The following is a 71,816-nucleotide window of genomic DNA, read 5'->3' as shown; positions in this document are numbered from 1 at the left end:
AAAGCAATCAACTTAGCTTAAATTAGGAATCACCTCAAATAATTGAATAGATGACATGGGAAACACCAGTTCGTAGGGAAAGTTTGAGTTGAACCAAGGAATGCTAGCCATTCTAAAGTCAGATTGGAATTTAATAGCAATGCCCTGGAACGATATTTCTCGCTTCTCTGAAGGTTCCAAGCACCCCTTTGCCCATTTTAATATAGGGTAGTCTTTAAAATCAAATTCAGAATGCCTTGTGGCTTATCAACAAAACTATATATATTCTTTGCCTGACATGTCAATCTCGAGGATCAGAACATCGCTTTGTCTATTATCTGTCCGACGTAGCATCTGGTTACTTCCGTTATTTTCTTGAAAGTGTATTACTTAGTTGCTTTAGATTTCATTTTCGATTGTGTGTTTACTCCTTTGCATCGCTTTTCTTTATTGTGTGCTTTATTTATTTAATTATGGAGATTCAAGTTGAGATATGTTAGTGAAGGAGGATACCTGAATTAAGGGGGACAAACCTATCATTGAGTTCGCATGTGAGGGAAAGATTGTTGAAATGTATGTGTGAGTTATGTTAACAAGTCTCACATTGGAAAATTGATGTGGTATGGGGAAGTTAATATATCATAATTGTCTCATAACTTATTAATTTAAGTTTTTTTAGTGAATATGGGTATAATTAGATATGTTGACGAATTCAAAATTAGGCTCCCTATTGGTAATCTCCCTTGGTGTAGGTACTGGAATTCCGCAGTGTGCACACTCCCAACATATGCATTTGTTTCGGCTACTGCCCAATTAGCGGAAGAAGAACACTTAAATTGCGTTTTGCGGCTTTTTAGATGTCTTAGCCGAAGAAGAACACTCAATTGTGTTTATGCAGCTTTGTAAATGTCTTAGCTATGCCGTCGGATATTTCAGATTTAAGTATCCTTTCGCTGATCAGCCCCTCCAAGCAGGAAAAATTGTCTCAGATCCAAGATGATTAAGTAGTCGAAAGGTAAATAGAGAAGGTACCTGAACCGAGATTCTAGATGTGTAGAGTAATTGCATCTGAGGATTTCAGGTGCAGTTTAGATTGTAGATGTGAAGAGTAATTGCATCTAAGATTGTGGGTCTTGTAACTGCTCTCAAGAGTTGCTCTTGTCGGTGTTATTTTCTTTTTAACTGAGTGATCATGGAAAATTGAAACCATGAGCCAAATTGTGACAAGCCACAAATTTAAGGGAAGAATAATATACTATTCACCCTTTGAGAAGACAAGAAGATGACTTAAAAAATTATCAACAAGGATTAAACAAAAACAATGTCTTGAGTCTTGAAACTTCAAGTATGAATAAGAGAAGGAAAGTGCGCTTAAAGATCCCTGGAGAAAGAATAAAATAGGCGATGACTCAGAATCTTGAAAGAATCAAGTTCTGAATAAGAGGAAGCATTGAAGGAACACGGACTAAGATCCGAAAAGAGAAAAGGGAAGTTACGAACAATGAAGAAAATGACCGCCCTAGCAATTGTTCTACCAGTAGCCCCTCTGTCCGTTTACACTTACAGACTGCTGCAGGAGAAAAGAAGTGTGGTCCCTCGGAACTACGACGTGTTTTTGAGCTTCAAAGGCCCAGACACTCGCAGCTGTTTCACCGATTTTCTCTACAACAGCCTGGTAGCTGCTGGGTTCCACGTGTTCAGGGATGATGATTCGATCCCAGTTGGTGAGCAGATAGGCCTGGAGAAGCTCTGGGCCATCAAGAGTTGTAAGATTGCAATCCCAATCATCTCTGAACAGTACGCGCAGAGTAAACGGTGCCTCCGTGAGCTCACCGAGATTATGGATTGCCACGAAAAGCATGGCAAATCAGTCTTCCCTGTATTCTATAAGGTGGATGTTGGTGATGCCTGTCGCCAACGCGTTAACTTTGAAAAGGCTCTAAGTAAACCTGAGATTCAGATCAGCCCTGAAGAAATGGAAAAATGGTGGAATGCGTTGACTTCTGTGGCGATGATTAAAGGATGGATATCACAGACCATTGCTAATGGGTATGTATACATGTATATACGAATCCTGACAGCCTGTGCACTTGTATGCAAATGACCAATATGAAATTGCAGATTTAGGTGAAGGAAGGAATCAAACTGGACGCCTAACTCGGTTCTACACATGTATGTGCGCAGGCATGAAGCAGAGCTGGTGAAAATGGTGGTCGCAAAGGTCTCGAGTGACTTGAAGACGATGTGGATTGAACGACTCCCTATGTTCGTAAAATCAGGTATGTCATAATTCCATTTGAGCCAAGCACCTACCTTTTCCAAGTATTCTTTGTGCTCATCATGTGAGAGCTTTGGCCATTCTTCAATTCCCATGTGGAGAAGGCATGTGAGGTTAGTGCGGTTATGACCTAGACCGATTTGTGGCTTTCAAAGGTTACCTCGGTCTTTTTGGGAATTTTGGATGATTCGTCTTGCCAATATTTTATCATGATCAATTTGGTTTGTCTTGCTGGATAGCAGTGCATCTTCACTTTTTGGAGAAGAAAAGAAGAGAAAGCCAATACCAAGTGTTCTTAGCTTTTCGTGGCCCTGATACCCGACACAGCCTCGCAGCTTACCTCTACATCAGCCTTGTAGCTGCAGGAATCAGAGTGTTTAATGATGCTGATCCATCTCTCATAGGCAAAGATGTTGATCATGAGATTTGCAATGCCATCGACCACTGTAAGATATCAATTCCAATTCTCTCTGAAGATTATCCCTCCTCTCATTGGTGCCTTGATGAGCTTGCTCAAATGGTTGAATGCAAGAGAACAAAGAGACAAAAGATATTGCCAATCTTCTATAAAGTGAGGACCTCGCATGTGCGAGACCTATTAGGTGTTTTTGGAGAAAAGATGCTTAAACATGAGAAGATGGTCGATGAATGTACTTACGAGCGGTGGAAGCTAGCTCTCAAGGAGGTTGGATCCTTCAAAGGATGGGTATCGGAGAGAATCGCCAATGGGTACTTACTTTCCTCATCCCATCAAAACCTTAATTTGATCCTTTTACTGAAACCTTGTGCTGTAGCTTACTTCAAATTTTATTTGGCAATTGGCAGACATGAAGGAGTACTTGTAAAAGAGGTAGTCAAGGAGGTTTCGAGGTTGCTAAAGAATACCCAAGCACATGAACCCCATCACTATATGCCAAATTGACTTAACACTAATGTTAGTAACAACTCATTTTTAGAATTTGTGATTCTTGTTTTACAAGAGGATTTGCCTCGATAGTCAACTGTGTCATCATTTGCATTAATTTTCTGATCGGTAAGGAATTGTTTTGGAGCTAAGGAACATGTTTCACATGTTATGACATTGTGTAATCTATTTAATAAGTTTATATTTTGTTATTAGTCTATGCTTCTTCTGAAGGTTGCTTGTATCTTCTACTCTATGTTGATGATATCCCAATCATTGATTATACTCCTCATTTATTACCATCTTTTATTACTCGACTCTCACAGGAATTTGGTATGAAAGATTTTTTACCACTTCACTATTTCCTTGTCATCAACTAACATTACCGCTTTGGTTGTGACATCCAGAATTTTCAGTATTGTTTTCTATTAAATTAATCGGGCATTTTATTGACGTGTCTATAGGGTTGTTCTCGAGCTGATCACTCGAGATAACTAGACTAGCTGGGTATGCCATTAAAGAATATTAAGGCAATAGACTTGAGAATTCGACCAGAAGCGGCTTCTCGACCGTGTTCATCTTTAGAGGTCATTACCGCACAAGAAAGATCGAATTGAGATCGAGATAGGTCGGTTCGACCGAGATGTGTGGCCGATCGTGGGTGACTCCACTAAATTGGAAAATTCTCGTCGACCGGCACTAATTTGATTTTCGTCGTTTTGGTACCCCGTGTTGGTAGTCGAGCCTCGAGATTTTCACGACAATTGAGAGTCGCCAATGTGTCGAGTGGGTTTATTGTGGCTCGAAGAAAATCGACCACGAGTCAATTGCCCTAAAAAGTTCTGAAAACTACCCGGTAGTCTAGGTCACACTAAAAGCACGCCGGAGTGAAATTAACCGTCGATTTGAGTCAGATTTCAGAAATCGAAAGTTCAGTGATGTCACAAGCTATTTTAGGAACGTCAACTCAGTCTCAGAAGATTTTTCGGAGGTCCCGAGATTTTTTACGGAAATTGGGTTCGGACATCGTGGAAGTTTGGCCGAAGTTTAGATTGGCTAAATTAATGGGAGATTGGACTTTCGGGTTGAGCCTTTATGTGTCGGGATTTATAGAAAATCACTTGGGATTTTTCTACATTGAGATTGGACCTCAATTTGGGAAATTGAGCAAAGAAAATTTAGTTTATTTGAGTGAAATTCGAAATTGAAAAGGGGCAGAAATTGAGGCTTCAATTTGGATAATTAAGTGGATATTAGTGCTAGAAAGTAAAAAGGAACACTGGGATATTTTTGAGAGCTATTTGGGGGACAAGCATTTAAGAGAAGAGATGTTGTGTTGATCTTTTCTTTGGCTTGTGGAACACGCACAAACGGCTGGCCTCCATCTTCTCACGCTCGGCAACCCTCCCATCCGCTCATTCCTGCTTTAGTTTTAATCTCTCTGCCGTGCGAAGCAATCCCCATCACTCACCTCTCTCCATCTCCGCTACTTCTCTTCCTCAACCGAAGCCCACACACTCCACTCACGCCAGCGAAGATCCCTGCAGCAGCTCCACCGAGTCCAACGTCTTCAAGCCGTGCATATCGTGGAGTCCACGAAGACAGCGTCCATGAGCAGCTCCTCGCCAACGTTTTCATCATTTCGACGCCACGAAAGCTCCTGTTCCGTGTCTCCACTTCACGGAGCTTCAGTCCACCGCATCTGCTTGAAGACGCCGAGGCAGCACCGAAGCAGCTCCGTGCCACGTTTTCAGTCAACCTTGCTGCCTCTCGGACGACCGGTTGACCTACGCTCAGCCAACATGCGACAGCTGCTTCCTTCAAGTGTTGTCCAGCACTGAAGACCGAAGTCCTCTCAGCCTCCACGCATCCGACTTGCTCTGTGGGTCAAACTCCAGCAACAAGCTTCGGTTTGTTGACCGAAGACCCCACGACGCCAACGAGGAAGCCCAGCAACCTTCTTCTTCAGCCACGCGTCCAAGCTGCAGCTTCCACGGTCAACTCCAGCAAGAACCGTCCCACCTTGTTGACCTCGTGAAGCTGCCACGTTGGTGCCCATGCACTCCATGAAGACCCCAAGCTGCTTCCTCGTCCATTGATGTCCATGAAGACCGAAGCTGCTTTGGTGAACAGAAGCCAGCTACTGAAGCTGGGTTGGTTTTCGTCTTCTTCGTCCAGCAGCAAACGAGGCACTTGCAGCACGCCTCATCCGAGTTTCTCTCCCAGCTCGTCAGTCCACGCACCTTCAATTTCGGTAGCCCAGTGACCGAAGCTGCTTCCGTCCTCTTTGTGGCCCATCTCTTCACTTTCGGGCCCAACCAAATTCAGTCCAACGTGCAGTCCAGTTCAGCCTTTGTAGGTCATTTGGGTCGCAAATCAGGCCCAGCAGATTCAGCTCCGAAGCCCAGCAAAGCCAGCAGTTTCAGCCTAAGAGATCAGCCCATTCTTGCAGTCTTCAAGCCCAATTGAAAATTCACAGCAACAGGCCCATCCAGTTCAGCTTATTCAATTGAATTGAAGCCCAAATTTTCCAGCACTTGAAGCCCAAATCAGTGAGGTCCAGCAGCCCGCTTTGCAAGCCCAGTCCAAGAGCAAGCCCATTCCAGTGCAAGAACAAATCTCATTTGGACTGAGATTTGTTGGGCCAAGGTCAAGGCCCGGTCCAAGTTCGCCGGTGTTGTCGAAAGTCCTATTTCGCCGCCGTCGCGTCGCCGTTGCGGTGATTCGGTCTCCGTTTTGTCAAGTGAGTTTTACTCACTAATGCTTTATTAGTTTGCTAATTATGCTTAAGGTTGGTTAGATTTAATTAAGTGCAATTAGGTGGTTAGATTAGGTTAGAACAATTAATTTAGTGACTTAATGATGCATGTTAGGTGGTTAGACCTAGCTATTAGCAAGTAGAAATGTTTGGTTATTTATTGAATGCATCTCGGGATTTTTCCCAACCCGTTTCGGGCTCCAATCAGGCAATATGGGCCTAAATTGGATTTTCAATGTTTATTTATTTATTTTCGAAATTTATTTATTTAATTAATTATTTTTCCGGAAATTCAACCGGGATGGCCGGTGACCGGAATTTCGTGCCGACTGTCGTGGTGCAGTCCGTTTATTTAATTGAGCTCTACGTTGTGTGGAATTGAATTTATTGTGGAATTTTATGAATTGTCCTAAATTGTTTGTTATTGAATATTTGATTGGTAATGGCAAGCATGGGTATATAGCGCCAGTACGTTGATGGGCTATATAGTAGGGAGAACGGTGAGAGCTAACTGAGAATGTTATTGGACATACGTGGTTCGGTGATTGGAAGTATCACTGGCGAAAACGGCGCCTTAAAGAACGCACGTAAATGACTTATAGACACACGTGGTTCGGTGGTTATGGGAATATCACTGGTGAAAACGGCGCCTTAAAGAACGCACGATGTTGTCTATAGCCGATGTCACCTTGGCGAAAACGACGCCCTTGAAAGGACACGTGGTTCGGTGATCAAGGTTATCACTGGTGAAAACGGCGCCTTAAAGAATGCACGGTGTCGGTGATCGGTATGTCATTGGCGAAAACGACGCCCGAGAAACACATGTGATTTGGTGAATGAGTACACCACTGAGAAAGTGTGGTATGAGTGGGAATGACCTAGAAAGGGTCTGGCTGACATGTAATCGACTTAGTCGATTGATCAATGCTTGATCGGATGTCGTGAATTGTTTGAATATCTGTGTTTAACCTTGAATTGCAGGTTGGAACTGAGGCCAAGGTAAGTCCTTTGACTCGTGTTGTGCTTAGGCAACCGTATGGCATATTAGTTTATTAATCGGGTCTTAGTGGGTAGGACTCGCTGAGACGTGGTCTCATTGGTTATCGAATAACCATTTCAGGACCCTGAGGAAAAGCTGAGGAGGAAGAACCTGAAGGGGAGAAAGTATTTTGAAGTAGAAGATGATCCAGAGAGGGATCTTGAAAATAACCCAGATGTGGATTGGGATCCCATCCCTTTTGTGAACCCTGTTTCAGTGTAGATAGGTGTCAGACTTTTATGCTGTAAATAGTATTGCAATATGCTATGAGTTGAGTTGTTAATGAAAGTGTGGTTATGAATTTTCAATATGAAAAATATGGCCTACTTTCCTATCCCATTGTTTTATTGTCTGGGGATTGACAACTGCTTCCGCATGTGCTTAACAAGAAGAAAGGGTCGGCGATACATAGTCCTGGGATATCGCATTCTAAAATCGACCAAGTAGAAGGATGTGTGCGCGTCCGAGGATCGGGGCGTGACATTGGTTATATGTTTTTATTTCAAGTCAAGTATTTTAATGGCCTTTTGCACAAGTTTGAACTCTTTAAGGCCAAGCCTGTGCCTACAACCTTGGCCTCGAAGAATTTATTGTTTGCTAATGACGGTGAACTTCTCACTTTTCCTGACATTGTATCAATAGATAGTTGGTGCACTACTGTTTTTGTCCATGACCAGACCTGATATTGCTTTTATTGTGGACTTGGTTTGTCAATTCCTAAATTAACCCATATTACATCAATCTCTAGGCCGTCAAACATTTATACTAGTATTTAGCTGTTGCATCCACTGATAGACTGCTCATTAAGCGATAATGTCCTACTTCATTGACTGCTTATGCAAATGTAGATTGAGTTGGATGCTCCAATACCCGATGGTCCACCTAAAATATTTGTGTTTCTCTAGGCGTTGATCTTGTTTCATGGAGTGTTAAGAAGCAATCTCTCATAGCCCATTATTGTATAGAGGCTGAGTATCATGCTATCACTCCTTATGTTGCTAAGAATTTTTTTGGATTTGTCATTTACTTGTTAAGCCGGGGGTTTCCCTTTTTTATTCTCTCACCATTTATTGTGACAATATCTTCGCCAACTATCTTGCTCTCAACCCTGTGTTTCGTGCTCATATCAAACACACGGAGTTGGATTTTTTACTTTGTTGGAGAGCCAGTTACTTTCGATGATCTACGTGTTCAGTGTGTATCTACAACGGAATAGCTGACAGACATCTTCACCAACGGAATAGGGTCTTTCTCTAGATGTACCATGGTTGTAATTAATCACTCTTACAATCATACAATCCTGATTGAGGCTGAGCTGCAATAAATAATTTGTCGTTACTTTCTCTTTGACTCTAAACATTAACAATAGGTACTCTCACTTTGCATTAAGTGGCCGGCAATGAGAGAAGGAGAGGGAGAGATAATTTGAAAAGAGAACACAAAATTTCATGCCAATAAATTTTTAACAGCTATAACATTGTATTAGCAATATTTAACAGCAATGATTCTTCTTTAGTATTTCATGCACGAGGAAAGATCTAGTAAAAGTGATTTTAAGTTTTTGTAGAATTTGAAATTTGAATCTTATTTACCATTAGATACCTGAAAATCTTTTGAAATACGCAAATTTGAGCAGGTATCATCCTTTTTATAAATATTATGAATGTTTTTTTGCTCGTCTTTAGAATTATGGATGGAAATGGAAGGCACCTTTTTAATTTAGAATAAACAGACCACGAGGTACTTATATTATGTCAATCTATGAATTTAGAATCCTGTTAGATTTGAATCCACAAACCTGGTGATCTTGACCAGTAGAAATTCAGAACCTTTGCTGCATCCAAGTCACATAAATCCTCCTCTTTCACCCTTTTAGACATCGAAAGCTAATCACTATTGCAATCGGACATGACATACACAGCTTTACCTGTCTAGTTTTTCGTCTCCCAATTATTGAACTTTGATTTGATATGCCCAAAGGGATTTTGATTTCGATATTTCAATATCTGAGGTATCGAAGCTCTGTTAGATTCAACTTAATAATAAGTCTCCAATATCACATTTCACCTATTTAAATATTCACCCTTCCTAACATCAAGATTCTGTTGGATTCAAGTTGCATGTACCATCGATTCGCCTCTTCGAAAATAGAAAATCTTCCATATTCATATTAAAGACCAACCCTCGAATCTCCGCTGCTTCAAGTCAACTTTCCAAATGGTGTAGCGCTGTCTGATTTACATACAAATCATCAAAGCTTGGTCAGATTTATTTACAGATGATTGACAATCTTCGCAAGGGAAAAACTTCATGAACTTCATAAGCACAAAGAATCTGTGAAGAAAGCAATTTCTCATATCATATAATCAAACCTCTTTTACGGCGGCACAACACGCGCGAACATGGGCGATCTGTAATTATTGTGGAATTCTTGGTGAGCTTTAAGCATCATTTTTTTGTCGCTCATGAGATTCACTGGGTTCTTGGATGTTGACGATCCGTGTACAACTCGGGTGGATCGCACCCTGTGCAATCCTAAGTGTCTCAATGGTTCATATAATGACGATGCCAGATAAGTTAATAACGATTAGCTGGCAAAAGTAAGGTAATAATACTCGGGTTGAAGAATCTACAATGAAAATTTCTACACGAAAGTCGGGTGGGAAGAGTACAAACAAGTACAAGTGGAGAACAGGTGAAAGATTCCCCTTCTTAGAATACACTCACGGTAGCTATCTACCGACCACCAGTTGTCTTCTGATTATTTCTTTCTATTACTTCTATTCATTGGCTTGTGGTTGGGGAATAAAATAATTACATCACAAACCGACTCTCATAAAGTAACGTGGCTGACTTTTAGTATGCATCGCATAGGATTGCACGGACTATTTCCTTTTTTTTTTACAAAGAGCCGATAAGAAAGAAAAAGAAACTGAATCATATTCAAAATACTCAATCATAGATCATTGTACCACTCTTGAAATCAAATTTATGTACTAATCTTTATATTTTCTCATATGCCTATGTGGGAATATTGATTATATATTTACATGGTTTATGGACCACTCTTGCTTATAATGGGCCACGACACAATTGCTTGCTCGTGAAAATACGCGAAGCGCGATTTATTAACAAATTCGGTGCTGCACTTGGCGCCCGCTAATTCTTCCCTCTTTTAAAACACAAGTGTATCAATGTTCAAATATATTACTCATAAGTTGGCAAAAGTAAAGTAATGAAATACAGCTTTGAACATTGATAATTTGCCTCTTTTAAAGTAGACTGTACGCCAGCCGTCATGTATGGAAATTTTTGTTGTATATAAATAAAAAAATAAATGGATGTTAGTTGACGGCCAAAAGAAAAAACAATGTTTGTGTAATGAAAAGACTGACGGACAACAAGGACTGAAAGAAACACGGACTTAGATCTCAAAAGAGAAAAGAACAGTTACGAACAATGAAGAAAATGAATGCCCTAGCAATTGTTCTACCTCTAGCTCCTCTGTCAGTGTACACATACAGATTGCTGCGGCAGAAAAGAAGTGCAGCCCTCTAGAACTATGATGTGTTCTTGAGCTTTAGAGGCCCAGACACTCGCACTGGTTTCACCGATTTCCTCTACAAAAGCCTAATAGCTGCTGGATTCCGCGTGTTCAGGGATGAGGACTCGATCCTGGTCAGCGAGCAGATAGGCCCAGAGCTTCTAGGGGCCATCAAGAGTTGTAGGATTGCGATCCCAATCATCTCTGAACAGTTTGTGCAAAGTAAATGGTGCCTCCGTGAGCTCACCGAAATAATGGATTGCCACAGAAAGCATGGCAAATCAGTCTTCCCTGTATTCTATAAGGTGGATGTTGGTGATGTGCGACGCCAACGCACGAACTTTGAAAAGGATCTACGTAAACCTGAGATGCAGATCAGCACAGAAGAAATGGAAAGATGGTGGGATGCATTGACTTCTGTGGCGAGGATTAAAGGATGGATATCACAGACTATTGCCAATGGGTATGCATATATGTATATATGAATCCTGAAAGCCTGTGCAATTGTATGGAATGACCGATCCGAAATCAACGAGTTAGAGGAAGGAAGTAATCAAACTAGATGCCTAACTATGGTTATACACATATATGTGCACAGACATGAAGCAGAGCTGGTGAAAATGGTGGTCGCAAAGGTTTCAAGTGAATTGAAGACTATGTGGATCGAACGGCTGCCTATGTTCATAAGGTCAGGTATGTCCCAATTCCATTTGAGCTAAGTACCTCCCTTTCGGGAGTATTCTTTGTGCTCATCATGTGTGAGCTTTGGCCATTCTTCAATTCCCACATAGGGAGGGCACGTATGGTTGGTGCCCTGTATGACCTAAACCGATTTCGTGGCTTTCAAAAGTTATCTGAGTCTTTTGAAAATTTTGTATGATTCGTCTTGGCTATATTTTATCATCATCACTTTGGTTTGTCTTACTGGATGGCAGTGCATTGCCAAGTGTTCTTAGCATTTCGTGGCCCTGATACTCGACACAGCCTAGCTGCTTACCTCTACATCAGCCTTGTGGCTGCAGGAATTGGTGTGTTTAATGATGATGATCCATCTCTCATAGGTAAAGATGTTGATCATGAGACTTGCAATGCTCTACATCAGCCTTGTGGCTGCAGAAATCGGTGTGTTTAATGATGATGATCCATCTCTCATAGGTAAAGATGTTGAATGAGATTTGCAATGCCATTGATCATTGCAAGATATCCATTCCTATTCTCCCGAAGATTATGCCTCCTCTTGTTGGTGCCTTGATGAGCTTGCTCAAATGGTTGAATGCAAGAGAACAAAGAGACAAAATATATTACCCATCTTCTATAAAGTGAGGACCTCGCATGTACGAGACTTATCAGGTGTTTTTGGAGAAAGGATGCTTAAACATGAGAAGATGGTCGATGAATGTACTTACGAGCGGTGGAAGTTAGCTCTCAAGGAGGTTGGATCCTTCAAAGGATGGGTATCGGAGAGAATCGCCAATGGGTACTTACTTTCCTCATCCCATCAAAATCCTAATTTGATCCTAATACTAAAACTTCTTACACTACTTAGAACTCACTTCAAATTTTATTTGGCAATTGATAGGAATGAAGGAGTACTTGTAAAAGAGGTCATCAAGGAAGTTTCAAGGTTGTTAAAGAATTGCCAAACACATGATCCTTCATCTTTGTCCACTGAATATTGACTCAATCCTAGAGTTAGTAACAACTCATTTTTTGAATATATGATTCCTTTTTTACAATAGATTTTCTTCGACAGTCAAATGTGTCATCATTTACATTAGTTTTTAAGGATTGTTGAGGAATTATTTTGGAGTTAAGAAACATGTTAGGCATGTTATGACATTGTGTAATATGTTTAATAAACCTATATCGTCCGCAAGTAAGTTTGTCCTTCGTTATTTGTCTATTCTTCTTCACAAAGCAACTTGTATCTTCTACTGTATATTGATGACATTCTAGTCATTAGTTATATTCCTCAGTTATTACCATATTTGATTACTTGACTCCTATAGGAATTTACTATGAAAATTTTTTGGACTACTTCAGTTCCATCATTGAGCATCATCACTATGATATGTTTTATTTCAAGCAAAATATGTTGATGACCTTTTGGACAAGTGTGAACTCGTTAAGGCCAAGCCAATGCCTACTATGTCACGCCTCGAACTTTGAGCGCATAGATCCCTCGGTGGTCAATGAAATTGTGACGTCCCTAGGACGCGTCAGCCGACCCGTTCATTTTATTGCACATGCGGAAACAAATAACAAATCTCTAGACAACATAAACAAGGGATAGAAAAGCAAGAAACAAATTTCACAGAACACATTTATAAACACACTAGGTTTATATACAAAAGTCTACAAAAAATCGGCCTTAAAAAAGAAGCTGTCCTACGACACACTAGTCGAACACATTCACCAATCCTTTGAACTCCACCTCTGTAGGCTTTGGGGGCTACGGTCCTCCACAGCCCCATCAAGAGAGTTAGCTACACCCTTGCCTAGAGCGGCGTTGACAGCAACGGCGAGGATCTCAAAATCCTGAAGAGGACCTTCCAGTAACCCATTAATCTTTTGGCGAAACCACGCCCTATATCAATGAGGTACCCTCTAAGGTAGGCCCTCATTGACCCAGATAGTTGTCACAACGAGCTCATGGAGCCAAGGACTCCCGAGGACTGGAACGTCAATACTCCACTCACTAAACCCCCGAGGTTGACCAAAACATTCCGGAGGAACTACCATCTAAGAACTTGAAAAGATTGAGTCCACGACGAGGTGAGACAATATCTCAGCAAGTTCACCCCCTAAACCCCGACTAGGAAAGAAATATGCCTAGGGGTAATCTAACCACACATCACAAAAGACTTACCTCGCATCAGATACTTCCATACACATCAACATAGTTCATATACTCAACCATATGCAGTAATAAAGTTCAATCAATTGGAATGTCACATCTCATATTTCACATAGCCACAAGGGTCTCAATTATAAGGCCAAGTCATTATGACACGTCTCATACCATGCCACATGATTTTGTCACATAATCAAGCGTGGTTAAGACACTCAATCACGCATTCCAATTTTATCACGGCCCAACGGGCATGGCCTACTCAACATTCGGCGGTCTTCTGGCGTAACCAAGCATCGTCTCACCCTATTGAGCATGAAAATGTCTACACGAGATGACAAACCCGAAGGAGCATCGGTCCAGAATCTACTGCGGCCGGCATCCGTTGACTTGAGGCATCCCATATAAGGGCAATGTCCACCTGACTCATATCGGGGATGAGTTCCCATAACCATTCATGCACCATCCAATCACGGCCAAGACATCGTGCTTTACACTCAAATGTCCCAATTAAAATAATGTACTTGACCCATTTTCTTTGTATTAAAAACACACGGAAAAATAATTGTGTGTGGGTACATGGTCAATTTGAACCAGAAAAATTGATATCTTTTTTTTAAAATCTCACTATTTGATATAGTATTTAAAATCATTTTTTATGACAAAACCCGACACTTGGTAATTTATAATTAATTACCAAAATTTCATAATTTTGAATAAATACTCAAAATCACCATCACCACTCAATCTGCACAAATTAACACTCAATTGCATAAACTAAACAAACCACTACAATCAGCATGAAATTCCGAGCACCACCTATCCCAGTATAATTTCTAAAAATATATTAAAAAATTAAATTAATTACTAAAATAATTAAATAATGTAAATTAAATACAATAAATGCTAACCTAGGTCGGAAATACTAATTTAACCACCTAAACAAGCCTAGAAAATTAGTGCACCTAACTAGATAAATAATACAATCTAATTAGCCCCTAATCAATCTATTCTAACCACTTAACATGCATAATTAAACAATTAAATTGCCAATCTAAACTAACTAACTACATAATCCCTAATTAGTTTAAGCTAATTACCTACTAAACGTCATTAACTCCATGAGCAGAGTTTAGCAAGTAAACTCACCAGTTTTGTGGGTCGATGAGTTCACTACGATGGTGATGCAGAGGCGAGCGACAAACAAGCATGCGGCAACACCAAGTGAGGTTCGGATGGGCCCGAAAAAGCCTCACGAAGTCTTAACCCTTGCTGAAACTTTGGCTTCTATTCTTGGGCTACAGGGATCGATCGAAGGGGTGGCTTGCACGGAAAGGGGCACAGCAGGACGACGGTGGCAGTGGTGGACCAAGCAATGGCTTCGGCTGGCTGGATGGCGATGGAGACGTGGCTTCTAGGCAGGCTCGACAATTGGACTATGATGCACAAATGTGCGGGCAAGTGGGACACCGAGCGGAGGATGACATAGGCTCGGGCACGCGACAGGTGGACGGGCAACGGCTAGACGACTTCGGGCGGGTGGTCAACGGTAAGGGGGGAAGGCTGGCTGGTTTCCTCTAGTTCTTGAGCTCTCTAATGGCTTCAACAATGGATAAAGCACTCCAAGGAAGAAGAAAAAGGTTGCTGCAACTGAAGGGGAGGGGGACCATAAGCCTCCAAACTCAAGCTAAAAATCCTAAATACTCATCACCAAGGTCCCACCAGCCCAAGCCTCATCCACAGCAGCCATTTTCCCTTCAATCTTCCTCAACAAGCCTCAATTGAAGCCCCAAATGTTGCACCCCACATGGGCCTACGAATTTTGAGCTCTTGCCTTACAATTCCACTTCCATGCTTCTCCAATTGAGCTCAATTGATGCCCGAAAATTCCCAATAAGGTGTTCACACTTAAATCCATATTTTTCCTTACCAATTAGTCCAACTTGAATGCCAAAACTGCACTTGAAAACGGTCCTCTAATTTTCCCGGTCCAAAATGGCACAACTTTGATTTTTCGCCGAAATCTCGGGTTTGCAGAAAAATCTTCAGAAAATGAGTCGACGTTCCTAAAATGAATTGTGACATAACATAACTTTCAATTTTAAAGTCGAGTTCAATTTCGCGGTTAATTTCAATCGGGTGCGATTTTAGCGTGACCTAACCTACCAGGTAGTTTTTAAGAATTTTTAGCGCATTTGACCGTAGTCGATTGTTTTCGAGCCACATTGTACATCTTCAACACATTGGCAACTCTTAGTTGTCATGAAAATCTCAAGGTTTCAAATATTGGCATAGGGTAAAAAATGACATAAAAATTGGTCTAGTGCCGTTCAATAGAAATTTTGCAATCAAGTGAAATCACCAACACACTAATCAAATACCTCTATCGAATCGACCTATCTCTGGTCTCTGATCGATTTTGACGGTGCCGTATTGACCCTTGCAGATTAGCACGATCGAGCAGTCGAATTCTCAAGTCTATTGTGTTTAGATTCCTTAACGTCTTCACCTAATAGACTAGTTATCTCATGAGTGATTAGTTCAAGGAAAAGAATTATAGGCGCGTCAATGAAAAGCCCAACTTATTCAAACGAAAATAGAACCTGAAAATTAGAATGTCACATACTACCTTGGCCTTGAAGACTCTATTGTTCACTAACAATGGTGAGCTTCTCACTTTTTCAACATTTTATCAACAAATGGTTAGAGCACTATAGTATGTGTCCATGACCAGACCCAATATTGTTTATGCTCTCAACTTGGTCAGTCAATTCCTTTGTTAAACCATATTACTAGGCCTTCAAATACATATACCAATGTTTAACAGGCACATCCACTCACTTATTGCTCATTGACTGGTATCATCCCACTTCATTGATCATTTATGCAAATGTAGACTAGGTTGAGTACTTTGATAATTAACGGTTTACCTCAAGTTTTTGTGTTGATCTTGTTTCTTTGTGCCAAAAAGCAACCCACTTAGCCCGTTTTAGTACAGAGGCTGAGTATCATGTTGTTGCTCACTATGTTGCTAAGATATTTGGATTTGTCATTTATTTCGTGAGTAAGGCCCCTTTTTTATCCTCTCATTGTTTATTGTAATAACATCTTTGTCACCTATCTTTCTCCCAACCTTGTGTCTCGTGCTGGATATTTCACTTTGTTCGAGAGCAAGTTACTTTCGACAATCTACATATTTGATATGTGCCTACAATGGATTAGCTAGTAAATTCTTTACCAAGGGACTACATAGTCAACGAGTTCCATTTCAAATCGACCTAGTCGATTACAAACCAACAAGACCACTCACGGTCATTTCCATTCAGTCAATCAATTCACAACATCAAATCAAAACAATGATCAATCGGACCATTTTATTGATATACAATCTCGACAATTTCTATTGTCACACCTACTTCAAATTGAGGTATTAATATATAATTCATATGTATCATGAGGTTTTTCCACAATTATGTTTCTAGTTGTATCCCAATTGTTATTAATCACACAAAATAAAGCCCAATTTATAATCATGTAATCTCAGTTGAATTTTCAGAAAATAAATAATTATTTAATTTAATTTGGGGTTGAGCCGAAGCACTTCCAATAATTAGTAGACCACGTCTACTTACTAATTGCGCAATCAATTTATCTAAATCGCATCACAATTCACTAATAATTGCTAATTTATTAAAATCTAACAACCTAAACATAATTAATTAAATCTAAACCAACCTTAAGCATAATTAGCCAACTAATCCAAGATTAGTGAGATTACTCACCAAATCGAGAGAGAGAGAGAGAGAGAAACCCAGAGCCCTTGGCTGGTCGGAGCAGATCCGGCGGCCAAGAGAGGAGAAGAAGAAAGAATGACGAATAAAGTTCTTAATTATTTAACTTTTGAAGGATTTGATCTAGCTTCTTTCTTCTGAAGTATTTTATGCATATATAAAAATCTGTTTACAATAGTTTTAAATTTTTGTGAAATTTGAAATTTCAATCTTATTTACTAATAGACACTGGAAAATCTCTTGAAATGCGCAAATATGACATGTACCATCCTTTCTAAAAATACTAAGAACATTTTTTTTTCTTATCTTTAGAACTATGAATGGAAATGGAAAGTACCTTTTTTATTTAGAATAAACAAACCCTGTGACACTTATATTGTGTCGGCCTATGAATTCCGAATCCTATTAGGGTTGAGTCAATAAACCTAGTGATCTTGGCCTATAGGAATCAAGATCTTTGCTACATTCAATGTTGGGCTGGGTTCACTCTCTTGTACATGAAATCTAATGAAATATAAGCTCAAAGACCTGATTCATATGATAGTCCATATGGAGATATAATGGGAGGCTATATTTGGCCTCAATAAAAAGGCTCTCGCTATTATTATGTGGTAGCCGCAAAAGAATGATTAATGTAAGGTTAAAGCAAGAGAGAAAGAGAGCAACAAATCTAGAAAGAGGGTGTCTGATTTGCATCAAGCTGACGATCAAAGGTCACTTTGTGCTCCCTCATCAAGTTTTTCAGGGGTTGAACCGAGCCTACATTTTAGTGGAATTTATTCTTAATCTCTCTTAATCTCTTATGAAGGTCATGTGTATTGTCAAGAATGGTGTTCTTGATATTATCATTACTATGTACCTTTGGTATTAGCTAAAAAAAAAAAAATTCACCCAATTTTGTTGATAGTGAAAATTTTGGGTGAATTGTAGTCCCTTGAATTTTGATCTCCTCACACCGAGACAGTTGTCCACATAAAATTGCCTTGTATTTGTGTGTTTAGTATTTACAATGCTCTACAACATTGTTTCATATCAATTTTGCACAAAGGGGAAGATTGTTTTGTGCCATTGTCCTATTTTGATAGTATATGGCTTGTCATTATTCGCCCAACATCCAAGTCACATGAAATCTTCATCACTTTCACCTTTTTAGACATCGAAAGCTAAACACTGAAAACCTATTAGATTGCAATCATAGATGACATCTTCAGCTTTACCTATCTAGTTTGTCACCTCCCAAATATTGAACTTTGGTTTGATATGTGATTATCAACTCTCCCAAATTTCAGTCATAATGGCTTTAACTGTTTTCATCTCTCCAAAGTTCTCCATATACGAAATCCGAAGAGTAAAGGGATTTTGCAATTTTGACGTCTGAGATATCGAAGCCCTGTTAGATTCAAATTAAGAACAAGCCTTTAATATCCATTTTTACCTATCCAATTATTCACCCTTCCAAATATCAAGATTCCGTTGGATTCAAGTTACATATCCCTTTGACGTCACCTCTTCGAAAATCTGAACTGTTCTATGTTCATATAAAAGACCAACTCGAATCTTAGTCGCCTTTAAGTCAACTTTCCAAGTGATATAGTTCTGTGCGATTTACATACAAATTATCAAAGCTCAGTCAGATTTATGTACTGATGATTGTCAATCTTCACAAGGGAAAAACTTCGTGAACTTCATAAGCACAAAGAATCTGTGAAGAAAAGCAATTCTTCAAACCATATAATAGAACCTCTTTTACAGAGGCACAACACTCGTATACGCACATGGGCAATCTGTGATTAGTATGACGAACTTTAAGGAGCATGTTTTTGTCGCTCATCGGAATTATGGGATTCTTGGAGGTTGACGATCCGTGCACAACTCAGGTGGGTTGCACCCAGTGCAATCCTAAGTGTCTCAATGTCATATAATTACAACGCAAGATAAGTTAATAATGAAAAGCTGGCAAAAGTAAGATAATAATACACAGGTTGAAGAGGCACGTTTCATCTCTTTAGAATAGAGTCTACAATGAAAAGTTCCACACGGATGTCGGGTGGGAAGACAACTGAAAGAAAATAAAGAAGACGAGGAAGACAAGGGAAATCAGAGAATGAAAAGGACAGAGCTTAGGGAAAAATTCCTAATGTACAAGATTCTGTAGATATAGGACAAGATGTACATAATAATGGAAATAATGTATTCTATGAATCAATCCAAATCTCAATCTAATCCCTAATTGATTTAGTGCACAATTATAATCCGAATGGATCTCGGATTGTATATTTCGAGCATATCTTTTAATACTCCCCCTCAAGCTGGTGGCTTGTAGATGTCCAAGACGCCTAGCTTGCTCAATAGATATGCGTGCTATCTTTGGCATAGGGGTTTGGTGAAAATGTCCGCAGGTTGTCCTGCAGTTCCAATTCCTCTTGTCTCAATCATTCCCTCTTGAATCTTTTCTCGAGTAAAATGGCAATCCACCTCTATATATTTAGTTCTTTCGTGCACTATGGGATTCGCTGCAAGTTTGAGCGCCACATTATTGTCGCAAAATAGCTTAGTTGGTCCCTTCACTTGCACTTCGAGATCTTTAAGTAGGCATTGTATCCATATTATCTCACAAGTAGTTTTTGCCATAGCTCGATGCTCCGCTTTGGCTGAAGATAGTGATACAGTTGGTTGTTTCTTGGTCTTCCATGAAAGAAGTGATTCTCCTAATTTAATGCAATAGCTGGTGATGGATTTCGGCTCATGGGACAAGTCGCATAATCCATGTCGCAATATGCTATCATTTCCATATTGCATTTCCTAGATAGGAGTATTCCAAGTCCTAGACACTTCTTTAAATACTTCACGACCTTCAGAGCAACATTCATATGAGATTGCTTTGCATTGTGCATGAACTGACTGAGTGTTTGCATCGCATAAGATATATCAAGTCTAGTCATAGTTAGGTATTTTAGCTTTCCAATGAGCTTCTGATAACTTGACGGATCTCTGAGTATAGGATCATCATGTTGAGATATTCTCGCATCATAATCTGTCGTGGTTAATTTAGTATTTTGCTCGATTGGAATGATAGTTAGTTTGCATTTTGATAGACCTGCCTCTGATATAATCTCCAATATAAACTTTCGCTAACTCAAAAAATTCTTGGTCAAATCGGGCAATTTCAATCCCAAGGAAATATTTTGGTGCTCCCAACTCTTTTATATGAAAAGTAGAATGTAAATATTCCTTGAAGCTCTCTATAACAGTTTTATCATTTCCCATGATGAGAATATCGTCAACATATATCATCAAGTAAATAGATAATATACCTTTAGTTCATTTGAATAAAGCATAATCGTGTTTAGATTGTTTGAAACCTGCAGTCGTGAGAGTATTAACAAACTTGGCGTACCACTGCTTGGAAGCTTGTTTTAGACCATAAAGGGATTTACGGAGACGATATACTTTATTATCCCCTTTTCTTTGTAAACCCTAAGGAATATCCATATAGATTTCTTCATCCAAATTGCCATAGAGAAAAGCATTACACAAGTCCATTTGATGCAAGGACCAATCATGAATGGCTGTAATTGATAAGAAGGAACGGACCATGATATCTTTGGCTACTAGAGAAAAAGTGTCGTGATAATCTAAACCTTCACACTGGGTAAAGCCCTTAGCCACCAATCAAGCCTTATAGTGTTCAATGGAATCATTGGCACGATATTTAATTCTGTACACTCACTTACATCCAATTGGTTTTCGGTTAGGAGGTAGTGAGGCAAGATCCCAAGTTTTATTGTTAGTCAAGGCCTGTAATTCTACTTCCATAGCCTTTTGCCATCGTGAATCAGTGGATGCCTCATCATAGCCAGATGGCTCCCTTTCTTTTGATATACAACTAATGCAGCATATATGTTTCAGCAATAGTTTATGAAAAGAAATGTAGGCTAAGATTGGATGATGAATACAATTTAGTGTGGCATAGACGTAGTCTTTTGCCCATGTCGGTGGTCATGTAGCGTGATTGGAACATTATGAAGGACCAGCTTTCAAAGGAGAAGATACCTTAATAGTGAGTTCTGGTGAGGCTCCTTGAATTTCTTCATCATCAAGCATAATGTCAAATGTGTCTTCCATAGCATTCTCTGGAGGCGGATTTGTTTTCGAATTTGAAGTTGTTAATGGAGAAAGAATATTGACTGGCGGTGCTGCTAGAATATAATCAAAATATGGAGACAATTCTTCCTCAAATAAGAAATGACGAGGATTAGTCACAATGCCCAAATCTTCATTTGAAGATGCCCTTTCGGTGAATGGAAAAATGTCTTCATGGAAAATAACATCCATACTTGTAAAAATTTCCCTTGTAGATGGATCAAGAACTTGATATCCCTTTTGTAAGCTAGGATATCCTATGAATATACATCATCGAGCACAAGGACCTATCTTGTCCTAAGGCCCTACTATGGTAGTATAACATAAGCAACCGAAGACTCTTAGATGATTCAGCTCCGGTTCCTTTCCAAAAAGTAGTTCAAAAGGAGTTTGCCCATTGAGTATCCGAGTGGGTATATGATTATTCAGATAAGCCACCGTAACAACACAATCTCCCCAATAATTTGCTGGGATAGATGCTTGGAACTTTAGCACATGTGCAACTTCCAAAAGATGGCGGTGTTTCCACTCCACTACCCCATTCTATTGTGGGGGTGTAAATGCAAGAGCTTTCATGCAAGATGCCATGGGATGAGAAAATTGAAGTGCAATCATGGTTAAAAATTCTCTCCCATTATCAATATCAATAGATTTTCCGAACTGATTCTTGGATAAGGTAACAAATGTTCTTAAATGAGAGGAAACTTGACCTTTTGATTGCATCAGAAAAACCTAGGTGGCGCGAGAGTAATCGTCCACAATTGTAAAGAAGTAACGAGACCCATCACGATATGTCATATGGTAAGGTCCCTAGACATCCGCATGAATTAATGAAAGAATGTCATGGGCACAAGGATTGCTAGATGAAAAAGGGGTATGAGATTGTTTAGCAATAAGGAATATGTGACATTGAGAATAAGGAAATGAAGCACTATGACCCATTCTCAAATGCATAATAAAGTTCTTATCATTGGTAGTCATGTTACAAATTGATAAGTTATTCAAGGAAATGCATGACAAATCAAAATTACTCGAAAAACTAGTCCAAAAAATAAGTCATTCAGAAATATTACCCAAGCATATCAGTTTGCTAGTCGAAAGAGCCTGAAAGAAGCAAGTGTCAACATCGAAGAAGACTTGACATGAATTTTCTTTGCAAATTCTAAACATAGAAAAGAGATTAAACTAAAACTCAGGGACATAAAGGACATTTTGAAGGGTGATATGAGGACTAAAATTGATTGTTCCCATCATGTTGACATAAGTGATATTTCCATTTGGTAATTGCACGAAAACATGAAAATTCAAGTTCCTATTCATACTTGAAAAAAATCTTTATCGTAGATTATATGGTCACTCGTTCTTAAGTCAATTATCTATGCCTTTCTTAAAATAGAATTTACCAAGCAATGAGAGATACTTGAAAAACTCCCTCATTTGTTGGAAGTGTCCAACTTTTGTAATGTTTGCATCAACTGTTGATACTGCCCATATGTAATACGTTGATCAGCACTTTGACATGTGGCTCTAGTGACTTGATAAGCTGCTAAAAATTCCTTCTTTTTCCCTTTTTTCTCCAGGTTTTCCATGCAATTTCCAACAATTATCAATTTTATGAGGTGATTGTTTGCAATAGTTGCAAAATGATATGCCTTTCCCCTTTGGATTTTGCCCATAGTTCTTCGACAATGTGGCAAAAATCTAGCTGTCCAGTGCCTTAATCGTGGACTCGTGTCCACCATCTGAGCCAGCTACATATTTGGCTCCTTGTGGACCATATGATCTATACGCACAATTTGGGCTACTCATTTTGTCCCTCTTGTGCTTGATTCTCGCCGTTTGCCGCGGGCTGCAAGGGCGATGCTTTCGTTGCCTCTTGCGTGTTTCGACAACATGAATTGCCGGCTCTCCTTTTGAACAGCCAACTAAAAAATTCCATCAATCAATAGGACTAGATCCATGGCTAAAATATGTGAATGACAGGTAAGATATGTTCAATATCAAGAGAAATCAAGTGACTTTCTCCCTTTCCTTGATAGATCAGTAATGTTAAGTGTTGTTTCTAGCCCCTCAAGTTTTTCTTCAGCCACTTTGAGATCATTTCCTAGTGACAATAGCTCGTTGAAGTAAGTCATGACCATCATATTCCTTTGCTTGAGCTCACTAAGTTCCTGCATGAGAGAATATTTTTGCCCGATCCAATTTACCATATAGTTCTTTGATATTATCCTACATGTTTTTCGTGTCCTCCATCAGTGGAAGTCTGGCCGCGACCTCTAGAGAGATGCAATTGTTGATCCATGTACAGACAAGTTGATTGCATTTTCTCTAGTGTCGGGCCAAGTGCTCGTTGCAAGGAATTGGGACGGTTCCGTCAAGGAAGCCGTCTTTGTCCTTTGTCACAAGAGCTTGTGGAATTCTTGCGACCACCTAGAATAATTCTCCGGCCTGGACGACGATTAATACGAACAGGGGGTCGCCGAGTTCTAGACGACCAGTGACGGCTACGTTTGGATACAAAAAGACTTAGGGTGAAAATCTTGGGTAGGGATTTGTTCCCATACTCGAATTACTTGACCCGGTTCCTTGCCCTGCATTGAAAAACTGAGTAGGAATTTGTTCTCATACCCTGTTTGTTTGACCCGATTGCCTGTTCCACATTCGTTTGATCCGATTCGATGGCCATGCTTGCCTCATTTGCAGCTAGTGGGCTGCCATCGGGTCAGGCAAAGCTTTGTCGGTCCTAAATCCCCTGTGATGATGTGTTTGGGCTCGGCCCAAAAAACCATGGATTAGGCTACATCTGAAAAGGTAGCCACTTGTAAGGATGACCCACCATGGGCTGACCCGGCATGGGTTGCCTAGATTTGACTGAGCCATAAAAGGTTGCCAATCCACATGTTGGGCCTAAACGATTTGCTTTTGAGTCCCAGGAACCTCAACAGTGGGGATCAGATCCTGGACTTCTGACGTCTGAGGCGTGACTTCTTCCTGGGATTGCTCATTAGAGGCCGATGGTAAGTTTTTGGTCATGAAGGTGGTAAAAAAAAATTCCCTTATTCCTTTCTTTCTCGAAACCGATTCCTACACCAGAGGAATAACTCTATTTTGCAGGTTTTGAGTTCCTTGGTAGGCAATCGGCTAGAGTTAACGAAAGCCAAAAATAGGAGCTTGTATGCTCTGATACATTGAAAGTAAATAAAGAAGACAAGGAAGACAAGGGAAATCAGGAATGAAGAGGACAAAGCTTAGGGAAAGCTTTTGTATTTCTCTTCAATACAAGATTTTGTAGATATAGTACAAGATGTACATAATAAATGGAAATAATGTATTCTATGAATCAATCCAAATCTCAATCTAATCCCTAATTGATTTAGTGCACAATCATAATCCGAATGGATCTTAGATAGTATATTTCGAGCATATCTTCCAATAAGTACAAACCAGTGGAGAGCAGGTGAAAGATTCCCCTCTTAGAATACACTTACAATAGCTTTCAACTGACCACTAGTTGTCTTCTGATTATTGCTTTCTATTGCTTCTATTCATTGGCATGTGGATAGGGAATGAATAATTACATTATAAAACGATCCTTATAAAGTAATGTGGCTTGATTTTTTTAGTATGCATTGGATATGGTTACACGGACTATTTTTAATGTTTAGCCGATAAGAAAGTAAAAGAAACCGTCTCATATTCAAAACACTCAAATAAGAGTTTGTTATATCACTTTTTAAATCAAAATTGGGTACTAATCTTTATAATTGCAAATGTGCCTATGTTGGCCCACAGTGGGACCGTTATAATTAATCATTTAGATCGTATGTATCTACATGATTTATGGACCACTCTCGCCTATTATGGGCGATGAAGGTCACTGAATCCGCGAGATTCTATTGATCTATTAACAAATTCGGTGCTGCACTTGGTAGTTGGTGCATCGCTAATTTTTCCGTCTTAGAACCGAAGTGTCTCAATGTTGAAATAAATTATTCATAATTTGGCAAAAGTAAAGTAATAATATACAATAATACCGTATATTCGTTGAATGGCATTGTTTCTTTCACTGATAAATATGCAGATGACAAAACGTTTGATGGGTATTAGTTTCATCTTTTAATCTATCAGCCATGAAACCCCAAATTAAAGGGAAGGGAAGTTCTGTCCGAACAGTACGATCTAATGTGCAGGATGGGTCATATTATAAATCAATGAGTGCAAAACTCTTTCGGAAAGGAAATAACTTCTAGAGCGTTTCTTTGAAATATTCTAGAAACATTATAATTCTAATAGAGGAGAAAGACACAATAGAAAGAGGTTGGAGGAACTTTCCATGCAAGGCATCGAGAATTCAATAGAATTACTCTTTGTTTCGTTCACCACCTGAATCGCAATTCCCTCTCTCTCTCTCTGATTTTTTTTTTTTTGATTTGATCGTTCCACTTGGACAAATTACACGCTTTGAACGAAAAAACTCTTAGCATACCTTGTTAATATAGATACCTTAAAATGGGCATGTTTTTCAGCTATTCACCGATATGGACGATGCCCGTACTTTTAACACTCAACAAAGCAATCACCAACAGCAGCGGCAGTAAAGTCATCATACGACCACCCTAACATGCTGCACGCAACGTTTAATACAAAAATCACAACAGAAGCTAGATAATTTTTATGCATGAATCAGGCAAAGGTACATGATTATTCAGGGTAAATTCACTGTTATACTCTCGATGATCATCACAAAGCACCGAAACAAGAAAAAAGGTAAATGGTTGAATGAAAACCGAGCAAACCTCAAAATTCCTGTTTTCTCTCTAGCCAGCCATGTATTGCTTAAGCTGACTTTTCCTGCTTAGCTGCAGTATCCTTGAGCTTCTCCCTCTACTCTCCACTCTGGACCCAAAAAACAGCCACGTCAACAAAAATAATTGGAAGTAGGAAGAGCAGAAATACTATCCGACGAGGCCTCACTTGGTGAATTTCTGGGGGAACGTGGGCCAATTGCTGCAAAAGAGAGAACGGCTTCAAGAACAGAATCCTATGCAATCTTCTCATCTCCACAACAGAAAATTTCAGCATAAATCAGCCGACATAGGTTCATGTTGCAAGTTCCTCTATTCTATGAAAAACAAAATCATGTTCATGACACAATGCCGTACGCTTGTTCTCAAAATGTGGCTGAAAGGGCAGAAGTTCATGCCAATATCGAGAAAATATTGGCGACGTTGCCAACGCAACAAATAGAAAGGGCCACAAGGATGCGACACGTGTCTGAAGTGGGCCCCAATTTCAGACTCTTTCTTCTCTCTCCTCTGTACGCTCAGTCTCTCTCTCCTCTCTCTTCTCTCGTCTCTCTCTCTTCATTCCAGAACGCATTTCTGGCTTCCGCTCCGGCCCCTTCTGCTATCTTCGTGGGGCCGAAGCACTCGCCGTTGAGGAAGTCAGGGATGGAGCCCGACGCAACGGGCCCGGCGGCAGCAGCGGCCGCGTCGACGAAGGGCTTTAGAGGGACTCGCACGTGGCGGTCGGCGAGGGGGTTGGCAAGTGCACGTCCATGTCGCACGCGACGCACACGGCGGCGGCGTCGGCCCTCCACACGAAGGCTGCCGGCGTGCCCTCGCACGCCTCGAATATCCACGTACTCTTGTGGCGGAAGGCGAGCTTGTTGGCGCCATGGACGGCGGCATTGCACTTGTGAGGAATTTTATTAGAAAGGGCATTCTCATACCACTGTACATATATTAATATCATGAAAGAAAAATAACATCAGCTAGAATAGTACTGATATTCTTGAAAATTCTTGCCTAATCATATATTATTGACAAGAAAACTCGTAAATCATCCCATTCCATAATCGTGTATAGATTTTCCTTGCAACATTCAATTGACGTGATTTTTGTATATATGGAAGCTTACAATTCGAACTTTTCACAATAAAATTCTATTGTAAAATAATTTAATTGACATTGGGAAATAGAACTAAAGAAAAAATGATGACAAAATTCATTATGTTTTTCTTGTTTAAAATTGTACTGTTCTTGACTCCAAAGCATGCTTATAATATTTGTCGTTAAAATAAAGAATCAAGTTATTGATTGTGCATAAGTCAACGATCAAATGATGCAATTATAGGATCTACGAAAACTTATTATTTGAATCTTGCAAAGATCGGAATCTTGCAATTGGACACTATGCAACTGCCTGTCCTGAAATACCCTATGAAGAAATCGGCTTACCTCATGATCAACCAGGCCGCTATGGTTCTTTGTTAAAGGCAGAAGTGAAGGAGAATAGCCCCTACTGGAAGACTTTTTACAGCAACCTTGATCTATTGGAACTGGATGATGAGGTGGTAATGGAGACTCAGACATAGGTCCTGGAAACACCTGCTGCAACACCACAGGCAGACTCATTAGCGCTGGCGATTGTTCCTGCACAACCCAAACAAACAACACCTCTGAGCTTCAATCAAATTCACACCTCAGCAGAACAATAGACCCTCCTCCTATGTCCAGCCAGCAGTGAGGTGTTGTCACAGAATACAAAGAAAGGAAAGGAAATCTACAAAGCTCCTGTAGCAAAAAAAAAAAAAAGGGTCAGTCCCTATGAAAAAAAAAAAAAAAAACTGAATCAAGAGCATGTGTTGGATGAAACTCTGTTGTTGGATACCCCGGTTTAGTCCTGGGAAGGAGCAAGCACAAGGGCTTTGGTGGCTGGCCCTAAAAAACCACCTCAGCAAAGATGAAACTCCTTAGCTGGAACTGTCAAGGGCTGGGCAACCCCTTGACAGTCCAGCATTTTCAGGCCCTTGTGGCTCAAGAACGGCCCAACCTGGTGTTCATCATGGAAACAAAAAATCAGATCCGTGCTGTGGAGCAAGTAAGGCAAAAGACTCAATTACAGCATTCTTATATCATTGATCTAGTCGGCATAGCTGGAGGTTTAGCACTGATGTGGGATGAAGAGCTTCAAGTGGAACTGGAAGGGACTTCTAAGGAGCTTATTAATCTTAAATGTACAGATATGCAAAGTGGTAACCTCATGCGTATATCCTTTCTACATGCACCTACAAATTTTCATGAGAGACTCAGACTATGGCGTATAGTGAAAGAATGCAATTCCTTTAACCCGCTACCATGGCTATGTATTGGGGATTTTAATGAAACTCTTTACCATTGGGAAAAGGTTGGATGCAGGGAGGTGGACCGCAACCGTATTGCCGCTTTCCGGGAGTTCTTAGACGATTGTTCTCTGATGGATATCGAAAGCAAGGGCTGCGCCTTTACCTGGTCCAATAAAAGAGAAGGGACTGCATTAGTTAAAAAACGGTTAGATAGGGTGCTCTGTACTATGGACTGGAGAGTACAACATCAAAATGCTCAAGCCTTTGCTCTACCAGCCATAGGCTCGGACCACAGCCCAATTATCCTATCCCTCTCTCCAACAGGCAAGAAATCTCAGTACCAATTCAGGTTTCAGCCCTTTGGCTTGAAGATCCTGATTTTGTGAAAGTCATGCAGCGAGTTTGGAAAGTACAACATCCTGATACTACTACCCTTCTCCAAAAACTACATAAACTAAAAGCAGATTTACACAAATGGAGCAGAGGAAAATTCCAGAATGCCTAAAAACATATCAACTCCCTCAAATTTCGTCTTATGGAATTGACAAACAGCAACAATGGAGAACAAAATAGGGAGGAAACCAGTAGTATTACTTAGAAAATCGAAGAGCTATGGAGACAGGAAGAAATATATTGGTGCATGAAATCAAGAATTGCGTGGCTAAAATGGGGCGATCAGAATACTAAGTACTTTCAGGCCACTACCATTCAACGACGACATCGAAATAGAATATCTATGCTTCGAATAGATGACAATACCTGGTGCGGGGATCCTGTAAACCATTACCTCTCACATCACCAACTTCTATCAAGCTTTATTCACTTCTGTTGGTGACCGGAATTATTTACCTGTATTGGATTAGTGTCAACCAGTTATAACTAAGGAGATAAATGCATGTTTAACAAAGCCAGCCACTCATGAAGAAATCAAAGAAGCAGTTTTTCAGTTAGGGGCTTCAAAGGCTCCGGGTCCGGATGGCCTAACTGGCCTATTCTATCAAAGTCAATGGACCACCCTCAAAGATGATATATTCAACATGGTTCACTCTTTCCTCAGCCTAGGTGTCGCGACCCAATTTTTCGGGTTTCAACCACCTAGGGTTTGGCTAATGGATTGTTAAGCCTAAACTTAACTCGGGCTCTCCCAAGCCCATACCAATTCGCGACTTAGGTTTGAATTTCTTAACATGCAAATTGATTTAATTTAGGAGTCGCCACTAATCAATTTATGGTAGGTCGATTAGACACCTAAGTAAAATAATGGGAGAATTACTTTACTCCTACGAACCAGAGACTAAGGGTACGGGAACTTGATTACATTAGATTTCTCTAATGCCCTTTCGGTACCATTCTTTTTATTTTCAAAAAAATTGTTTGGCAAGCAACTTGAATTGATTTTAATTTCTTAACATGTGAGGTGACCATGCGTGTGCGCATACCACCAATTTAACACTCAAGAAAGCAATTTAATATTGCAAAACATACCTAGAAGTAACGAAAGCATCTGCATTGTTAAAGTAGAATTCACATCCGCAGCCCTAGATATGATTTCTAATTGACATGCAATTTCAATTTTTGTTTTCACTTTATTTAATGAAAATCATGACTTATGCAATGCATGTGATCTAATATGACATGGCAGCATGACCTAAACTATATGACATGAATAAATGCAATAATTAAATGCAATCTAAATTAATCAAATGATGATAGGTAATGCAATGCAATGACATACTAAAATGACACGCAACATACAATTTAGTATGCGAGTTATATGTCACGCAACATTTATTAAATGACTTAGTCTAATGACGAGGAAGTTTTAATTAAATGAACCTAATAAAAACTAAATGACGTGCATTTGATGTTTTTATTTAAAAATGCAAAATGATCTAGCTAGATTAAAATTCTATCTAATTTAAACTAAGGATTAAGTCACATTAAATTCTAATTTAAACTAAGATATTATCTTAATCTAACATGTAATTGATCTAATATGCAATGATGTGCGGAGTATGCCCTAATTCTATATAACATATGCATGATATTTTTTTTATCTTTTTATATTAATTTGAAATTAAAATTGCACATGCAATTCAAATAATGATAAAACTAACAACCTAAATGAATGCGCCTTTTGTTTTTTTTTTTTTTTTTTGTTTTTATATTTTCTAAATTCGGAATAAAATCCCTATTCTAGATATGCAAGATAACGAAAAATATTCTAAAACAAACTGAATCCTAATTCAAATATTTTTTTAGATTTTTTAGTGGTTTTAAAAAAAACAATTATCAATTAAATCTAACCAATCAAGATATTCAATCAAATAAAGGATTAAAATAATCGGAAAAAATAACTTGTTGTCTCACAGGTCAAATTAACGATTATCCTAACCCTAATTATCACAACAAAAAGATCAAGATAATTAAAAATCTGATCCGAATTCTTACGGATCAAATTAATAGTTATATTGATTCAACAATTAAAGTACTATCAACAAATTCCAAGAATTAAAATAATTAAAAAATGACCCGACATCTTACGGGTCAAATTAATAATTATAACAATTATTTGGAAGACCCTTCGGATAATGCCTACAGGACTCATAAAGTGAACATTGGGATCCAATTAAATAACTAAACTACATAATGTAAACAAAATAAAGTAAATATAAAAAGAAAATAAAACTACCTAATTTCATTTTCTTTTTCTTTTCTTTTTCTTTTCTTGCTTTCTTCACCCACGGCTTGCTCGTGCGGCTGATCTCTGGGTAGCGGGTTCGGGTCACCGGCGTTCGGGGTTCCAGCGAGGTGAGTCGCCGGTGTGTCTAGACGTCGGGGGAAGCGAGCAGCACGGTTCTGCCTGACTTCGGGCAGAGCAGCAGCGGCAGGTTGGATTAAGCGGCGCGGAGAAGAGAGCTGTGTGGAGGCGGGGCCAGCAGAGGCGACGTCGGGCTTTGACGAGGCTGGTGCGACCGATCGGAGCAGAGATGCCTGACAACAAAGATGTCACTCAGACGTGTGGGGGCTCGGATCGGCAGCAGCTTCGCCGGACGGAGGTTGCAATGGTCAGATCTAGCTGCAGGAGCAGAGCTCGGGCACTGGGCTCGCGGCGACGGGGCACGGGCTGAGGCGCGGCGGCGGAGAGGGCGAGAGCGCGGTCGTCGGGGGCGTGGTGCTAGGTCAGGAGCGGCGGTGGTGCAGTGACGGGTGGCGCTCGGCAAGGTCAGGAGCGGCGGGCTTCGTCGGAGCTCCGGCGTCGGGTCTCCGCGAGTTGCAGCGGATTTGGGAAGGTGATGAACAGTAAAGGTCAAATCAACCTTTACTGTTTTTTTACTTTTCTCCTTTCTCTCTGACTCTCTCTCTCTCACGTTCTGATTTTTTCTTCTTTTCTGCAAGTTTTCCTTTTGCCTTTTTGCAGAAAAATTTTCTTCTCCTTCTCTTTTCTTTTCTCAATTTTTTTTTCCAGAGAAGCCTCCCCTTTCTCTCTCCGTACACGATTGCTTTTATAGGTAAAAATAGGTAATCTTCGTAGAATATTTTATCTCGTTTTTCAATATGCACGAAGATAATCTATAACCTCCCGATCACCCGAATCCTTATCTCAAAATATTCTCCCCCGATTTCATCATCTATTGATAAAAAATAAGATTACAATGCGATTTTTTTTTAAATTTTCAAAAACCATAATATCGCATCAAATCTTAATTTTTTCGCAAGATAATCAATTAAAAATAACGACGGGCTTTGGTTAATTTTATCCTTTCATGGGCCTAGCCCGGCCTATTAATTTAAAATTCAAAAACACCAATTCGACCCATCCGCCACCGGCCTAGTAAATAAATGCAAAATATGCAAACTAAATGTAGCTATGCAATTAATATTTTTTTCAGGGATAAAATTAACCCCTAATTTTTTATGCAATAAATGACTAAATGGATCGCCAAAATTTAGGTGTCAACACTAGGTACATTGGAACCAGATATAAACAGAAACCCATATCACCCTTGTCCCAAAAGTATCAAATCCAGAACACATAACCCAATTCAGACCTATTAGCCTTTGTAACTTAAACCATGGCTGTCAATGTTCATTGCAGAAGAACAAACAGCTTTTATGAGCAACCGGCTGATCCAAGACAATATCTGCATTGTTCAAGAAGTGATCCATCAATTAAGGGTGAGGAAGAGGACTTGCAAACATCAAGTGATTCTTAAATTAGATATGCAAAAAGCATATGATAGGGTGGAATGGGATTTTCTTTGTGATTACATGCTAAAGTTGCGCTTTCATGCGCGATGGGTTCAATGGATTAAAATATGCATCTCTTCCGTATCTTTCAATATCCTAATTAATGGCGAGCCATCAGCTGAGTTTAAACCTACGAGAGGTATTAGACAGGGTGATCCCCTCTCACCCTATCTCTTCATCATCATGACTAACCTCCTCTCTTCCCTAATGCACACAGCTATTCTAGATGGAACTATAAAGGGCATTCGTTTAAATCCTACCTGTCCCACTCTATCTCATCTCTTATTCGCAGACGATGCCATTTTCTTTCTAGACGGCACAATCAGAGAAGCCCAAAATGTTTCTAATGTTCTGAACCAGTATTGCCATGTCACAAGCCAAGCGATTAATCTCAACAAGTCTGGCCTCTTTGTGGGGAAGAGCTGCCCTCCTCAACTTCGACAGAACCTAGCCTCAGAGTTGAGAGTGGCTATTACAGAACATTTAGGGAAGTATCTTGGTATTCTAGCTTATTGGGGGAAAACAAAAAAGCAAATGTTTGCTTGGCTGTTGACTAGAGTTGAACGGAAATCGGAAGGGTGGAAAGAGAAATTAATTTCAAAAGCTGGGAAGGAGATCCTTATAAAAACAGTTATCTAGGCCATTCCTCAGTATGTGATGTCCATATTCAAAATTCCGATTTCCATATGTAGAACTATAGAGAAAAAAACAGCTTCATTCTGGTGGAAACAGCATGCTGATAAAAGAGGAATCCATTGGAAAAAATGGGAAGAGTTGAAAGTCAGGAAGGATAATGGTGGTTTGGGTTTTAAAGATTTGCAAAATTTTAACTTAGCCATGTTGGGAAAACTGGCATGAAGGATTATAAATCAACCAGATGCTCTTTGGTGCAAAGTACTGAAAAGCATTTATTTTCCTAAAAGTGATTTTTGGGCAGCAAGAAATGGAAATCGACCATCATGGAGCTGGAAAAGTATTTTACAGGGGAGAGCAATCATTGAACCAACTACCATGTGGGAGATTGGGGATGGAAAACAGATTAGAGTCCGAGAAGACCTATGGCTACCTACTGGAAGACTTATTGGTCGAGCAAACAAAGATGAACCACGTTTTGTGGCTGATCTCATCGACAGTGAAAGTAAGATGTGGAATGAAAACAAAGTTACAGCCCTGTTTCAGGAAGAAATTGCAAACGAGATACTAGCCCAACCCCTTTGTCTACATCCTCGACAAGATAAACTTGTATGGACAGCCAATAAGTCTGGTAGCTACACAGTCAAGAGCGGTTACAACCGTATACAAAGCTCAGTCATGCACCCCAGCAACAAGCCACCATCCACATCATACCAAACACCCAAATCACTCTGGCCTACAATATGGACACTTCCTTCACCTCCAAAAATTGAATCCTAATATGGTAGATATGCAACAACTCACTCCCAACCAAAGAAAACCTTCACCACATGAAAATGTTACCTGACCCATTGTGCCAGATATGCGGCCAAGCCCCCGAAACCATGGAGCACCTCTTCATCCTTTGTTCCTGGACAAAAGCCATATGGTCAGACCCTCAAAACCAAGCCGACACCAACCCAGACCACATAACCAGAATAGATAAATGGCTTTTCGAGAATATTACCACCGGAACTGATGCCGAATCAAAAGCCCTCTTCGCAGCTCTTCTATGGCACATCTGAGTGACCCGCAACACTGCAGTCTTCAAGGGAACCAAGCCAATCCCCTCCCGCAATAAAGAAAATGCCCAGATTCTAGCAGATCTACACCTAAAATGGGAAAACAAGGGAAGAAATTGTCAAAGCAGGATGCGGCAGACACAACCAGCTGTAAATCTTGGTTACCTCCCGACCCTCCCTCATTGAAGCTTAATATTGATGCAGCTTGGAGTAGTTCGGATCATGCAGGATCGGTGGCAGGGATCTGTCGAACTGCTGCAGGAGGCCTCACTACTGGTTTTGCTGAATCGATCTTCGCCCCATCAGCCCTAATTGCGGAAACCCTAGCACTGCGTTTGGCTCTGAGATGGATAAAGGAGAAGCGAAGAACCCTAGTTGCACAAACTGAAGCCTCTCATGACTTTAACTCCCTTGATTTGCCCATTTGCGTATCAACCGATTGCCTATTATTAGTTGAGAGTGTTCTGGGCCGAGAAGACCCCCCTTGGCAGGCCCAACCGTTCATTCTGGATTGCAAACTTCTACTAGCCCAAATGGAAGACATAACTATCATCTATGAGCCCAAGCAAACTAACATGGCAGCGGACTGGGTAGCACGTGCACATCGAGCAAATTCCATTCCATGTAATTGGGTTAATTATCCTCCTATGCCTCTACTTTCCATATTATGTCTAGATGTACCTGCTTGTGGTGCCTATGTTATGGGCTTGTAATGAATATCATCTCCTTTCGACAAAAAAAAAAAAAAACTGTCTTATTTTGATCTCTAACAAATATTGACAGCTATTTACGAGAGGAAAACCCAAGAGTCAAAGGCATCTTGTAGCTGCCTCAAAACCTCTTGGATAACCATTTGAATCAACACCTCTTCTTTCTTACGAATTGCCAAATAAAATTGTAGTACGAGAAGTTTACTGGATCAAATTAAGGTTTTGATGGGAATGATGAAAGTACGTGCCCATTAGCCACATATTGGATTCCCAATCTTTGCAGGCCCAACGTCCCACAAAGCTTCTACCTATTCCTCATGGTCTTCTTCATCCTTATGTTGGAGCAAGTGCTCTTAAAATGAATGGCATAAATTCTATACTTATAAGGCTTTGTTTTGGCCTTATAAAATATTATAGCATGTTCTGGCCCTTTGTGTTCCACATCTCAACCATGAGCTCCTCGAGACACCAAGCAAAATTTGTCATCAAAATAGGAATAAAGATCCGACACTCCTGAATGGCGTGATAGAAGTTGCAAGTAAGATCATTACTTATCACACAATTATTGCATCTACGAAAAGCTTATTATTCAAATCTTTCAAGATAAGGTTGTATTGGAGAAAATTTAATTTGATATGATAGTTTTGGGAAATAGAGCTAAAGAACATTCATGAAGAAAAGTTAACATATTTTTCTTATTTTAAATCTTATTAACTCTAGACTCACTAGAAAGCATGTGCTTAATCTTTATTGAACTACCTAATTTTCGTTATTCATAAACACAATTTTTTATATGTAGGATAAAATTAGGACGATTCCTTTCACATGTAGGAAAAATTTAATTGCACTTCATTTTTATCTCGTCACTTGACTCAAACTAGATTTGTAACTTGAATTGCGAACAAAGAAAGGAATCTTTTTTCAATGAAATCACAATGACTCAATTGTCTCATTTTAATCATGATCATTCATCGTGCTATAGCCCCGTGGGAGGTGAGGTGGTCTCAACCATTCGTTATAAGATTGTGTAGCTGCTTCAAAACCACTTTATAACCATTTGGACCAGTATCCCTTCATTCGCCAAATAAAATTGGGAATGATGAAAGTCTATATCCATCAGCCACGTATTGGAATCCCAACCTTTGCGGGTCCAAACATCTCTCAAAGCTTCTGCCTAGCTCATAGGTGGGTTCGTCTTCCTCATCCTTATGTTGGAGGATATACTTCTGCAAAGAATGGGATATTATTCAGCCCTTATAAGACTTCGAGCTTATAAAAATATCAGCAGTATCTTCCATCCCTTTTTTCTCGCCCCGATCCTCCGGATACCAATAATAGAAAGCAAAATTTTCCTACGAAAATGAGATAAAGTTCCAACACTATAACCTGATAGAAGTTGCAGGTAAGATCATTACCTATGAGAGAAGGATGATCATTCCTGCACACACACCTGCAGTCTCCAGGCCAATGTCGATGTCAAGGTGAGCGGCTAGACATCAAGGACACGAAAAGTCAAGAATACTTAAAATCTTTTTCTTTTGTTCCCCAACAAAAACGACGTGCAGACCCCTGGAGTGTCATAAGTTGGCACAAAGGGACACTTAAGTGCCAAAAGTTACGAAAGTGACACTTAAGTACCAAAATCGGAGCAAAATTGATCACTTAAGTGCCACTCCAGCCAAAATCTAGCCAAAATGCTGACGTGGCGATTTTCTAGCGAAGGAGTGCAAAAACGGCATCGTTTTGGTGTTGACGTGATAAAAATAATTTTAACAAATTTTAACAAATTTTAACAAAAAAAAAAAAAAAAGAAAAGGTGGGGAGCGGTGGCAGGCGAGGCTCAGCCTGCTCCCCTCCTTTTTTTTTTTTTAAAGTAATTTTTTTAAATATTTGTATTTATATTTTTAGAAATTTTAAAGTAAATTTAGTTCTAAATTAAATTTAATTAATTTTTACATTAATTTATTACCACGTCAGCACCAAAACGACATTGTTTTTGCATTATTTAGTCACGTTAGTGTACAAAATGGAGTCGTTTTGCACTTGTTTGGTTGGAAATTGCACGTGTTAGCATTTTGGCCAAATTTTGGCCAGAGTGGCACTTAAGTGATCCATTTCTTTTAATGTGGCACTTAAGTGTCACTTTCGTAACTTTTGATACTTAAGAATTCCTTTGTGCCAACTTATGGCACTTGAAGAGATCTTTTGCCACAAAAAAACATAAACACTGCAATTCAACAAGAGAATAAAAAAAATGTAGTTAAATGAAATGATGTGAAAAAAAAAATTCAAAGTTTTTTTCTTTTCTTTCATTCTCTTTTTTTCTTTTATTCGTTTTCCCTAGCGCTAGGCGCTAGGCACTAGGGGGCACCCGGCCTCCCCTGTGGGTGGTGGCTAGTTGCTGGTAAAATGAAGGAGGAGGAGGAAGGATGGGAAAAAGAAAGAAAAAGAAAAAGAAAACGAAAAAATCAGAAAAATAATAAAAAATTAAAAAGTTATTTAAATATTATTAAAAATTATTTACATCACTGCCGATGGTAACACATGAGCGAGCTGGCATCCACGTCAATAATATTTGGCCAAAATTAGCCGAAATAGCTAAATTGGCAACAAAGTCAAAACAGTTAAGACAAATTGGCATTAATTTAAAAATTTTAGGATTCAATTGGTATCACTAAAAAATTTAGGATTGAATTGGCATCAACTCAAAAGATTTATGATTGAATTGACACCATTCAGAACTAAATCGACACAAATTCAATAGGTTTAAGACTTTTTTTGATACTTTTCCCTAACTTTTATGTGGGTTTTAAAGGTGATCATTCATTGATTAAATGATATCCTCCTAGACCAATTTTTAGGCCCATGGATATCGCAAACTCCTCTCAAATCTTCATTGGGACACGAAATCTAATCGGATGTACAATTCCGAAGCAACGGACACGAAGATAAAATTGGACGGTGTGGACAAGACATTGAATTTCAAAGCTCAATCAACTCGAGTGAGGTTCATCATATGTCCGGATAGATTAAATGATATCCTCCTAGACCAACTTTTAGGCCCACGGATATCGCAAACTCCTCTCAAATCTTCATTGGGACACGAAATCTAATTGGATGTACAATTCCGAAGCAACGGACACGAAGATAAAATTGGACGGTGTGGACAAGACATTGAATTTCAAAGCTCGATCAGCTCGAGTGAGGTTCATCAGATGTCCGGATAGACTCTTAATTTCAATCTTTTCACTTAATTTAAATCTTACGACAAATACACTTTAAAAAGAAAATCCAAAACACCCAAAATTTTCATTACATTGGACACATGAATTCAGAATTTTTTTTATTACTTTTCAAAATTCAGATAGTATATTGAAATCTTGACGGATTTCCAAATAAATGTTTCAGGATTATTTTCGGGTGAGGACCTATGCCCTGTGCTGCACTTCCTTAGGTGTATCTGCTCTGAATTTCACTCTTAAGTTTTCCGAATATGATCCCTCCGAGGAAGTTTACAAATCTCATTTTTCGGTCCAATCTGCACCATTTTTTCAAGCCGTGGTGCATCCGCATACTTTCCAGAATCTATCAATGACTTACCGCGTAAATCCGAATTGACTGAGAGTCCAAATCTGCTCACAAGTCAAGAACACATTCATTTCCCATTGCAAATCATAAGAAATTCTATTATTATCATCATCATCATCATCATTATCATTATTATTATCATTATCATTATCATTATTATTATCATTATTATCATCATTATTATTATTATTATTATTATTATTATTATTATTTATTTCCTTGATCGAACGAGACTCGGATCATTGACAACACCCCGCCATTATCATCAATCTTCTCGTTTGCTCACCTGCTCATCACCATCGGATCCAAGCGCGCGATGAACATGTGATTTCGCTCTGGCCTTGTGCTACATCTAGCTTGGTGCGAGGAACTGTCTAGCTTCATGTTGTAATATATTTTTTTTATTGTAATATTTTTTTTATAGTGTTAATATTATATATTAACACTATATTATATATATATATATATATATATATATATATATCGGATCTAGCAATCAAATCAATGTGAAATCACTTGAGAAATAAACAATGAATAATAAGAGGCAACTGAGATTTTTGTGATTAAGTCCTAGTATTGATATTTACTTTACGGGCTTTACGGGAAGAGCCAACAATAATTAATTCACTATAATCAAATAATTAAAATTACAATCACTGATAAATTTAAGTGATTTTCATACCTAAATTAAGTTTAAATGCGAAAATTACAAATAAGTAAACTCAAAACGGAAGCTTTAGGTATGGCCGAACCGAGAAGGCCGTTCAGGCCGTTCACGTTCCCACGACTTCTTTTTCTTCCCTTGCTGCGGCCTTTTTAAAGCAAAACTCACGCTTTTATCTTGTTTCCTCTGATTACTCCTTGGCTTCACAAAATAAAAATATATGTAGAGAACATATGCGAGCGAAGAAGTCGTTCCACTCAAAAAGAAATTCATGTGCAGCAATATCAAGAAAGGTCCAAGAAGTCGTTCCACTCAAAAAAATCCTAAGAGAATAGAAAAACAACTTCCACAGCCCCAAGAATCCAGATTTGCGCAGGATAAAAAGACCAGACTTTCTTTTTTTTTTTTTTTTTATAACAAATTAAATCCTCCAAGCCGGTCAAATTTCATGCACGGCTCATATTTGAGACATAATTTAATACTTCATTCTACAACTTGGCTGTTTCGCGAGGCTCTTGAGCGCAAATGTGTCAAACTAACGGAGAAAAACTTCAAAGGTGTTGGAACGCAGTGGGAACGAGAAGAACATGCGGAGACCCTAGCTTTGGTGATCGCTTATTTGCTAGGGTGCTGCTTTCAATAGTCAAAAGCTGAAAGCTTATATCAATACCATGTACTGATCAGCAAGCAACCAAAATAAGAAAAAAATACGGCAATAAAAATCTCGCTGTCCTGAAAAACAAAGGAGAAAACAGTCATGTGGGAATGCAAATTGAGTTAGTCTCGGTCAGTCGTGATCGAACAATCCGCTGATGGTGGCCTGGTCGAACGAACTGACCTTAAATTATAATATTCTCCCCCTTTCGTCCTAACTAAATGCCTCTTTCGTGTTTTATTAAAAACATGGACTTAATTTGATACATGAAAAATAGTTTAAGACATTGACTAATCATACTTCAAAGAGAAAAAGGCAACAGTGAAAAAAGTGCACCATCTTCATTAAAAGATAGTCCGATATCAGATAGCAGTCCTTTATCTTTCTAAAAGACTCAGGACTAGACTGATTTAAAAAAAAAAAAAAATCGAAATTTTGTATCACACGACATTTCTTCTAATGGAAGTTGTGCATTGAGTTCTTCTCATTTCTCTTTTTTCTTTCTTTTTCCCTATGCTCGAAATTGTCCTCGATTTAAGAATGAATGAACAATGCCATTTGCAAATAATATTATCTTGAAATGGCATCATATGCATGAATAATGCCATTTAATCATGTGTCAAGATAAGGAGGTGGAATACTTGTCCAAAATGTCATAAATTTATTGTATAGATGTAAATTTTAATTCTGAACATTTTAATTATATCAATTTATGACAACTCAACTTATAGCCTTTCATCTCATTAATAATATTCCATCAATATTTGGCCTTCAAATAGAACCGTGAAATCTCCGCTCTCTTTGGTTTTCTTCTCCACTGTTCTCGGTAAGCTCTCCGTGCACTCTCTCTCCTCTTCACTTCGGGCGCACACACTTGCACGAGGCACTTACTTTTCTTTGTGACTTTTGCTCTCTTCTTTTTTATGCTAGCTGGACCCACGCGGAGGTGGACTCACTCAACAAGGGACGATGCAGGAGCCATGCATTTTCCCCGTTTAATGTTTATCCACTCGAGACTTTGACCGATAAAATGCTCTGCGTGTGGATCAGATCTGCGTACGGACTCACGTATTAATTTAACATTGCCAACGAAGAAATCGCGTTTTCCATCCACGGAGACTTCTCTAGCTTGTTCTTGAATTTTCTTTGATACTTCTTCAAGTGAGAGTCTTCAAATTGAACTTGTACTCATCATCTTTTCTTATAGACATTTTCTAACAAGGAATTTTCTTAGCTTGTTCCATGATCTTGAGTCTTCATTTCTTCATGGCTATACAAGTAATTTTCAGATTTAGTTGAAAATGAATCACAATTTCCAACAATAATATACACAATGACTCAGAATCTTGAAAGCATCAAGTCTTGGATAAGAGAGGGCATTGAAAGAACACAGACTTAGATTCAAAAAGAGAAGGTAAATTACCAACAATGAAGAAAATCACTGCCCTAGCAATTGTTCTACCACTAGCCCCTCTCTCTGTGTACACATACAGATTGCTGCAGGAGAAAAGAAGTGCGGTCCCTCGGAACTACGACGTGTTCTTGAGCTTCAAAGGCCCAGACACTCGCACCTGCTTCACCGATTTCCTCTATAACAGCCTAGTAGCTGCTGGGTTCCATGTGTTCAGGGATAATGACTCGATCCCAGTTGGTGAGCAGATAGGCCCAGAGAAGTTCTGGGCCATCAAGAGTTGTAGGATCGCAATCCCAATCATCTCCAAACAGTATGCACAGAGTAAACGGTGCCTCCGTGAGCTCACCGAGATTATGGATTGCCACAAAAAGCATGGCAAATCAGTCTTCCCTGTATTCTATAAGGTGGATGTTGGCGATGTCCGTCGCCAACGCGTTAACTTTGAAAAGGCTCTACGTAAACCTGAGATTCATATCAGCCCTGAAGAAATGGCAAAATGGTGGAATGCGTTGACTTCTGTAGCGAAGATTAAAGGATGGATATCACAGACCATTGCTAATGGGTATGTATACATGTATATATGAATCCTGACAGCCTGTGCACTTGTATGAGAATGACCAATATGAAATTGCAGATTTAGGTGAAGGAAGGAATCAAACTGGACGCCTAACTCGGTTCTACACATGTATGTGCGCAGGCATGAAGCAGAGCTGGTGAAAATGGTGGTCGCAAAGGTCTCGAGTGACTTGAAGACGATGTGGATCGAACGACTCCCTATGTTCGTAAAATCAGGTATGTCATAATTCCATTTGAGCCAATCACCTACCTTTCCGAAGTATTCTTTGTGCTCATCATGTGAGAGCTTTGGACATTCTTCAATTCCCACGTAGAGAAGGCATGTAAGGTTCGTGCGGTTTATGACCTAGACCGATTTCGTGGCTTTCAAAAGTTACCTCGGTCTTTTTGGGATTTTTGTATAATTCGTCTTGCCAATATTTTATCATGATCACTTTTGGTTTGTCTTGCTGGATAGCAGTGCATCTTCACTTTTCAGAAAAGAAAAGAAGAGAAAGCCAATACCAAGTGTTCTTAGCTTTTCGCGGCCCTGATACTCGACACAGCCTTGCAGCTTACCTCTACATCAGCCTTGTAGCTGCAGGAGTCAGAGTGTTTAACGATGCTGATCCATCTCTCATAGGCAAAGATGTTGATCACGAGATTTGCAATGCCATCGACCATTGTAAGATATCCATTCCAATTCTCTCTAAAGATTATCCCTCCTCTCGTTGGTGCCTCGATGAACTTGCTCAAATGGTTGAATGCAAGAGAAGAAAGAGACAAAAGATATTACCCATTTTCTATAAAGTGAGGACCTCGCATGTGCGAGACCTATCAGGTGTTTTTGGAGAAAAGATCCTCAAACATGAGAAGATGGTCGATGAATGTACTTATGAGCGGTGGAAGCTAGCTCTCAAGGAGGTTGGATCCTTCAAAGGATGGGTATCGGAGAGAATCGCCAATGGGTACTTGCTTTCCTCATCCCATTAAAACCTTAGTGAAACTTTTTTTTACTATCGCTTACTTCAAATTTTATTTGGCAATTGGCAGACATGAAGGAGTACTTGTAAAAGAGGTCGTCAAGGAGGTTTCGAGGTTGTTAAAGAATCCCAAGTACATGATCCCCCATCCCTATATGCTAAATTGACCTAGCGCTAGAGTTAGTAACAACTCATTTTTAGAATTTGTGATTCTTGTTTTACAAGAGGATTTGCCTCGATGGTCAACTGTGTCATCATTTGCATTAATTTTCTGACTGGTGAGAAATTGTTTTGGAGTTAAGAAACATGTTTCACATGTTATGATATTGTGTAATCTATTTGAATGTTTTTTGCTAGTCTTTAGAATTATGGAGGGAAATAGATGGTACCTTTTTTTTTAATAAGAATGAACAAACCACGAGGTACTTCTTATGTCAATCTATGAATTCAGAATCCTGCTGGTGATCTTGACCAGTAGAAATTCAGAATCTTTGCTGCATCCAAGTCACATAAATCCTCTTCCCATTCACCCTTTTAGACATCGAAAGCTAAACATTGAAAATCTATCGGATTACAATCATATATGACATCCACAACTTTACCTGTCTATTTTCTCGTCTCCCAAATGTTGAACTTTGGTTCGATATGCACAAAGGGATTTTGCAATTTCGACATCTGAGGTATCGATGCTCTGTTAGATTCAACTTAATAACAATCCTCCAATGTCATTTTTCACCTATCCAGTTATTCACCCTTCTGAATATCAAGATTCTGTTGAATTCAAGTTACATGCATCGATTCGCCGTTTTTAAAATAGAAAATCTTCCATATTCATACTAAAGACTGACCCTTGAATCTCCGTCGCCTTCAAGTCAACTTTCCAAGCGGTATAGCTCTGTCTGAATTACGCACAAATTATCAAAGCTCGGTTAGATTTATGTACAGATGATTGACAATCTTCACAAGGGAAAAACTTCATGAACTTCATAAGCACAAAGAATCTGTGAAGAAAAGCAATTTTTCAAATCATACAATAAAACCTCTCTTACGGCGGCACAACACAGGGGTGCGCATGGGCGATCTGTGATAATTGTGGCATTCTTGGTGAACTTTAACCATCATTGTTTTGTCGCTCACGAGGTTCACTGGTTTCTTGGATGTTGACGATCCGTGCACAACTCGGGTGGGTCGCACCCGGTGCAATCCTAATTGTCTCAATGGTTCATATAATTACGATGTAAGATGAGTTAATAATAATTAGCTGGCAAATGTAAATAATACCCGGGTTGAAGATTCCTACACGGAAGTCGTGCGGGAAGAGTACAAACGAGTACCAGTGGAGAACGGGCGAAAGATTCCCCTTCCTAGATTTTACTCACGATAGCTTTCGACCGACCACTAGATGTCTTCTGATTATTTCTTTCTATTACTTCTATTCATTGGCATGTGGTTGCGGAAAAAATAACTACTTCCCAAAACGATTCTTATAAAGTAACGTGGCTGGCTTTTTAGTATGCATCGCATATGATTACACGGACTGATTCTTTTTACAAAGAGCCGATAAGAAAGAAAAAGAAACTGAGTCATATTCAAAACCCTCAGTCATAGATTATTGTATCACTCTTTAAATCAAAGTTATGTACTAATCTTTATATTTTCGTATGTGCCTATGCGGGAATATCGATTATATATATTTACATGGTTTATGGACCACTCTTGCCTATAATGGGCCACGACACAATTGTTTGCTCGTGAAAATACGCGAAGCGCTATTTATTAACAAATTCGGTGCTGCACTTGGTGCCCGCTAATTCTTCCCTCTTTTAAAACACAAAGTGTTTCAATGTTCAAATAATTTACTCATGAGTTGGCAGAAGTAGTGGGATACAGGTTTTGAACATTGATAATTTGACTCTTTAAAAGTAGACTGTATGCAAAGAAACCACAACTCATTAATTCTCTCCCTCTGGTGAGAGCTCTCTCTACCTTTTGGTAGCTCTTTTTCTTTCGACTGAAAACCTCACTCATATTTTCCTTTCCGCTGTTTCTTCCGCTCAATTTCTGCGCTTCGTCTCTTCTTCTAGCTATGGCTTCTTACCCACTGATAAATCTTCACTCTCTAGGTCATCCTCATCCTTCTTCCATCTAAATCGGGTCTTGCATGTCCTATATCTTGAACTCCACAGTAGCAGAACGCTTGAAAGGGCCTTTCTTCGTCCACCGATGGTCCACTCGGACTCTCTTTGCCTTGCTAGTCTGCGGCTTCGTGCATTCCACTTCCCACACCCTTAATTAGTGGAATTGACCTGTAATTTGTGCAATGGATGCCCTTGGTGAAAACGAGGACTCGACTTGCTGCTCTGTGTAGCCGGATGGGTCGCCTTTGGTCTGAACAACCGATTGAAGTTTGGGATGAGGCAGCTCCTACAGAAAAATTAGAAGAATGTCGTCTCAGCTTAGTAGGTAAAGTCCTCACTAATTCCACTGTCCATTTCCAGGCATTTCAAAATTCTATGCAGAGGGCATGGCGTCCAGCTCACGTATCAATTTCGCAAGCAGAAGATGGTATATATGTGGTGCGATTCAAAACAGAGGAGGTTAAACAGCGTATACTTGATAATGGCACGTGGTTATGTGCAAACCATCTCGTTATCCTGAAACCTTGGCTCCCGAACACACCGTTGCACTGTTATGATTTTTCCTCCCGTGCGTTCGGGTTCGGAGTCTTCGGCCTACCTCTTGAGCACTTTGCACCGAGTCCATCATACGTAGAGCAGTTAGGCATATTGGACGGGTTATAGATGTTAAAATTGATCAAATAGATGGTTTTAACTTTAAAGCAGTAAGGGCTCGTGTTGAAATGGATATCCAATAGCCTCTGAAGACAGGGATCTTGATTAAATTGGCCAGGAAGACCTTTTGGTTAGATTTTCGATATGAAAAATTATCCCATTTTTGCTATTCCTGCGGCAAATTAGGACATTATGCAACGTACTGCCCAGACTTTCCTTTGGATGACAATGCACTGAAAAACCTTGACAGTATGTATTATGGATCGTGGCTACGGGCGGAAGTTAACACTCATAGTCCCTTTTGGCGTACCTTTTATGCGCCTGCTCACATGCTGGATGACGCCACTGAGACTATTCCGGAGACCCCTCAGCCCCCTGCACAGTTTCCTCTTGCTCAGACTGTTGTTCAACAGGAACAGGAATCATCACTTTCTTTGGACCAAGTCTCTAATAAGAAGGACAAACAGATAGTTGAGGTAACTGAGTGCAATCAGCTCCTTACAGCTGTAGTACCCCTTCGGTGGCAACCCCTGGCCGAAGATGCTTCAAGAAGGGAGCGTGACAAAGAAATACTAGTACAATATCAACGAAAGAGTCACACCACTGAACTGGCTACTACTTCTCACAAGTCTAAGAAATCAAAGAGTTCCCTCTTGAGTGCAAGATCGGGCCCAATCAAAAAACCTAAACGATACATCTCACATGACTTACCTTCCTAGATTCCAGATGGCCTCGATGAATCCTCTCTTCAAGAAACTCCTGTCCTCGAGACACATGAACCCCTCAGATGGGCTATGGTGGCTGGCCCGAAACAGCCACCTTTTGAACAATGAAGCTAATTAGCTGGAACTGTCAGGGTTCAGGCAATCCCCTGACAGTTCAAGCGCTTAGGGTCTTAATGACCCAGGAAAAGCCTGACATTTTGTTTATTATGGAGGCCAAGAACCAAGAACGATAGATCTGTTACCTGCAGCAACTTCTGAAATTTTCTGATTGCCTAATAGAACATCCTACTGGTTTGGCGGGTGGTCTGGCCCTCTTTTGGAATAGCAAGGTCTCTATGGACTTGGTTCATCAGTCTTCAAACCTTTTTGACGTGATCTGTACTGACTTGGAGGCGGCAGTTGTAATGCACCTTACCTGTATCCATGCGCCTGCAGTCACTAATATTAGGCAACAATTTTGGGACGATTTACGTCTAATTAGTTCTAAGAATACTCTCCCTTGGTTGTGTGTTGGAGACTTTAATGATATATTGTATCCATGGGAGAAAATGGGGAAGCGTCTTGCAGATCCTTACCGTATGCAGTCATTTCGAGATTTCCTCAATGACTGTTCTTTAATGGATTTGGGCAACAAAGGCTGCGCCTACACGTGGACAAATAATAGACATGATGAAAATATTGTTAAACAAAGGTTGGATAGAATGTTGTGTACCGAGGATTGGAGAATCACCTACCCATTTGCTGAAGTATTAGCATTACCAGCCATTGCTTCTGACCATAGTCCCCTTTTATTGTTCACTGAAGCTGTTGGTGTTAAAAAAAGATGCACTTTTTACTTTGAATCCTATTGGCTTCAGGACAAGGAGTGCCGAGATGTAGTAGCTCAATCTTGGGCTTCTCCACAGCCTGGTCCAGCGTCTTTACTTCAAAAGCTCAAAGCAACATCCTTCGCCCTCTCATTGTGGAGTCGATCAAAATTTGCTAATGCTAGAGAACATATAAGTCATTTGAAATATCAGCTTCAAGTTTTAATAAACCAGCCGTATGGACAGCATGACCAGACCTCAATAGCCAACCCAAACAGCAAATTCAATCATTATGGCAGCGGGGAGGAACAACCCGGGCTATGCGCTCAAGGGTTAACGGGCTTAAGTGGGGAGATAGAAACACAAACTTTTTCATGCCTCAACTATTCAACGAAGACAGCGAAACAGAATATGCATGTTACAAGATGATCAACTTCGATGGATTAGAGACCAGCAACAGCTTAAAGAGATGACAGCATCCTTTTTCCAACAATTATACACAACGGCAGGCACCGTAACTATAGTCCTACCATCGCAAAATGCAATCCACTTGTCTCGGCGGAGATGAATGAGAAGCTTATAGCTGAGGTTACTCGAGATGAGGTACGCATAGCGGTTTTCAATTAGGCGAGCTAAAGCACCGGGTCCGGATGGTTTAAATGGGCTTTTTACCACTCTCATTGGGATATAGTACAAGATGATATTTATATGGCTGTGAAAAACTTTTTTCAGACGGGTGATGATACCTGATTACAATAGGACTTATATCTCCGATACCAAAGACATCCAACCCATAAAGGCTAGATCGGTTCCGACCAATCGCCTATACAACTTTATTTACAAAATTATCTCTAAAGTCCTTGCAAATAGACTTAAGCCTTTGCTACCACACCTAATAGCACTAGAACAGAGCGTTTTTGTCAGTGGGCATCAAATTCAAGATAACATCATAGTGGTTCAAGAGATTCTTCATCATATGAGGACTCATAAAAGAACTAAACAATTTCAGGCAGTGCTCAAATTAGACATGCAAAAGGCTTACGACAGGGTCGAATGGGATTTTCTTAGAGACTATCTTCTCCAAATTGGATTTCATGATAGATGGGTTCATTGGATCATGCAATGTATTTTAACTGTATCTTTAAGTGTGAAGTTCAATGGTGAAGCCCTACCCTATTTTCACCAAATATCAAAGTCCGAGACAAGGTGATCCTCTCTCACCTTATCTCTTTATCTTGATGGCCAATGTTTTATCTTTGCTTATTACTCAAGCAGTGGAAATGGGGAATATCACAGGTATTAAATTAAACAGATGGTGCCCTGTTCTCTCACATTTGTTTTTCGCCGATGACGCTATATTTTTCTTAGCTGGAAAAACCATAGAGTGCGAGAATGTAGCCCATGTGCTCAATGAATACTACCTAGCCACAGGACAATTGGTGAACCGAAACAAATCGGGTCTCTTTGTTACTAAGCTGTGCCCTATTGTTTTACAACAAAACTTAGCCCGAGAACTTCGCGCCCCACCGATAGACAAACGGTAAGTATCTTGGAATACCTTGATTGGGGACATTCTAAAAGGAAATGTTTTCATGGATATTGGGTCGGGTGCAATCTAAACTTCAAGGTTGGAAAGAGAAGCGATATCAAAAGGGGGCAAGGAAGTTTTAATTAAATCTGTTGTGCAGGCTATTCCCAGTTTTGCTATGTCTGTTTTTAAGTTACCAGTGTCCTTTTGTAGAAGAATTGAGCAGCAAATTTCCAGATTCTGGTGGAAATCTAGTACTAATAGTTCCGGTATTCATTGGCTAAAGTGGGATGCACTTAAAAATAGAAAGGATGAAGGGGGTTTGGGTTTTAGAGACCTTATTGCTTTCAATAAAGCCTTACTAGGAAAACAAGCTTGGCGAATATCACAACAGCCTTCATCACTATCTAGTAAAGTTTTGAAAGCACTATATTTTCCTCTTCAAGATTTTAGAAATGCCCCTAAAGGTACTCGTCCCTCATGGGTTTGGCAAAGCATACTACTAGGACGGGATTCGATAGAGGAACACATGCAATGGTCTGTGGGGGATGAAACTCTTATTAACCCTCGCCAGGATAGATGGTTGGCATCAGGAATTATAGGGGGACCAGCCCCCCGAGGAGAACCAGAGAAGCTTGCAGGTTTTATGATCCCAAATAGCAATGAGTGGAATATTTCCCTTTTAAGACGGACTTTTGATTGTCATACGCAGCGAGATAATGTCTATTCCACTTCGGCCACAAAGATACAAAGGGCAGACTCATTTGGCGAGGCAAGCAAAATGGATCTTTTCTTTGTAAAGAGCTGTTATAATCTACTACGAAAACAGCAACTGAATCACAACTTAAATCAAGCGTCATCCTCCTTTCGGATACCTCGCAGATTGTGGCATGCAGTTTGGAACATGAATTCCTCACCAAAACTCCGGTCTTTCCTATGGTCAGTATGTAACAATGCCTTACCCACTCGAGAAAATCTTTATCACCGTCATATTATATAAGATCCCATATGCAGCTTATGTACAAATCAGGCTATTGAATCACCAGAACACTTGTTTCTCTTCTGCCCTTGGACACTACATATATGGGCACATCCATAAATCAACATACAGCAGCATATCAAAGCAATTAATCGGATAGAAGCATGGCTGATCAACTTTTCTAACATCAGTTGACTCACGACTTGGAAGCAATTGCATCCATCCTCTGGTACATTTGGAAGGCTCGTAACAACTTCATCTTTCGTCAACAGCAACCCCAACCAGCCCGTATAGTGCAGACAGCCTTAGCTCATGCCATGGCAAATCGGATCCCATCTCGACAGAAACAGACGAAGAACACACAGCAAACAGATCAGCACTCATCTTGGCGTCCGCCAGACCACGATGAACTGAAACTAAACATCAATGCCGCTTACCAACCTCAGAGTAGCGAAGCATCGATCGCATGTGTCTGCCGTACCTCATCAGGCCTTTTAATTGACGGATTTGCTCGATCGGTCGTGGCATCCTCAGCCCTGCATGCGGAGGCGACAGCGCTTAACCACGCGCTACCCTTTGTGCAGGACAAGGGGAAAACTTCAGCTTGGATGATCTTGGAAACCGATTGCTTCGTCCTGGTCGAGACGATCTGCCACAACGCACTGCCTCCATGGGAAATCGAGCCTTGATCGCCGAATGTGTACAGCTGCTAAAGCATGTTGCCCTAATCTGCGGCTCGTCCATTGCGGGAGAGGGATCTAAACATGGTGGCGGACCGAGCTGCGAAGGCCCATCAAGGCGGGGCTCGCTACCCGCGGATTGGGTTTTCAATCCTCCTTTGTTTTTACGTGATTTGTTGTCTTTTGATATGTTGCCAAACGTTTCCTCCCGTCGGTAATATTATCTTCTTTTCTGATCAAAAAAAAAAAAAAAAGTAGACTGTATGCAAGCCGTCATGAATGGAAATTTTTGTTTTATATAAATAAAAGAATAAATAGATGTTAGTTGACGGCCAAAAGAAAAAATGATGTCCCATAAATTTTTGTTTTATCTTGAGTTTTTAACAATGATGATCCATCTCTCATAGGTAAAGATGTTGACAATGAGATTTGCAATGCCATTGATCACTACAATATTCCATTCCTATTTTCTCTGAAGATTATGCCTCCTCTCGTTGGTGCCTCAATGAGCTTGCTCAAATGATTGAATGCAAGAGAACAAAGAGACAAAAGATATTACCCATCTACTATAAAGTGAGGACCTCACATGTGCGAGACCTATCGGGTGTTTTTGGAGAAAAGATGCTTAAACATGAGAAGATGGTCGATGAATGTACTTACGAGCAGTGGAAGCTAGCTCTCAATGAGGAGGGATCCTTCAAAGGATGGATATTGCCAATGGGTACTTACTTTCCTCATCCCATCAAAACCTTAATTGGATCCTATTAGAGCTCACTTCAAATTTTATTTGGCAATTGATAGGCACAAAGGAGTACTTATAAAAGAGGTCGTCAAGGAGGTTGCAAGGTTGTTAAAGAATCCCCAGCACATGATCCCCCATCCCTATCCATTGAATATTGACTCAATCCTAGAGTTAGTAACAACTCATTTTTAGAAAATGTGATTCCTCTTTTACGATAGGATTTTCCTCGACAATCAAATGTGTCATCATTTACATTAAGGACTTTTGAGAAATTATTTTGGAGTTAAGAAACATGTTATGCATGTTATGATGTTGTGTAATATGTTTAATAAACATATATCTTTCCGAGTAAGTTTATCCTTCGTTATTTGTCTATGCTTCTTTTTAAGGAAACTTGTATCTTCTACTATATGTTGGTAATATCCTAGTCATTAGTTATATTCCTCATTTATTACCATCTTTGATTGCTCGATTCCCATAGGAATTTACTATGAAAATTTTTTTGGACCACTTCACTAGTTGCTTATCATTGAAAATCATCACTATGATATGTTTTTATCTCAAGCAAAGAATGTTGATGGCCTTTTGCACAAGTTTGAACTTGTTAAGGCTAAGCTTGTGTCTACTCCCTTGGCCATGATGACTCTGTTGTTCGCTAAGGGGGGTGAGCTTCTCGCATTTCCAACATTTTATCAACTGATAGTTGGAGCACTACAATATGTGTCCATGACTAGACCCAATATTGTTTTTGCTCTCAACTTGGTCAATCAATTCGTACATTAACCCATATTACCTCATCTCTAGGCCATCAAATGCATATACCAGTGTTTAACTAGCACATGCTCTCACTTATTGCTCATTGACCGGTGTCATCCCACTTCATTGACTACTTATGCAAATGTAGATTGAGTTGGGTGCTTTGATGCTCAATGGCCTACCTTGGATTTTTGTGTTTCTCTAGGTGTCGATAATGTTTCTTTGTGCCAAAAAGCAACCCACTGTAGCCTATTTTAATGCAAACGATGAATATCGTGCTATCACTCACTATGTTGCTAAGATAATTTGGATTTGTCATTTACTTCATGAGCTAGGGTCCCCTTTTTTAATCCTCACATTGTTTATTGTGATAATATTTATGCTACCTATCTTGCTCTCAACCCGTGTTTCATGCTCACACCAAACACATCGAGTTGGATTTTTCACTTTGTTCAAGAGCGGGTTACTTCTATCAATCTACGTATTTGCTACATGCTTACAACATATTAGCTACCAAATATCTTCACCAAGGGACTACATAGTCTCCATTACAAGTTATTGATATACAATCTCTCTATTGTTACACCAACTTCGAATTGAGGTATTAATATATAATTTATATGTATTATGAGGTGTTTCTATAATTACATTTCTAGCTATATCCCAATTGTTATTAATCACATTTATAGTCATGCAATCCTAATTGGGGTTAGAGCCAGTTATTTTCTCTCTATCTCAAAATGTTAAAAATAGGTATGCTCACTTTGCAGCAAATGGTCGGAGATGCGAGAGAAACGATGGGGAATTGGGAATGAGAAATGATTTGAAGACAATGAAGAATATAAAGTAGAAGAGAGAGAGAGAGTGAGTGAGAGAGAGAGAGAGAAGAATGACAAACAGAAAGTTCTTATTTATTAAAATTTTGAAGGATTTGATCTAGTTTCTTTCTTCTTTAGTATTTTATGCATATATAAAGATCCATTTAAATGATTTTAAATTTTTGTAAAATTTAAAATTGCAATCTTATTTACTATTAGACACCAGAAAATCTCTTGAAATGCGCAAATATGACATGTACCATCCTTTCTATAAATGTTAAGGATGTTTTTTTTTCTTCATCTTTAGAAATATGGACAGAAATGAAAAGTACCTTTTTAGTTTAGAATAAACAAACCCCGGGACACTTATGTTGTGTCAAACTATGAATTCAGAATCCTATTAGAGTGGAGTCAATAAACCTTGTAGAAATTCGGGATCTTGGCTGCATTCAATGTTGGGTTGGGTGCACTTTCATGTAGAGGAAATCTAATGAAATACAAGCTCAAAGACAATTCATATGATAATCCATATGTAGAAATAATTGGAGGCTATATTTGGCATCAATAAATAGGGTTTCTCTCTATTATTATGTGGTAGCCACAAAAGAATGAGTAGTGTGAGGCTAAAGCAAGAGAGAGAGAGCAGAAAATCTAAAAAGAGGGTGCTATCCGGTTTTCATCAAGTTGACGATCAAAGGTCACTTTGTGTTCCCTCATCAGGTTTTTTTGGGAGTTGAACCGAACCTGCCTTTTAGTGAAATTTATCATTAATCTCTTATGAAGGTCATGTGTATTGCCAAGAATTGTGTTCTTGATATTGTTGTTGCTATGTACCTATATTATTAGCTAGAAAAGAATTTTGTTCACCCAATTTTGTTGATAGTGAAGATTTTGGATGAACTCTGGCCTCATAAATTTTGATCTCCTCACACCGAGACAATTTTCCACATAAAATTGCCTTGTATTTGTGTCCTTAGTAATTACAATGCTCTACTACATTGTTTCATATTAGTTTTCCATAAGATGGGAGATTGTTTTGTGCCATTGTGCTAATATGATATTATTGGGCTTGTCATTATTCTCCCAACATCCAAGTCATAGAAAATCTTCATCACTTTCACTTTTCTAGACATCGAAAGCTAAAGGTTTACCTATCTAGTTTGTCACCTCCCAAATATTAAACTTTGGTTCGGTATGTGATTATCAACACTACCAAATTTCGGTTGCAGTGGCTTTAACTATTTTCATCTCTCCAAAGTTCTCCATATACAAAGTCCAAAGAATAAATGGATTTTGCAATTTTGACACCTGAGATATCGAAGTTCTGTTAGATTCAACAACTTAAGAATAAGCCTCCATATCGCTTTTTACTGATCTAACTATTCACCCTTCCAAATATCAAGATTCCGTTGGATTCGAGCTACACATCCCATTGATGTCACCTCTTCAAAAATCTGAACTTTTCCACGTTCATATAGAAGACCAATTCGAATCTCAGTCGCCTTCAAGTTAACTTTCCAAGTGGTATAGCTCTGTCCGATTTGCGTACAAATTATTAAAGCTCGGTCAGATTTATGTACAGATGATTGACAATCATCACAAGGGCAAAGCTTTATCAACTTCATAAGCACAAAGAACCTGTGAAGGAAATCAATTCTTCAAATCATATTATAAAACCTCTTTTACAGCGGCACAACACGCGCACACGCACATTGGGGATCTGTGATTATCATAGCATTCTTGGTGAATGGACGAACTTTAAGCAACATGTTTTTGTCGCTCATCAAAATTATGGGATTCTTGGATGTTGACGATCCGTGCACAACTCGGGCGGGTCGCACCCCGTGCAATCCTAAGTGTCTCAATGGTCTTATAATTGCGATGCAAGATAAGTTAATAATGAAAAGCTGGCAAAAGTAAGATAATAGTACATGGGTTGAAGAAACAGGTTTTGTCTCTTTAGATTAGACTATATGATGAAATTTCCCACATGAAAGTAGTGTGGGAAGAGTACAAACAAGTACAAGTACTAGTGGAGAACGGATGAAAAACCTTGGTTTTATTCAACCATCATTTGGGTGAAAGATTCCCTTTCTTAGAATACTCCCACAATAGCTTTCAACCGACCACTAGTTGTTTTCTGATTATTACTTTCTAATACTTCTATTCATTGGCATGTGGTTGGGTAATGAATAATTACATTACAACTCAATCCTTATAAAGTGGCTGAGTATGCATCCAATAGGATTACATGGAAACTAACATAAAGTAAATTTGTGTACAAGTTTGGAATTTTTCGTGGTATTGACCCATTTTCTTTAATAATATGCACTTTCTTTCTTCTTCTTTTTTCTTTTTCTTTTGCTTATGGGCCAACCATTTGACTAAGTCAAAATATTACACAAAATGCATAGAGAGAACTGAAAGTCTTCTCCCCAAAAGGAAGATGAAAAGTTGGAACATCTTATATTGCAATGAATATGTCCTCATTTCGTAAGAAGATGCACTCTGACCTCCCTCTATTTGATGGACCATACTTTCTTACGGACCAATGAATATGGATTGATGCAGCCATTTGTAGTTCAACTACCGTCATTAGCACAGACACCATGTTTGAATACGAAAGCAGAATTCTATGACTTGAAATTTTTAAGCACCCGGGAGATTGCCTTCTGAATCCAGATAAAATTAGCTTAAATTCTCCCTAGTCCCTATTAACATGAAGTATCGGATAAAGGGAAAAGACTATAGTAGAGGAGAGGACACAAACAGAGCCCCGCTCATTGTGCTCATGGTAAGACTCGCACTGTGAGTAGCGATCATGACCGATTCATCACGTAACAAGGCATATGGTATCTAGATAGTAGTATAGACTTCCCAGTCGATATCCAGCTCTCTTTTTTTTTTTTTTTTTTATTAAATCCTTCTATCGACTTTTGTGCGGGGGTTTAAAGGTGATCATTGGTTGGCCGATACCCTCCTAGGCCCAGTTATCAAGCCCGTGGATATCGCAAACTTCATTTAAATCTGCAGTGGCCAACGAAATCTAATCGGATGTACAGCTCCGAAGCAACGGGCACGAAGATAAAATCGGATGGTTTGCACAAGACATCTAATTTCAAAGCTCGATCAGCTCGAGTAAGTTTCATCGTGTGTCTGGCTAGATTTTTAATTTTCATCTTTTTACTTAACTTAAATTTTACGACAAATACGCTTTAATTTTTTTTTATCCGAAACATCCGAAATAATCATTACATTCAACAGGTGAATTCAAATATAATTTTTTTTAATACTTTTCAAAATTCAGATAATATTATAAATCTTGACGGAATTCTAAATAAACAGTTCCGGATTATTGTCGGGTGAGGGTCCTTTGCCCCGTGCTGCACTTCCTCAAGTGTATCTGCCCTAAATTTTACTTTTAAGTTTTCCGAACATGATCCCTTCGAGGAAGTTTACAAAACTCTTTTTTCTGTCCAATCTGCACCATTTTTTCTAGCCGTGGTGCTTCCGCATTCTTTCCAAAATCTATCAATTACTTACCGCGCAAATCCGAATTGACTGAAAAAGAAAAAAAATCCGAATTGACTGAGAGTCCAATTCTACTCACAAGTCAAGAACACATCCATTTCCCATCGCAACTCATAAGAAATTCTATCATCATCATCATCATCATCATTATAAGCAACTTATTGTTGAATTGCAAAGCCAACAACAACTTGGACATATGCAAGTCTCTATTTTCTTTGTGAAGATTTTGTAGGATCACTACCAAATGTTCTAAAAACTTAAACTATTAGATGATGGCATAGTTTGTTATTTAATATTATAATATCCTTGATCAAATGAGGCCCAAATCATCGGCGCCCCCCCTACCATTGTCGTCAATCTTCACGTTTGCTCACTTGCTCATCACAATCAGATCCAAGCACCATAGACATGCAATTTCGCTCTAGCCTTGTGCTACATCGAGTAATGGTACTGGTGCAACGTAAGGCACTCTCTGGCTTCAAGTTGTGATTTTTTTTTTTTTTTAATGTTGTAATATTAACACAAAACATATATTGGATCTTGCAATCAAATTAATGCAAAATCACCAAAGAAATAAATGATGAATAATAAAAGGCAACACAGATTTATGTAATTCAGTTCAAATATCACTATTTATTTTATGGGAAAAGGCTACAGTAATTAATCTACTATAATCGGGTAATTAAAATTATACTCACTCATATATTCGAGTGTTTTTCATATCTAAATTAAGTTCAAATGCAAAAATAACAAATAAGTAATTCAATTTAACGTAAAACTCACGGTATAGATCACTGGATTTTCAAAGTCAAAGCAGAAGCTTTAGGCACGGCCTAACCGAGAAGGCCGATCACGTTCCCACGACTTCTTCTTCCTCCCTTGCTGCAGGCTTTTTAAAGCAAAACTTACGCTTTTATCTTGTTTTCTCTGATTACTCCTTGGCTCCACAAAATAAAAATATATGTAGGGAATATATGCAAGCGAAGAAGTCATTCCACTCAAAAAAAATCCTAAGAGAATAGAAAATCAACTTCCGCCGCCCCAAGAGTCCAGATTTGCGCAGGATAAAAAGACCAGGCTTATTTTTGTTTTAATAACTAAATCAAATCCTCCAAACTGGTCGAGCTTTGTGCACGGCTTAAACTTACGACATAATTTAACACTTCATATTACAACTCAGCTGTTTTGTGAGGCTCTCGAGTGCAAATACATCGAACTAACGCAGAAAACTTCAAAGGTGTTGGAACGCAGTGGGAACGCGAAGAGTATGTGGAGACCCTAGCTTTGGAGATCGTTTATTTGCTAGGGTGCTGATTTTAATAGTCAAAAACCGAAAGCTTATATCAATACCATGTACCGACAGCAAGCAAGCAAAATAATGAAAAAACGCTATGGTGTGTTTTGAACTCATACGGCAATGAATAACTTGCTGTCCTGAAAACCAAAGGAGAAACCAGTCAGCATCTTAGAGTCAATTGCAAAGTCTTATAGGGAGTGTTGATTGATGTAATTATCGTTGTCGTGTGGGAATGCAAAATGAGTTTGTCTCGGTTAGTCGCGAGCGAACAACCCGCTGATGGTGGCCTGGTCGAACGAACTGACCTTGAATTATGATATTCTGCCCCTTTCATCCTAACTAAATGCCTCCTTCGCGTTTTATTAAAAAACTGGGCATAATTTGATACATGGAAAATAATTTAAGACATTAACTAATCATACTTCGAAGAGAAAAAGACAACAGTAAAAAGAGTGCATTGTCTTCGTTAAAAGATATTCCGATATCGGATGGAGGTCCTTTATCTTTCTAAAAGACTTTGGACTTGACTGACTTCTTTTTAAATCAAAATTGCATGTCATGCAACATTTTTTTAATGGAAATTGTGCATTGAGTTCCTCTCATTTCTATCTCTCCTTTTTTTTCCCTATACTCGAAATTGTCCTCAATTCAAGAATGAATGAACAATGCCATTGCCAATAATATTGTCTTGAAATGGCATCACATGCATGAACATTGCCATTTAATCATGTGTCAAGATAAGGAGATGAGAATTATTATCCAAAACGTCATAAATTTATTATATAGATGTAAATTTACTTATAAATATTTTAATCATGTCAATTTAGGCCAAGTCAATTTGTAGCTTTTCATCTCACAAATAATATATCTAAATTTGAGCCAATTCCATTAATATTTGGCCTCGAATAGGAACAGCAAAATCTCAGCTCTCTTTGGTTTTCTTCTCCACTGTTTTCGGTGAGCTCAGGGTGCACTCTCTCTCCTCTTCACTTCGGGCACGCACACTTGCACGAAGCACTTTCTTTTCTTTTTGACTTTTGCCCTTTCCGTTTTTTGTGCTAGCTGGGCCCCACGCTCAGTCAACAAACTCCTAGGGACAAAGCAGGAGCCATGATTTTTCCTCATATAATGTTTATCCGCTCAAGACTTTGACTGATAAATGCTCTGCGTGTGGATCAGATCTGCGTACGGACTCCCGTGTTAATTTAACATTGCTAACGAAGAAATCACGCTTTCCATGAACGGAGACTTCTCTAGCTTGTTCGAGGATTTTCTTTGATACTTCTTTTTCTAACAAGTAATTTTCTTAGCTTGTTTCCACAATCTTGAGTCTTCATTCCTTCATGGCTAAACTAGTAGTTTTCAGAATTTGTTGAAAATTGATTGCAATTTCCTACAATAATATACACAATTGACTCGAATCTTGAAAGCATCAAGTCTTGGATAAGAGAGAGCATTGAAAGAGTACTTAATTAGATCCCAAAAGAGAAAAAGGGAAGCTACGGACGATGAAGAAAATGATTGTCCTGGCAATTGTTCTGCCACTGGCCCCTCTATCTGTGTACGCTCACAGATTGCTACAAAAGAAAAGAAGTGCAGTCCATCGGAACTATGATGTGTTCTTGAGCTTCAGAGGCCCGGACACTCGCACCGGCTTCACTGATTTTCTGTACAACAGCCTAGTAGCAGCTGGTCTCCACGTGTTCAGGGATTATGATTCAATCCCAGTAGGCGAGCAGATAGGCCCAGAGATTCTCAAGGCCATTAAGAGTTGCAGGATTGCCATCCCGATCATCTCCGAACAGTATGCACAGAGTAAATGGTGCCTCCGCGAGCTCAAAGAGATTATGGATTGCCAGGGAAAGGATGGCAAATCAGTCTTCCCTGTATTCTACAAGGTGGATGTTGGTGATATCCATCGCCAGTGCGTTAACTTGGAAAAAACCCTAGGTAGCCCTGAGATGCAGATCAGTGCAGAAGAAATGGAAAAATGGTGTAATGCGTTCACTTCTGTGGCGAAGATTAAAGGATGGATATCACATACCATAGCTGATGGGTATGTATATTTGTATTTATGAATCCAAAAAGCCCGTGCACTTATATGGGAATGACCGATCCAAAATCGTAGAGTTAGTGGAAGGAAGAAATCAAACTGGACGCCTAACTTTGGTTTTACTCATATATATATGTGTGTGTGTGTGTGTGCAGGCATGAAGCAGAGCTGGTGAAAATGGTAGTCGCAAAGGTTTCAAGTGACTTGAAGATGATGTGGATTGAACGGCTCCCTACGTTCATAAGCTCCGGTATGTCCCAATTCCATTGAGCCAAGCACCTACCTTTCGCAAGTATTCTCTGTATTCATCATGTGAGAGCTTCGGCCATTCTTCAATTCCACATAAAAAAGCACGTAAGGTTCATGCGGTTTATGACCTAGACCGTTTTCGTGGCTTTAAAAGTTACCTCAGTCTTTTGGGATTTTGGTGTGATTCGTCTTGGCTATATATTATCATCATCACTTTGATTTGTCTTACTGGATAACAGTGCTTTTTCACTTTTCGAAGAAGAAAAGAAGAGAAAGTAAATGCCAAGTGTTCTTAGCTATTCGTGGCCCCGATACTCGACATAGCCTTGCTGCTTTCCTCCGTGTTAGCTTTAAGCTTGAAGGAATCAAAGTATTTGATGATGATGATTCCTCTCTCATCGGTACAAATATTGATAATGAGATTTATGATGCTATCAACAACTGCAAGATATCCATTCCAATTCTCTCTGAAGATTATGCCTCTTCTTCTTGGTGCCTCAATGAGCTAGCTCAAATGGTTGAATGCCATCAAACGAAGGGCCAAAAGATATTGCCCATTTTTTATAAAGTAAAGAGATCAAACGTACGAGACCTATCAGGTGTTTTTGGACAGAGGATACTTAAACATAGGAATATGGTTGATGCAACTACTTATGAGCGGTGGGAGCAAGCTCTCAAGAAGGTTGGGACCTTCAAAGGATGGGTATCAGAGAAAATTGCCAACGGGTACTTATTTTCCTCATGCCTGTCAAAGTCTTAATTTGCTTCTTATACTACTTAGAGCTTACTTCAAATTTTTTTTTTTTTTGGCAATTGGCAGGTATGAAGGAGAACTTGTAAAAAGGGTAGTCAAGGAGGTTTCAAAGTTGGTTAAAGAATCCCCAAATACAAGATGCCCCATCCCGTACACCAAATATTGACTCAATCCTAGAATTAGAAACAATTCATTTTTATAATTTGCAATTCTTATCTTACAAGAAGATTTTCCTCGATGATCAAATGTGTCATCATTTAATAATTTTCTAAGGAATGGTGAGGAATTCTTTTGGAATTAAGAACATGTTACAAATGTTATGATGTTGTGTAATCTATTTAATAAAGATGTATATTGTGCTAGTAAGTTCATCCTCTTTCATTCGTTTGTGCTCCTTCTCAAGGTAGCCTATAACTTCTATAGTATGTTGATGATATCTTTTGTCACCGGTTATACTCCTCATATATTACTGTCTTTAGACCACTTCACTATTTCTTTGTCATTTAGAATCACTCGATGGTACATATTTATTTCAAGCCAACTATGCTAATGGCCTTTTGCACAAGTTTGAACTCGTTAAGGTTAAACCCGTGTCTATAGCTTTGGCCTTGAAAACTCTATTATTTGCTAATGATGGTGAGCTTCTCCTTTTTTGACGTTGTCTTGATAGATGGTTGGTACACTACAGCATGTGCCATGACAAGACTTGATACTATTTTTGCTATGAACTTGGTTAATCAATTCTTGCATTAACCCAAATTACCTTATCTCTAGCCATCAAATGTCTATACTAGCAATTAGCTCGCACATCCACTCACAGATTACGCATTGAGTGGTATTCTCCCACTTCATTGATTGCTTATGTAAGAATAGACAAGGCTAGGTGCTTCGATACTCAACGGTCCACCTTAGATTTTTGTGTTCCTCTAGGTGTTGATCTTGTTTCATTGAGTGCCAAGAAACAATCCATCATAGCCCATTTTAGTATAGAGGCTGAGTGTTCTATGTTTATTAGACCATTTGGATTCGTCTTTTACTTTGTGAATTGGGGTCACCCTTTTTTATCTTCTCACCATTTATTGCGACAACATTTACGCCACCTATCTTACTCTCAACCCTGTGTTATTGTGCTCACACCAAGCACATTAAATTAGATTTTTCACTTTGTTTTAAAGCAGGATACTTTCGGTCATCTAAGAGTTTGCACATGCTTATAGCTGATTAGCAAGCAAACATCTTCACCAAGGGACTACCTAGTCTGCATTTCATGTTATTGAGATCCAATCTTTCAATTACTACACTTACTTTGGATTGAGGTATTAATACATGATTTATATGTATTATGAGGTCTTTCTATAATTATGTTTCTGACTGTACCTTGATTGTAGTTTGTCACTCTTATAATCACGAGAGAGAGAGAGAGAGAGAGAGAGAGAGAGAGAGAGAGAGAGAGAGAGAGAGAGAGAATTTGAAAAAAGAACAAAAAATTTCAGGCCAATAAATTTTTAACAGCTTTAACATTGTGTTGGCAATCTTTAACAGCATTAATCCCACGTCATAAAAATCCATCACCGGAATAGCGCAAGATGACTTCTACAACGGTCCTTTAGCATTAATTCAAGCAAGCGAAACAACTTCGCATGCATGCAATCTACAATCATGACATGATTCATTCTCTTCTTGCACGATGTCAAAATCAAATAAAGAGAGATATTAGAATGACAAAAAGAAAGTTCTTATTATTTAACTTTTGTAGGATTTGATTTAGTTTCTTTCTTTTTCAGTATTTTATGCATATATAAAGATCTTTTAAAATACGTAGATATGAGCATGTACCATCCTTTTTATATATACTAAGAATGTTTTTTTCTCTCATCTTTAGAATTATGGACTAAAAAATATCTTTTTAATTTAGATTAGAGAAATAATTGAGTGACAATATTTATTCTACTATGAAATAACAGTCTGTTTTGAACCATAAGAAACAAATAATAAATAGATATAAATTGTCTTGTGGTCTAATTTGTTTAAAATTTGTGGATTCTCATAGTAATCCAAAAAAGTATTGTGCTAGTAAAGCTCAATTGAATATACAGACTCTGAGACACTTATTTCAACCTATGAATTCAGAATCCTATTAGATTAGCCAATGATCTTGACATGTAGAAAATCAGAATCTTTGTTGCGTCCATGTCACAGAAAAATCACACCACTTTCACCTTTCTAGACATTGAAAGCTAAAAAAATTAAAAGAAGAAGACATTGAAAACTAAACACTGAAAATCTATTGGATTGCAATCATAGATGACATCTAAAGCTTTATCTGCCTAGTTTATCATTTGAACTTTGGTTCTATATGGGATTATCAATCTCTAATGTTCTTCTATTAGTCTTTCTTTTTGCCTAGTATTAAGCATAAAAATATTTAATTTGGGAGACATATGGGGTCTGGAAAAATTTAAACTCAAGACCTCCAATTCTGATATTACGTGAAATTTTGATGGAAACAATGCCAACTGTTTTAAAAGCTTAAACTATTAGATAAAAACGTGATTTATTATTTAGATATTTTAACATGTTTTCTGAAATGAAATGATGTTTAGAGCATTTCTTCAATATTCTAAATTCTAATAGAAGAGAGATTCTGACCAAAATAAATAAATAAAATATAAGAGAAAGATACCATAATGAAAGCCTTGGAGGACCTTCCTTCCCCCTTCACCGAAAATTCAATAGGATTACTCTTTGTTCTGTTCACCACCTAAATCACAATTCTCTCTTCTTCTATTTTTAGTGGTCGTTCCATTTGTATAATTCTACGCTATGAACAAAAAACTCTGCTAACATACCTCATCAACATAGGTATCTTACAAGGTGCATGTTTTTCACCTGTTCGCCGATAGAATTAGCTAAAAATGAAAACAGAAGCCCATAGACAATGCCTCAACTTTTTACACTCAACAAAACAAGCACCGGCAGGAGCAGCAAAATCACCATACGACCACCCTAACCTTCTGCAAGCATTGGCCACGCAACATTTGATACATAAATCACAATAGAAGCTACATAATTTTGATGCATGAATCAGGCATGGTATATGATTATTCAAGGTAAGTAAGTTCACCATTATACTCTCGATGATCATCACAAAGCAGCAAAAGAAGAAGAAAGGCAAATGGTTGAATGAAAACCAAGCAAACCTCAAAATTCCTGTTTTCTCTCTAGTCGGCCATGTATTGCTTAAGCCTACTTTTCCTGCTTAGCTGCAATATCCTTGAGGTTTTCCTTTTACTCTCCTCTCTGGATGGAAAAAAACAGCCATATCAACCAAACTAATTGGAAGTAGGAAGAGCAGAAATGGTATCCAACGAGGCCTCACCTGGTGCAAATTCAAAATAATATCAGAACTTCAAATGAACCCCAGCTTGTTAATTTCTGGAGGCCAATTGCTGCAAAAGATTGAATGGCTAAGAAAACAGAATCCTACGCATTATTCTCATCACCACAATAGAAAATTTCAGCATAAATCAGCCAACATAGATTCATGGTGTAAGCTCCTCTATTCTACGAAAAACAAAACCATGACAACATGCCATACGATTGTTCTCAAAATGTAGCTGAAAAAGCAGAAGTCCATGCCATTACCAGAGCGCCTTGATGTGATGGATGGAATTTTGGGCAGAAACTAGAGGCTGAAAGTATTGCCTAACAAGAAAGGAAAAAATCGAAAGAAACTTTTATTGCACGCTCTAGCTTTGAGGTAGTATCTGAACTCTTAATCATCTTGGCATTGCTAAATATGTTATATCAAAGGCATCGGAAACATTTTCAGCATACAAGTAAAATGTGATACAAAAATCAGCCAAAATCAGGCACTGTCAAAAGGTAGGTGAGACTCTCCCGAAAGCTTCCACAGAACTTTTGTGCTCTGCATCTTTCAAAATATTTCTAGCACTTGTGAGGAATTTTTCTTTGAAAGGGCATTCTCATAACACTCCACATATATTATGGCACTTTTCAGCTCTGCATCTTCCAAAAGGTTCCTAACACTTAAAGGAACATCTGCGAGGGTGGAAAGAAGACTTCAACAGGTCAATCAACCAAATCCCAAACACTAACATATCATGTAGGCGTCGCAATGTGCAAGAAGAAACAGATCAGAATGAAGAATCACCGACATTTTCTTCTATGCACATGATTACTGTGTAAGACATCAAAAGAGGTGGATAATATTATATGTCCGTATATGACAAAGCCTCATAATCGGCATATGACAAGATGGGATAGTTAATGCACCAGCCTGTCATACAGAAAGAGAAATTAATCATCCTTAGACATTGGAGAAGAAAAATAAATATAGCTGATTTGGATGGAAATATTTTCAGTTTTATGGCTTCTTGCCCACCAAAGCTCTTTCGATAATGGAAATTTTGGGAAACTAAGCAATTGACAAAAGCTATCTGCCTGGCTTGCCTTGAGAATGCTTCCGCTGAGGCACAAGATGTGTGGGTACTATACAGGACAAAGACGTTTCAACATAAATATTTACAGTTACCATTTCTTTATTAGTTTTGAATGTTGATGTTTGTAGTGATAAAACATGCAGAAGGATGATCAGCATCAGTACTCTCACATTCCCAGTACTAATCATGCTTTAAATTGTACATTCATGGTCTTCTCAAGGAGTTTCATATGGCATGTGATTATATTCCTCCCATAGTATTGTCCAGCAAAGTCAAGATCAGCTCATGATAATTCTCGTGCCAATTAAAAACCAACCAGTCCTGTACTTTCCTCCCCAATCATATCGTAACCAGCTCTACAAATCCCAATTTCACAAAGTTCTAGTACAAACATAGAACAAAAATCACACATTATGTTCAGCAGGCAAATTTGTCAATACTACGTCCCCATAATTTTTCATATTGAAAGCAGCGCTAGGTAAGTCCACCAAAGACATGTTGAAAACGCTATAAAAGGCAAGAAAAATTACTGTTGAGTTTCAATACTCTTGCAGCTAGAGAGCTGAATCCATGCTGTGGAAACTTAGGGACCCCTTTCATGTATATCAACACAGGATTTTCCTTGACATCCCAAATCATAATAATAATGAAGTTAAGCAAATGAAGGGAATAGATGAGCAAAGTCATTAGGATCACAGAACCTAACAAAGAACTAGATAACCGTGTCATGTCATGTCATGTCATGGAGCACCTACCTGTTCAACAAAATCCTTTAGGAAAATGGCAGAACACTGAAACTTACTCAAGGTTTGACGTCATCATGCATGTCTGGGTCATTTAGTAAAGTAGTGAATTATCTCATTCCTCTTAGACTAAACGGTGTAGATACCTGCTAATAACAGTTGCAAAAGGGTAGTTAGCGCATTATTGCAAACACGAAGATAACATAGACTAAGCTAATTCAGACACTATCAGAAATAAGGCTTGAGAGTTAGTGGGACTAAAAACACATGACCAATAAAAATGGCTTTTATCTCACCCGAGCACTGCCTACACTATCCTTTGATAAAGATATTTGAGTTTGTTTAAAAGTTGTTACATTGGCAATGACTATGAAAAGAAGCTAAAGTTTGAAATAGGAAGTCACTGCCATAACAGCCAGCGTTGCACTTCCATCAGTGAAGCATCACATGAGCACCACAGTCGTGCTGGACAAGAAGCAACATGGGGTCCTTACAAAAATAACCTACGTAATTCTAATGAAGGCCTTCTGTGTAAAGAAAGGGGTTTACATTGACTCCACTACTCAGTGCAACATCCCCTGTGGGCGTTTCTATGTCGGTTCTCTTGTTGGCCTGGCAAACCTAGCTTCTACTCAAGATCTTAGGGCACACCTCAAAGACCATCTTTAGACTTCAGAAATGAATCCTATGCACCTCCAGTCGTTCAATTATAACCGGTATAACTGCACCTTCCCCTAGTTCACACAGGAATAAAAGCTCACCATTCTATTAGAGCATCCTCCTGGGGACCCTGTAATGCCCTTGAGGAGTAGGTTCGATAAGGCTCTCACCATGATGCTTGCTGCAGTCCAGCTCAAGGTTATATGTCCTATGCACTAAAGCCCCGCACGACAGAATATCTATACACAACAAAGATTGAGGCAGAGTATTAGTTACAACTCATACAATGGAACAAGGATATGTAATAATATATTCAATCAAACAAGTAGCTCCAGCAAAGTGCGGATAGAGTTTGTAAACAAGAGTCCACAGTCAACCCAAAGCTAATAGCAACTTTGCATCTGGAAGTGGCTTTTCAAGCTCGCGTCATCAGAAAACCAATGCATTAATAAATCAGAATTTTGCAACTGAAAGCAAATTAACTTAAAACTTACATTATCATCAATACCATATAAAATATGCAGTGGAAATAACTAGGGACGAGCATGGTACGGGCAGACCTGTTCCACATCAGGGCTGGAACCTGAAAAGAATCCGGTGGGATGGTTCTAGAGAACCCAGAATGGAGAACCATACCAATCCCCTCTTCTTTAATGTGCAAAATCATAGTTCATTTCATAATAAAAATTCTCGATGCAAGAGCCAAAGCAAAAGCATCACACAAACAAGCATGAGAAAGTCAGAAATTCATTCAAGTAATCAAGAATCCCAGGTCTCTCAATAGTAGAACCTCTACCCATTGCATTTGCCATTAAGTCCCAGCCTCATTACTTTCATGAAGGAAAAGGGGGAAAAACACCAATTTCGAAGGAAATAAGTGTAGGACACAGCAGAAGGTGCTTGGGCAAAGAATGTTTTGAAGTTTGTGAGATCAACCTTTGTCTAAACTACCAAACCCCACCATCTATCAGGCCCCAATCAAAAGCTAGAACAGGGGCTGCAGCCCCTGAATCGCATCAGCCACGCAAAAATTGGATTGCTAAAAGGCCGACCCAGAATGTTTTTTCTTTAAAAAAAAAAAAAAAAAAAGAAAGAGAGAAAAGAAAAGCAAGGCAATTTAAGAAGGGTCGCGGTGAATCCAACAAGCAGAAAAAAGGGTTGAAAAGAGAAGAAAAAAAGAAAAGAAAAGGGAGGTCTCTGCTTCTCTCTCCCCCTCCTCTTAAATGTATAAAAAACACACACTTCTTACTAAAGGGATAAAAAGAAGGGAAGTCGCGAACAACGAAGAAGATGAATGCCCCCGTACGAGCCTCACCCGCCGTCCGCCGCTCCCAGATTCCGGCATGGCCAAACGAGCGCCGTCCCATTGGAACTACGACGTATTCTTTGAGCTTCGGCGGCAGGGACACTCGCGCCTACTCCCCCGATTCGCTCTCCAAAAACCTGCTAGTTAAGTTGCTGGAGTCCGCGGGTCCACAGACAAAGCCGTGCTCCCGGTCGGCGAGCAGATAGCGGGGCCCCAGGGTTCTCCACCGAGCCATCAGCCTTATGGAAGTCAATAGTAAAAGTCACAAAGAAGCCTCTCCGTAGTGAAGAGGGTAAACCTGTCTAATGTTCCACAACCAATTACACCAATTACTGGGACATTATTTTTGCCCATACCCTATGCTTCCTCCAACCAATTACACCAACATTTGTAATTAATAAATTCATCTCACCCATCGAGTTGGCTTAAAAAGATGTACTGCCTCATGTCATCTAAATGAGGCGTCCTTGTAGGCGACATCTGGCGCTTGGAAAGTACAAGCCGAGCACAAAATTCATATTTTCAGTTGAAGAAAAAGGACAGACCTTCATGACAGATTATAGAGGCTGGAGAAGTAGAAGGTGGAGTCAGTGTATCCCATTACAACCACATTCATGTTATTGGAGCTACATCCAGCTGCGGCCATTATTGTTCCGCTCGAACTAACATAGGCAATGTCCCTGCAGCCAAAATTAAACTCAATATGGCTTATATCTGGTGCCACGAGGAAGGTGGGTGGTGGATAAAATTCTCAAATTGATAATGAAAAGCCACGATATTGACCGGTGTAAATCTCATCAGCATTGAATGAACTCCGCTATGTATCATAAACTAGGACACCAACACTAAGAGAAGGAACGTGCTGTCTTAAGACCCAAAATGACAAACACAATCTTTGGCCGCAAAAAAGATTGTTAAAAGTTATCCACGGCAATTCATTCCGTTCTTTGTTACTTTAGATCACAATGTCCCTCAGTGAAAAATCCCGATTGAAGTACAGGGGAAAATCTTGCATCAACCACATAAGTAAAAAGACAAGCCGTGCATCGTTATTTCTATTCCCAATTTCCAGTACAATTTGCAGAAAGGAATTAAACAAGATAGTGATTGCTCAACAAATCTAACGAGGTTACTACATACTAGGCATGACCATTAAAGCAAAGAGATAATTCAATTGGATGAATGTTGCTCCTTCCTCCAACCTCCAGCAGCCATGAGCATACGGTCCCTTCTAATGCGGCAGTAGCAAATCTGTTTACACAAGGGTCAAACTACGAGGCTGATATAGACGCAAGAGCATAAGGCGGAGGGCTATACAGCAGGCAGCACTCCATAAGTAGCAATAGCCTTTTTCCTAACCAAGCCTTGTTTATCAATTATGTTACAGTAATTTTATAGTAATATCGCGATAAAAGTTCGAAGCAGTGACAAGTTAACAACCCACAAATTGCACTTCCAAAACACGACAGTAATAAATGTGGCACAATTCATTTAAATAGATCTCAAAGATCCAAGTGGTGTTGACTTGAAACTTAAGAAGATCATTGAATAAGAGAAGTGCAGAACAGAAGGGTACTCAACGCAATACTGTACCTTTTGCTGGTTGGCTTTTCTTTTTTTTTTTTTTTTTTTTTTGGGCGGGGGGTGTCCGCTGGGGACTTCTCTCCGTGTGCTCTTTCATTGAGCACACATCAACATACATTAATTCACGAAATATTCAGTGGTCACTAACCACCACGTCATCTGCTGACCCGGCATGCATACTTCATTAACATGATTTTTGCATAATTGTGCATAAATTTTCCTTGCAACATTCAATTGACACGATTTTTGCAGAAAGCTTACTATTCAAACTTTTCACAATAAGATTCTATTGTTAAAAATTTTTAAATAACATTGGGAAATAGACCTAAAGAAAATACAATTAAAAAAGTCATTATATTTTTCTTGTTTGAAATCATACTGTTCTTGACTCCAAAGCGTGCTTATCATATTCATCGTTAAAATTAAGAATCAAGCTTATTGATTGTGCATAAAACTTATTATTCGAATCTTGCAAAAACCGGAATCTTTTTTCGGCGAAATCACATTGACTCAACTGTCTTATTTTGATCTCTAACAGATATTGACGGCCATTTACAAGAGAAAACCCAAGAGTCAAAGGCATCTCGTATTTCCTCGAACCGATCACAGATCCTGATCATTCAACGTGCGATAGCTTTACGGCAGTCCCATGGGGGGTTAGATGTTCTCAACCATGCGGTAGGGATTGTGTAGCTGCCTCAAAACCACTTGGATAACCATTTGGATCAGTACGCTTTCTTTCTTATGAATTGCCAAATAAGATTGTAGTATGAGAAGTTTATTGGATCAAATTAAGATTTTGATGGGAATGATGAAAGTACGTACCCATTAGCCACATATCGGATTCCCAATCTTTGCAGGCCCAACGTCCGTCAAAGCTCTATCCATTCCTCATGGTCTTCTTCATCCTTATGTTGGAGCATGTGCTCCTAAAATGAATGGCATATATTCTATACTTGCGAGGCTTTGGCCTTATAAAATATTACAGCGGGCCCGTTTGGTTCAACTTTGGGGAAATGGCTTTGCATTTCCCCAAGTATTTTTGAGTGAATAGGCATTTTGTGAAGGCAAATATGTTTGGCAACTCATTTTTTGTGTATATTTTACAAAGCAACTTTGAAGTGAAAAGAAAAGAAAATGGAGGAGGAGGAGATGTAGCTATGTGTGGAGAGGGGAAAATCATGGGGGAGCAGCTAGTGGCGTTGGCGCTAGTGAGGAGGCGGCTGCTAGCGATGGCGGCGAAGGGGGAGAGGTGGCTCCCCTGAGGTTAGGAACCTCAGGCGATGCCCTAGGTCGCGCAACGACGTCGCCTGAGGCCGCATGACCTCAGGCGGCATCGCCGGGTTGCTCGACCTCGGGCGCGACCCAAGGCGACGCCACCGAGGTCAAGCGACCCGGGCGACACTACTCGAGGTCGAGCGACCTAGGGCGTTGCCTGAGGTCGAGCGACGTCGCCTAAGGTCAAGCGACCTAGGCGACACCCTGGGTCGCCCGATCTTGGGCGAGGCTTCCCGTCGGCCAGATCTAGCCCCTCGCTCACAGCTAAGAGCCACCCACTACGAAGCTTGGCCGAGCAGTCCAAGGAAGAAGACAAACAGTGTTTTTGAAGGCAAAAAGGGAAAATATGATTATCAGTAAAAGCAATATTGAAAAGAAAAAAATTTATTAAAGCTTAGACTAGCATTCCGATGGTCAGCATTTGGCTAAGGACACTTCTAAATACTGAACCAAACATCTAACATTTTCTCCAATGAGTTTTCGAGACTGAAAGCTCCTTGGGAATGCTGAACCAAACGGACCAGCATGTTCAGCCCCACTGTGTTCCTCGTCTTGACCATGAGCTCCCCAAGACACCAACAAGAGAAGGCAAAATTTGTCAACAAAATAGAAATAAAGATCCAACACTCCTAAATGGCGAGATAGAAGTTGCAAGTAAGATCATTACCTATCACGCAATGATTGCATCTACAAAAAGCTTATTATTCAAATTTTTCAAGATAAGGTTCTATTGGAGAAAATTTAATTTGATATAATAGTTTTGGGAAATAGAGCTAAAGAACACTCATGAAGAAAACTTAACATATTTTTCTTATTTTAAATCTGATTAACTCTAGACTCACTAGAAAGCATGTGCTTAATCTTTATTGAACTACCTAATTTTCATTATTCATAAACACGATTTTTTATATGTAGGATAAAATTAGGACAATTCCTTTCACATGTAGGAAAAATTTGATTCAATAGTTGTTATCCGATCGCTTGACTCGAACCAGATTTGCAACTTAAATTGCGAAGCAAAGAAATGAATATTTTTTCGATGAAATCACACTAACTCAATTGTCTCATTTTAATCGTGATCATTCAACGTGCTACAGCCCCGTGGGAGGTGAGGTGGTCTCAACCATTCGTTATTGTGTTGCTGC

General features: G+C 39.3%; 4 protein-coding genes and 2 long non-coding RNA genes across 11 annotated transcripts; 5 read left to right on the top strand and 1 right to left on the bottom strand.

Annotated features, from left to right (window-relative positions):
- Positions 1-1,480: 1,480 nt before the first annotated feature.
- LOC120292555 (probable disease resistance protein RPP1) lies at positions 1,481-3,203 on the top strand. The gene is made up of 4 exons (XM_039310807.1): positions 1,481-2,028; positions 2,164-2,258; positions 2,497-2,986; positions 3,083-3,203. The coding sequence occupies exons 1-4, from the start codon at positions 1,481-1,483 to the stop codon at positions 3,177-3,179; spliced, it is 1,230 nt and encodes a 409-aa protein (XP_039166741.1). The 3' UTR covers positions 3,180-3,203.
- A 1,380-nt stretch (positions 3,204-4,583) lies between these two features.
- Positions 4,584-7,292, top strand: LOC120292794. Its single transcript, XR_005550399.1, has 2 exons — positions 4,584-5,904; positions 7,040-7,292. It is a non-coding gene; the product is annotated as an uncharacterized LOC120292794 (long non-coding RNA).
- Positions 7,293-10,415: 3,123 nt separating this feature from the next.
- LOC104442806 (disease resistance-like protein DSC1) lies at positions 10,416-11,634 on the top strand. The gene is made up of 3 exons (XM_039310806.1): positions 10,416-10,965; positions 11,101-11,195; positions 11,438-11,634. Exons 1-3 carry the CDS (start codon positions 10,757-10,759, stop codon positions 11,632-11,634), a joined length of 501 nt encoding a protein of 166 aa, XP_039166740.1. The 5' UTR covers positions 10,416-10,756.
- A 29,731-nt stretch (positions 11,635-41,365) lies between these two features.
- Positions 41,366-43,304, top strand: LOC104430442. Its single transcript, XM_010043195.3, has 4 exons — positions 41,366-41,951; positions 42,087-42,181; positions 42,426-42,912; positions 42,998-43,304. The coding sequence occupies exons 1-4, from the start codon at positions 41,404-41,406 to the stop codon at positions 43,092-43,094; spliced, it is 1,227 nt and encodes a 408-aa protein (XP_010041497.2). The 5' UTR covers positions 41,366-41,403; the 3' UTR covers positions 43,095-43,304.
- Positions 43,305-59,089: 15,785 nt separating this feature from the next.
- On the top strand, positions 59,090-60,803 carry LOC104430545 (disease resistance protein RPS6-like). The gene is made up of 4 exons (XM_039310805.1): positions 59,090-59,637; positions 59,790-59,884; positions 60,123-60,609; positions 60,704-60,803. The coding sequence occupies exons 1-4, from the start codon at positions 59,090-59,092 to the stop codon at positions 60,801-60,803; spliced, it is 1,230 nt and encodes a 409-aa protein (XP_039166739.1).
- Positions 60,804-63,317: 2,514 nt separating this feature from the next.
- LOC104441212 lies at positions 63,318-68,043 on the bottom strand. 6 transcript variants are annotated; one of them, XR_005550618.1, is made up of 5 exons: positions 67,819-68,043; positions 66,605-66,742; positions 64,017-65,989; positions 63,838-63,937; positions 63,318-63,651 (listed from the first exon to the last, which is right to left on the bottom strand). It is a non-coding gene; the product is annotated as an uncharacterized LOC104441212 (long non-coding RNA). The 6 variants fall into 6 exon arrangements; XR_005550619.1 differs by having other exon boundaries at positions 63,318-63,937; positions 64,017-64,086; positions 64,283-65,989; XR_005550617.1 differs by having other exon boundaries at positions 63,318-63,937; positions 64,017-65,992.
- Between the last annotated feature and the right edge of the window lie 3,773 nt (positions 68,044-71,816).

The sequence above is a fragment of the Eucalyptus grandis genome, chromosome 4 (genome assembly GCF_016545825.1).
Source record: "Eucalyptus grandis isolate ANBG69807.140 chromosome 4, ASM1654582v1, whole genome shotgun sequence".
NCBI lineage: Eukaryota > Viridiplantae > Streptophyta > Magnoliopsida > Myrtales > Myrtaceae > Eucalyptus > Eucalyptus grandis.
This window is presented reverse-complemented; position numbering and strand designations above follow the sequence as displayed.

What these genes read in the sequence shown, in the direction of transcription:
- LOC120292555 (XM_039310807.1), top strand. Translation starts at nt 1,481, where the DNA reads ATGAAGAAAATGACCGCCCTAGCAATTGTTCTACCAGTAGCCCCTCTG. An exon ending in TCACAGACCATTGCTAATGG is followed by an intron (nt 2,029 to 2,163) that starts GTATGTATACAT and finishes GTATGTGCGCAG; the next exon opens with GCATGAAGCAGAGCTGGTGA. An exon ending in TCGGAGAGAATCGCCAATGG is followed by an intron (nt 2,987 to 3,082) that starts GTACTTACTTTC and finishes GGCAATTGGCAG; the next exon opens with ACATGAAGGAGTACTTGTAA.
- LOC104442806 (XM_039310806.1), top strand. Translation starts at nt 10,757, where the DNA reads ATGGATTGCCACAGAAAGCATGGCAAATCAGTCTTCCCTGTATTCTAT. An exon ending in TCACAGACTATTGCCAATGG is followed by an intron (nt 10,966 to 11,100) that starts GTATGCATATAT and finishes ATATGTGCACAG; the next exon opens with ACATGAAGCAGAGCTGGTGA. An exon ending in GCCTATGTTCATAAGGTCAG is followed by an intron (nt 11,196 to 11,437) that starts GTATGTCCCAAT and finishes ACTGGATGGCAG; the next exon opens with TGCATTGCCAAGTGTTCTTA.
- LOC104430442 (XM_010043195.3), top strand. Translation starts at nt 41,404, where the DNA reads ATGAAGAAAATCACTGCCCTAGCAATTGTTCTACCACTAGCCCCTCTC. An exon ending in CCCTATGTTCGTAAAATCAG is followed by an intron (nt 42,182 to 42,425) that starts GTATGTCATAAT and finishes GCTGGATAGCAG; the next exon opens with TGCATCTTCACTTTTCAGAA. An exon ending in TCGGAGAGAATCGCCAATGG is followed by an intron (nt 42,913 to 42,997) that starts GTACTTGCTTTC and finishes GGCAATTGGCAG; the next exon opens with ACATGAAGGAGTACTTGTAA.
- LOC104430545 (XM_039310805.1), top strand. Translation starts at nt 59,090, where the DNA reads ATGAAGAAAATGATTGTCCTGGCAATTGTTCTGCCACTGGCCCCTCTA. An exon ending in TCACATACCATAGCTGATGG is followed by an intron (nt 59,638 to 59,789) that starts GTATGTATATTT and finishes GTGTGTGTGCAG; the next exon opens with GCATGAAGCAGAGCTGGTGA. An exon ending in TCAGAGAAAATTGCCAACGG is followed by an intron (nt 60,610 to 60,703) that starts GTACTTATTTTC and finishes GGCAATTGGCAG; the next exon opens with GTATGAAGGAGAACTTGTAA.